This window comes from Diospyros lotus, chromosome 6 (assembly GCF_014633365.1).
Source record: "Diospyros lotus cultivar Yz01 chromosome 6, ASM1463336v1, whole genome shotgun sequence".
Classification (NCBI taxonomy): domain Eukaryota; kingdom Viridiplantae; phylum Streptophyta; class Magnoliopsida; order Ericales; family Ebenaceae; genus Diospyros; species Diospyros lotus.
In genome coordinates this window covers 26,332,142-26,404,230 of record NC_068343.1, presented here as the reverse complement: position 1 = coordinate 26,404,230, position 72,089 = coordinate 26,332,142, and the positions used below count along the sequence as shown (strand labels likewise).

General features: G+C 36.0%; 3 protein-coding genes and 1 non-coding gene across 5 annotated transcripts; 2 read left to right on the top strand and 2 right to left on the bottom strand.

Moving 5' to 3' along the window:
* Positions 1-17,649: 17,649 nt before the first annotated feature.
* On the top strand, positions 17,650-20,245 carry LOC127804428 (uncharacterized). The gene is made up of 3 exons (XM_052341289.1): positions 17,650-17,931; positions 18,693-18,809; positions 20,172-20,245. Exons 1-3 carry the CDS (start codon positions 17,763-17,765, stop codon positions 20,243-20,245), a joined length of 360 nt encoding a protein of 119 aa, XP_052197249.1. The 5' UTR covers positions 17,650-17,762.
* A 9,861-nt stretch (positions 20,246-30,106) lies between these two features.
* Positions 30,107-33,604, top strand: LOC127804427 (uncharacterized). Its single transcript, XM_052341288.1, has 5 exons — positions 30,107-30,779; positions 31,356-31,421; positions 32,144-32,307; positions 32,976-33,145; positions 33,277-33,604. The coding sequence occupies exons 1-5, from the start codon at positions 30,107-30,109 to the stop codon at positions 33,602-33,604; spliced, it is 1,401 nt and encodes a 466-aa protein (XP_052197248.1).
* Positions 33,605-40,159: 6,555 nt separating this feature from the next.
* Positions 40,160-44,286, bottom strand: LOC127803312 (uncharacterized). Of its 2 annotated transcripts, XR_008023493.1 has the most exons (6): positions 44,148-44,286; positions 43,971-44,039; positions 43,220-43,885; positions 42,349-42,522; positions 41,061-41,494; positions 40,160-40,918 (listed from the first exon to the last, which is right to left on the bottom strand). XR_008023493.1 is itself a non-coding variant. In XM_052339438.1 (4 exons), exons 1-4 carry the CDS (start codon positions 44,218-44,220, stop codon positions 42,374-42,376), a joined length of 957 nt encoding a protein of 318 aa, XP_052195398.1. In that variant the 5' UTR covers positions 44,221-44,286; the 3' UTR covers positions 42,129-42,373. The 2 variants fall into 2 exon arrangements, 1 of the variants encoding a protein (XP_052195398.1); XM_052339438.1 differs by lacking the exons at positions 40,160-40,918; positions 41,061-41,494 and having other exon boundaries at positions 42,129-42,522.
* A 25,297-nt stretch (positions 44,287-69,583) lies between these two features.
* Positions 69,584-69,690, bottom strand: LOC127805367 (small nucleolar RNA R71). The gene has a single exon (XR_008024103.1). It is a non-coding gene; the product is annotated as a small nucleolar RNA R71 (small nucleolar RNA).
* Between the last annotated feature and the right edge of the window lie 2,399 nt (positions 69,691-72,089).

Genomic DNA, 72,089 nt, shown 5'->3' with positions numbered 1-72,089 from the left:
ACCAAGTTCCTTCAGAAAGGCTTGCTCATTCCTTTGAAAGCACCAGCCTTTTGGAAGTTCTTTCGGAAGCACCCTTCAGAAGACTCTTTCGGTACCACCACTTTACTTTAACCATATCAAGATATCCTCAGTTACCATGAAATCACTCTTCAGAAGGGATCTTCGGGATGACCCTTTGGAAGGACCCTCTGAACTTCTTTGAGAACATTGCTTCGGAAGACTCCTTCGGGAACGTCCCTCCGAAAGGCGCTTGCAGTTCACAGCCTAGCATCAATCACATATGTTCTCAGTATCTCACTCAAAAAAATTCTAATTGTTGTATTTTTGTAAAAACAGACCCGCTCTCACCTATGGGTGCCACCAGTGAATAATCAACTAGATTACTCACATGCCAAGCCAATAACTGAAGAGACGAACTATGTTTCAACTGAAACCGCCCTAGGTAGGCACAAGTTTTGTCCCTCTCTTCGCTCCACTCGAGGAATCGGTCCCAACACAAACAAGGAAACACCTTCAAGGTCCCCTCAGCTTCTCGGAGGCCTCTGCGACAACTTGATACCGTCAATATTTCGAGCTTATACAAATTTTATTCTAGAAATTATTTTCAATCTGACTGTTTCCAGCGTTATTAGCCTCACCTCGAGACACTTGCCAATTTCATGTCCTATCCCCTAGACATCCAAGTCCCGAGTATTCCCTATCATCGATTTGATAAATTTTATTAATTAAATTCTTGAAACCGACTTTCGGGCTTCTCGGACCACCCGAGGTCCTTTCCAAATAATCGAAAATCTTATATTTTCCAACACCATGTAATACCAGGTATTACATCCAACCCTTTTTAACTGAATTTTGTACTCGAAATTCTCTTCATCTTACTTCTCTGCCCAAGAAAAACACATTCTCGAGTTATTTCTCGAACTGCCACACATGAGAATCTCATAACTCAGTCATTGCTCACCTTTCCCTTGGGCTATCCCACCTCGAGGTTTCACTTAGGTTATTGATCCTCTGACTCTCAAGGATACTCATCCACCCATATTACTTTGGCCTTCCACCAAATCCCACAACTATTCTCTGGTCATGACACATGACTACCGCAATAATGTCCATCCTCTTGATGGATTTCAACTACGTCTAAGCATCACTTTGTAGTCAACTTTCTATTTTCCACACCAAACCAAAACCAAACACGACAATGCCAATCAACTCGACAACACTACATCATTTATCAATCAACAACGATTTTATGCTGATCACACACGACTACGATTTTACCTCGATCAAACACAGGAATGTCTTAGTAGTGATCAACCGTAGAAGTGTCACTTCTAATACCCATTAGACACGTTGACACCCATTCAACCATGGGATTGCGTCATCAACCACATACATCCATAGCTTAAGTCAATCCCCATGGAAACATCTCATTACCGATCAACTATAACCATACTCACACTATATGGGAAGCAACCATCTGGCTTCTCTAGTCGTACTCAACCATTTCTCATATGGTCTACTACCTTGACCAGTCGATCTCCACTTATCATTGACTTACACATAACCCACAAACCCATACATCATAGTGGGCAATTTCATGCTTCAACTAATAACGTGCACTACTCGAGTCTACACCTCGACTTAATAATGAACGCGCCATAACACTTTCCCAACTAGGTATTCTTTCCATATTAAACAAAAATACTGAGGTTTTTCTTATTGCCAATACCACTCACCAACTGGGGGTCACTTACCCACATCTGGGAACTCTCATTCGGCAACCCCTCTTAAATGTGCTGCACCCATACCTCAATTTTCCACAATCATGCTCCATGTTAGGTCTTACTCCAGTTGTTAAACCTTATAATGAGTGAGTGATCCTACCATTTTGCTTTAAAGTCGTGGAACCTTTAACCCTAGCCCTCATCATCCCCTACTGTGCATGCCTTAGGGTCGGGTCTGGGTCGACAAGGAGTCACGGGTTTGCCGGATTTTGAAGCTTTCTGACCAAGTTCTTGGCCAAATTTTGAAAGCTTCAAAAGTCATCATTGCGGCTAGTTTTTGCAGCAAATAGGTCGATCCAAGGATGGTAGAAGCCTCAGAAGGGTTGGTTTAGCAAGCTTGGAGCGTTTGGAAGCTCGGGCTAGCATATAAATAGAAGTGGTTGAAAGCTTGGAAAATTTAATTTTGTAGATCCGTGTGAATTTGAGAACAAATTGGGAAAATCAAATAAGGAGCTTTTGTTGCCCATATCTAGAGGAGTATTTCTGGAAACTTTAAGCCATTTTGGTTGAGAGATAAGGGAGATCCGAAACCTCGTCAGAAAAATGAGCTTCGCCAGAAAATAGCTTGGAGCATTTGGAAAATGGCTTCATTTGAGGGATTTTAAGCTTAATCTGGTAAAGGGAAAAGAGAGGAAGGTGTAGGTTCAAACGGAGGGCGAAACGGAGTTCGGATGAAGGAGAAATCACGATTAAACCAGAGCAGATCGAACTCGCGAAAAGCCTCGCGAAGAAGATGACTAACGCGTGTGAAACACGGGCCAGCAGCAGGCCGCGAGTGGGGTACGTGAGTTGACCTTGAGGCAGCGTGTGAGGGCGCATCCGGGGAGACAAATTCTGAAAAAAAAATTGCATAATTCTTCTAAAATTGAGGTCTTGAGGTGTGTGTAAAAAGTTTTGAAGTTTGACTTTCTCGTGCCTCCGTTTTCGCACCAAACAGCCTCATTTTGTGTGAAAACGCAGCATCTAGGTAAGTTTAGTAATTTTTCCTTGAATTTATTAGCTTATTATGAATTGTCGTGAAGAAAGATTTTAGAAATGAGTTAAGGAGATATTTATTTAGATTTTTGGAGAGGAAAATGGGAGAAAAATGGAGAAATATGAGAAAATTAAGAAAAAAAATCAGATTTATGATGTTTATACATTTGTTAGGGTGCCTTGAGGTTTAAAGTGAAGTGATTGGTGCAACTTTTGAGGTTGGCACAAAAATCGAGGTCTGGTATGCAAATCGAGGTACTGCGCACTTTTTGAGGCATTCTGAAATTTTGGCAAATGTGAGAGTTCCTACCCCAAACTTGGTTTTTGAGACTCCTATACTCCAAATCCTATTTTTATTCTCTTATATAAGACTGCTATTGCATGAAATGTGTTTTGTGAAGTTCCTGTACGTAAACTTTTTTTGTTCTTTTATGGGAAATCATGTTGCATATATGAAATATATTTCTGAAAATATATGCTATTGGCTTTTCAACTGTTGCATTTATAAAATTCATGCGGCCATACTGTTGTATCTATCTATTGATGGCCGAGGGTAAAAGTCGGATATCCCCCGAGAGGTGTTATGCGTGCGCCATCGAGAAAGCTCTCGTGGCGAAGGCCGTGAGTCTAAGAGGCAACGAATATGGTGCTTGCATGAGTTCTATGAGGTTAGGTCAGGGTGGCATGGTTTTGGGACCTTCCGAGAGGCGCTATGCGTGCGTCGTTGAGAAAGCTCTCGTTGAAGGTTAACCATGTTCACAAGGCACTTCTAAATAGTCCTCTTTGTTTTCTCATGCATCTTACACCTGTTCATGCATTGATATAAACTGTTTTGGAGTTTCTCACTAGAAGATTCATCTTCTATTTGGGTTATACCCCTGAAATATTCAAAAGTTCCAGGTTCGACGAACGGCTCTAAAGGAAAGGAGATAGTTGAAGATTAAATTTATCTGTTGTAGGTAGTATGTTTTTAGCATGGCATTGATTATGTATGAAACCTATGTGAACCCTATGTATGTTTTAGTTATTCAATAATTGTTTCAAGAGATGGTATCCATGTGTTTTGTATTTGACGATATTCTGTGGTTTGGATTTTGTTAGTTCTATATAATGGCAAGTATATCCCAAGATGGGGGTTGAATTGGGATTTGGGTAAATTTTCGATAACTTAAAAAACTTTGACTTGCAAGACAATATGTTTCAAAACTTGAGGGAGTATGTTTCGAAATATAGATAAGTATGTTTTGAAATCCAACTTACTATCAGGTATGTTTCGAAACCTACTAAGGTATGTTTTGAAACCTTACTCACTGATTGCAAATTTTAAAACTCCTTTAGATTTTCAAAAACGATTTTTTTAAAAACATGAACAAGGATTACAACAAGTAGAAATGAGAAATCAAGTACACACAAGATTTATACTGGTTCGGCACTTGCCTACTCCACTACCTTCATGCTTACCCACTTGAAGGATTTGCAAACCACAATCACTTTTACTAGCGATCAACAACACCAAGGGTTTTACCACGATTCACCCTAAAACCTTACACAATGAGTTTTTACGTGCTCAACTCAAACCTTACAACAAGATAAATAACACTTATCTTTTACAACCCAACAATTTGAATGTAATCAAAGCACCTTACCAAATAGCAGGCGACAGGTGGCAGCAGCCGAGGCCCGTGCGTGGCCCGCAGGGGGCCGCAGCAGGCAGTAGCAGACGCTGGGGAGCGCGGGCGCCCATGGGGGCGTGCTGGGCTGCGCGGGCTCATCGCAGGGCCCCGTGTGGGCCAGCGCACCAGCAAGCCTCGCCAGCCAAATTTTTTAAAAAAATTGGAATCTTGGGGCATTTATTAGTTATTTTTGGGCCCCGGAGAAATTTTCAAAATAAAGGGATTTTTCAGGCATTTTTGGAGATAAATGCTGAAATTTTGAAAAATGGAATTTTTGAGTTTTTCCTCAAATTTTTGGGAAATCCATTGGTTGATTTAAATGGTGAAATTTATGGAGCCCGGTGAAATTCTTAGATGAAAGAAGAATTAATATAATAAATGGCGATTGGGAAAACTTAATGGAAATTTAATTAGCTAGGTGTGGTATGGTTAAACCCCAAATTTGCTAGTGGATCCTAGTGTTGAGGGAAGGGAGGGACGAAGCTTAGTTCCCACCTAGGATGTTTCGTGTTGAAACATAGTCCGCCCTTCACGAATGGTCCGGCATGTGAGCAGTTCGGATGATTGTTCACGAGTGGCACCCGTAAGTAGCAACAAAACGTTACAGTTTGGTATCAGAGCTGTGGTTAGAGCATCAAGTGGAGGATGCTTGGAGTAATATGGTTGAAGGTTGATATGAAAACCTTGGTAGTAGGATCACATGTAACCCGAGGACCCTAGAAGTGTTAAGGCTTGTGTGGGGACACAAAGCCGAGTCATGATAAGAATCATGATGGGACAAGGAGAGCCCGAGGGGTATCTAGTCCGGGAAGGGATTAGTGGTGCATCCCTATGTTGGGGGATATGTACAAGCATGTATGAGGGAATGGAGTTGTTCCCGTAGAGGTGGTGTGCTAAGGGTTGTGTACTTGAACTAGGGTGACCTAAGGTTGAAATTAGCTCGAAGCCCAAGGAAGAGAGTCGTTAATGGGTTGTGTGACGAGCTCCAGGAAAGAAGTAAGCTAAAGTTGCTTGTAGAAAGTCTCTAGGTGGAGCGAGGATGTGAAGCATATGCCTGTCATGGCCGGGGTAGACATGACGTTGATGGCTTGCAGAAAGACTCCGAGGGGAGTCGGGTGTGAGGTATACATGCTAGATGTATATGGTACAAGGTGATCGTATGGTTATGGCGATCCTGGAAGGGACATGCCTAGGGTATGAGTGGACCCTAGTTAGTTTCATGATGAAACGAGATTTATCCTAAGAAATGATAGGTGTGTGGCAAATGGACCCTAGCGGGTGTTTATATGAGATGAAAAATCCCTAGTGGGTCGAGCTAGAATCCAGGGGAATCTAGATTGGGGATAAAGAAGTTGGGTATGTGTTGATATGCGTGTGGGAGCCATGGGATTGGAAGTCCTAATTGTGGAAGGCCAAGTGACCGTTCATGTAAATGATGGATGAGGGGCCAATCGAAACTCTCATTATGACGCTTAGGGTCTGGTGGGACGCCTAAGGTCAGGGGATGAGAGATGAATTAGACACTCATTATGATGCTTGGGGTTGGGATGACGCCTAAGGTCACGAGACCCTTGATGAGAGATGAGGAGTTCACCCAATGAAGGCTATGAATGGGACTGTGGGCTTAGGGCGATAAGTGTGTGGCAACAGGATATCAATGGGCTATACGCGCATCGGAAAGGCTAACTTCAAATGCCATGTGGGCAGGGGCATGATGAGCAATGTAGAGGCCCCAGATTTGAAATTCCAAGTCATGGAAGCCCGAGCTAGGCATGTGGGAAGGACAGACTGAGCGTAGTGACTGAATGCATTCATGGGTGTGCAAGGAGAGACAGGAGGTCTCGATTTACCTGGAGGCTAATGGTAGGTGCTCTATGGTTATGGGTGCTAGAGCTTGAGGTAGGCTCAGCTTGTTTGTTGTGGATTAAGATATCGTTGATAATCAAGCTTTGGGATGAGCTGGGTGGTGAAATGAATCATGATGATTTGGATCCATTGTTTTTGGGAAGTTGGAACTTTCCATTGCTGATTGGAAGCTGTGAGGTGTGATCTTGTGGGATAAGATCAAGAGGCCTCAAGGGTTGGAGTGGTTGGAGATTCTCTTCGATGGTAAGAGATGTTGAGTCTTAAGGAGCAAGGCTCATGGCGAAAGCTTGAGGTTGCTTTTGGTCAAGGGTGGTAGAACCATCGTAGTTCGCGGAGGTTTTATAGTAGCAAAATGCTACGGGTGTGAAGCAAATCAGTGATAGACCTGAGCCATGCTGTTGGGAAATGTTGTTGGGCCAGTGTAAAGGAGCAACACAGTAATGATGATTAGGTGTTGGCTCTCCGAAGCACAGGGCAACACGATGGGGAACCAGTGTTGGGCCAGTGTATGAGAGTGACATGGTGATGATGATTAGGTGTTAGCTCTCCAAAACACAGGATAACACGATGGGGAACTAGTGTTGGGCCAATGTATGGGTGTAACACCCCGTCTCGCCAGACGTGTCATTATAAGGGTATTCCCGGGATTTCTTTTTTTTTTTTTCTTCAAGTTCAACACGTGCGGTGTATCAAGAACAATCTTCACATGCAGATACAAACCCCACGAACCCCAGCCCTGCCCGTTTAACTATCAAGACTAATAATCTTAAACTAAACGAGATTTAATACAACGTAGCGGATACATTAATATCAAACACCGTAGTTCTTACATTGGGTTTCCATAGCAAAATACGTAATACAGATCAAATGGTAAAATTGCTATTATACAACTGTTCATTTGCAACCTGAAATACATACTAAAGCCTCCAGACGTTACAACGACTTAACAAACTAAATACCATTAGCCCTCAACCGGCCACATCCTTTCCCTCGTAGCAATCCCTGGCTGGAACATTAAACGTTCCAGGGGTATAGCCTAGGTTAGATGATAAAACATCTAAGTGACGGTATGAAACAGTTTATACAATGCATGAGAGACACACGAGCATGGCATACTCAGACAAGCGACAACATGCAAGACACGTCTAACTTGAGAAATTTCCCTGACATACTTAATCCCTCGAATGCCCCACTGTGACACCAGTTCACCTGGTTTAACATTAATCCCTCGAGTGCACCGTCGTGACACCCGTTCACCTGGTTTAACATTATTCCCTCGAGTGCCCTAGTGTGACACCCGTTCACCTGGATTAACATTGTCCCATTCTCAAGTAAACCCCATCACGTCCCACACAAGCACAACATTGACACGAACATCAATACCCCGATGATATGAAAATCACACGCCATGCACCAACTCTTTCATAAGTAAAAATAGTTGATGCAATATACCACATGTTCAATATGCAAATGATACCACAAATACATAAGTAAAACGCCTTTGCAAAACAACCCAAGTTCCGGAGGGTAAAACCGCTCACTAGAACTGGTCCAATCAGGTGTAACCTAGATTCAAGAGGGTAACACCGCCCACCTGAACCCACTACACACATTCCAACATATTTTCAAGATAAGGGTAAAACTAGAGTCAGACCACTCACCTCGAACGTATTTGGATGCCTCGATCCTTGTGCAACACCTTGGTTTGCAAGCCAAATCCCAAATACTTGAACTTATACGCAACCTCGAGCCACAACACATCCTAAACATCATATTTAATTAAGGAAGCATTAAAAATCCATTTTCCTCAATTTTTCCATAATTTCCTCTATTTTCTCCCAATTTTCACCTTGATAATTCCAAAATAATTATCTCCTCAAATATTTTCCAAAATATTTCATCATGTTAATTCCTAAAATAAATTAACAAAAATACTGGAAGAGGAAATACCCAAAATGCCCATTTCACGCGCCCTCACGCGCCTGGCGCGTGGGTGCGTGTGGAGGCTGGCGCGTGACTGCACGCGCCACCTTCTTCCTAGTTGAACTAGTCTCTGGCGGTCGCTTTGATGGCCGAAATAAAGGCACCCCCTTGAAGCCCTTTGCAAATCGATCCAAGCCATACCATTTTCTAGCCGAAAGGCCACCGAAAAACGCCCGAAATGGGTAGTTGTAAGTGGCGGAAGGCGGTCCGCCACCTTCGTTCAGCCAAGCTCCAAATAGCCTCAAACGAACACCAAAATGCTCCAAATTGCTCCCAAACTCTTCTCCTTGATGCAAGGATCAGAAACCCCTTAATCACTCCCCCAAAAACATCCGAAAACAAGGTCGATTTCATGCCCCAAAATCTGAAACCCTCGACCCCTTTTATACCCAAAAACCGATTGGATTTCGGCCAATCAACGGCCATGGCTTGGTCCCCAAGCCTCACACCGCCGGTTACCACCTCCGCCGAGCCACCCTCGGCCGTCCCATCGCTTGAAAATGAAGGCCACGTACGGTGAAGGCGGCGGCCGATTTCCTCCTCACTGTGTTCACACCATAACTTCTATTTTTTGCACTTTCACCCCTTGACTTTCCAAATGACATTTCTGCCCCCCTCCAAAGCACCCCTGATAAATCCAATTATATCACCAAGTTCCACAAGTTTAGTACATCTTATTTGACCCTCGAAGCTCCTAAAAAATTACCATTTTGACCTCCCTCGGGCAAAATTAGAAAATTGCACTTAGGCCCGGCTGGTCAAATTGACCTTAAATCCATTTGATTTAACTCGAAATCGCTTAAGGGTTGTTGTACACATTAAATATAGGTCCTTGACATGCTCCGTTGACTTTCCGGACTTTTCCTACGTCGATTCGGTTTTCTCAGCCCAGTCGACAGCTGTACCGAAAACTGTTCCCGATCCCACTTCTTTTATCACTAAAAATCATAATTTGAATCACTTGTCGATACTGTACAATTTTCCTTGGCTATCTAAGGTCCAGGTTACTCCCTCCGACTGATTTGATTGTCTAAAACTGCGTTAGTATGTCATATAGCCTTATTCTTTTGATAATTCCAGTTATACCCTTCATTAAAAATCATTTATACTCTTAATAATTTCCCAGGTATTACAATGGGAGTGACACGGTAATGATGACCAAGTGTTGGCTCACCTAAAATACAGGACAACACAGTGATTATGCAGATGGTCAGGGGCTAAAGATTTGTGAGATGCATGGTAGGGGTGACGAAGTTGTGGTCAATCCTACTATTCAGCTACGAGTAATGAGAAATGTTAGGGCATTTCACCCAAGTGGGGGTTAAGCCCTTTATTTCGATAAAGTAGTGTCGAAGCGGTTTGGAAAATGTTCAGGTGTTGTAGTGTCTTGAGATGTTCAAGAAAGAACCTGTGGAAAAGAAACGGGTATAGCGTGAAAATAACGCTTAGGTTGATGCCTACCAGTGACGGGTCTAATATTAGGTATCACTGGATGCAGACAGTTACTTCACAAGAGGGACTGCAGCCCTCTATGTAGAGTAATCCGTCTATGGTGGAGACGATTAGACGCCGAATACCTGGGGTGTGTTGTACGTTATGTCTGGGCTAGACCTAAATTTCTGTGAGGGTTGAAGTACCAGGGCAGTTAAAAGATTGTGAATTGATTGGGTGATGTCTTGTGGTGTGATAACAAGATGAGTGGCGATGCCCCTTGGATGCTAATGCAGTCATGGTAAAAATTTGATCAAAGCTGATATGTTAAATTGGGATGTTTAACCCAGTGTGACCTTACGATAATGCAGGAAGATGGATTGATTGGTGGAGTCGGTCAATGACTCCAGAATGTTAAGTGTCGTAGAGGGCGAGACTTACGAGGTGAAAGCCAACCTGAGATGGGAATATTGAAGTGTGAGAAGGTTTCAAGTAAAGGGATCTCAAATCCTGTGAGGTGAGTGGTGGTAGGCTGAACGCGTGGCTAAGGCATGGGTTGGAATCCGTGAAGGCTCGTAATTGCACAATCTAGTGTTAGTCCTGATTGTGTCGATGCGAAAAAGAGGAAGTATCCTCATTTAGCACTGGATGGGTTTCCAGTTGATGACACTGAATCAGTTGCCAGGTGGTAGCATTTGATGGCAATGGAAAAAGTGTGAGGCTCGAGGACTGTGATGTAAAGCCTTGTTGATTGTCGTATATGCCTTTAATATAAAGGTTTAGAGGGTCCTGGTGGCTAAACCAAGCGGATTTTGAGAAAGAGATCTAAGGTTATAAAAGATGGTTGGTCGGGGTAGAATTGTGCCGCCTAAAGGAATGTTGCTTCGAAGTGAAGGCTATAGAGGGTAGTGTTGAAATATGGCCTGGGTAGAACTTGAGATGTTCTCCTAAGGAAGGTTGAGCATGGGGCAGCAACACTGGATGACCTTCTTAATGCACTACAACTCAAGTAGTATGGATCACCCGGGGAAAGCTAGCATGATGGTAAGTGCCTGAGTAGGAAGATAAGTCCTACGACATTGAGTGGAAATGTGAGTTCCACTGGAATGGCAAGGGTGATTTCCAATGGGTGGAGCTTAAATCGAAGTCATAGTCGATGATTGTAAGAGTAGTGCATGAAGGAAGGTCATGTTGGTTGTGAGCCGGACGATCCGGCTAGAGCTAATTGAGTTGGTTAGTCAGAGGTTGAGGACGAATTTAAGATGTCGCTAATGGGTGGTGAGAACTCGAAGGAAGAGCTTATGGGACGAGATTGGTTCCCAGGAACGGTGTTTAGGTGATGAAATCACCTGATAGCTGTGAGTGATACAGCTAGAGGGATGCCTTAGAGTGTGGTCAATTGATGAGATTTAATCTCATGGTTAGGGGCTAATGGGTGTGAAAGAAAGCAGTTGTTGGAGTCGATTGGTGACCAGCTGGGAGTAGCCGATGGCGACAGAAGGCGCCAACCAATGATAGTAGCAACTGCAAGTAGCGACTAGCCGTGGTCGTGCGGCGTCGTGAGAGTAGTCAGTCGGTGGCGTAGGTGGCTTTGGAGTTGTGGTTCCAACTAGATGTGGCGCTAAGCGATGGTAAGAGGTCATATTAGCTAATGACGGTGGCATTGCAGCCAATGTGGTCGCTCACCGAGTGATGTGAGCTAGTTAAAGCCCAAATCGGCTAGTGGATCCTGGAGTTGAGGGAAGGGAGGGACGAAACCTAGTTCCTACCTAGGATGTTTCGTGTTGAAACATAGTCTGCCCTTCACGAATGGCAGGGCATGTAAGCAGTTCGGATGATTGTTCACGAGTGGCACCCGTAAGTGGGAATGGGGCGTCACACAATGGATATGGTGCTTGCATAAGTTCTATGAGGTTGGGCCAGGGTGGCATGGTTTTGGGACCTTCTAAGAGGCGCTATGCGTGTGCCATTAAGAAAGCTCTGATTGGAGGTTAGCCATGTTCACGAGGCACTTCTGAATAGTCCTCTTTGTTTCCTCATACGTCTTACACCTGCTCATGCATTGATATAAACTGTTTTGGAGTTTCTTATTAAAAGATTCATCTTCTAATTGGGTTGTACCCCTGGAATATTCAAACGTTTCAGGTTCGACGAGTGGCTCTAAAGGAAAGGAGATAGCTAAAAATTAAGTTCATCTGCTGTAGGTAGCATGTTTTTAGCATGGCGTTGATGATGTACAAAACCTATGTGAACCCTATGTATGTTTTGGTTATGTTTGAAATGTTCGGTTGTTGTTTCAAGATATGGTATCCATGTGTTTTGTATTTGAAGATATTTTGTGGTTTGGATTTTTTATATTGGATTTAAGTGTGGTGTAGTGGAAGTGCATGTCTAGGAAAGTTCTGGTTTAGGAAAGACTAGATATTTAAGTATGTCCATTTGTGACCCACCCCTCTTTCCTGGGAACTTACTTGGTATACTATTCACGTACAAGCACTATTTCAATATATGGTTACTATTCAGTGAATAGTAGAAATGAGTTTTGGTTATGTACCATATCAAATTCGATCTAGCTTCCGCATTTGAAATGATATCACCTGTCTTAGCTGTATGATTATCGGGTTTGATAGGCTGAGAAGGTGAAATTAGGGTTTTTGGGAATTATATATTGTGTGTTGATGGTTATGGTGTGAAAAAGAAAAAGAATTTCTGAAATCCTAAGATATAACTGTTGAGTTCTAATATAGTCAAAAATGGGGGGTGAATTGACACATTTTCAAAACTTTAATGCAAAACTTATGCACGTATATATATGAGAAAACAAATTTAATACAAATCAAAATTGTAGTTGAGAGTACAGGAGCATTACTAGATGGATAATATGATATTCGCCAGCTGTGCTGGTATGTGCTTTGGTCTAATATACTCTTCAAATTATAATTTGGTAAAAACAAGTGATTTGAATGCACACAATAACAAGTCTTTAAATAAACCAAATGGAATATTAAATGAGTACAAAGAATGATCAATTAAAGCAAATCAGAATATAATCAAAATAACCAACAAGAATGCAGGCCTTAGGATTCGACCACTTTAGATAGAATAAGACCAAAAACAAACAAGTATAATCAAGGAAGAATAAGTAAGAGTGAAGAGAAGAAGAACACAACGATGTATAGTGGTTCGGCCCTTATGGCTTACATCCACAACCTAAGAATTTCCTTTCTTAAGATTTTCAACCAAATCCACTATATGAAACTTTTGTTACAACCATTGAAGCCTTCACTTGGCTTCACCACCACCAAACTACTTCTGGAGTCTCACACTCACTAGTTTGGATTTTGTACGCTCTTTGCAAGATACAAGAATAATAGTGATTGAGGAATAGGGTTCTCTCAAAATAATACAATGAAGCATAGAGAATTCTCTTAGTTTTCTCTCAAGAAGATAGAGGAAGAGAAAGATTTAGAGAGAATGAAAATCTCGGCCAATAATGTAGAAAATAATAGGGCTTCCAAAAGTTGTTCCAAAGCCTTCAAGAAACCCTTTTATATAGTGTTAGAGTAGACTTTTCTTAATCAATTTCAACCCTCCATGTGTTAAGTCTTCATGCCAATCTCAGCCCTTCATATTGAATTCTTGATTTGCCTTCCATAATCAGCTAACTTGATTGATCTTCAAGACCTTTGACTTTTGTTGATCTCCAATCAGCCTTGAATGAGCAAATCAACTCTTGTAATGCATGACTGATTTTAAGAATTAAAATATCATCAAAATCTTTCATAATTCTTGCAAAATCGTTCATAAATCAGAAATGATTAATTCTGACTTTTAGTTGATCTTCAAACACCTTTGATTGAGCAATTGACCCCTTAACTTCCATAACAAGAATAGTTTATTTGAAATTTGAATTTAAACGTCCAAATAGTGTAAAATGCAGCCAAATATTCTCAAATAATGAAGCACATTTGTCCAACAATGAAGATATCAATTATAACTTCAAAAGCTCTTAATTGATTAAGTTTTCATATTAAAAATGTTTACAAGTAGAGAATCAATTTGTGTAGCTGAATATATGCAAGATATCATTTGAATATTCTCCCATAATGAAGATATAATTATGACTTCAAAAGTCCTTAATTGATCAAGTTTCCATACTAAAAATGTTGACAAGTAGAGAATCAATTTGTGTAGATATATGCAAGATATCCTTAGAATATTCTCCCATAATGATGATAAATTTAGCCATAATGAGTAAGATACTTGATTCCATGATTTATGTCTCCATATCCTTTTAATGAGAGAGAATCAGCAATAAATGAAAGTAATATCTATCAAGGTTTAACTTTCAAACATTAATTTTCTCCATTAATGTTGAACAATAAAGCTAAATCTTTAACTTTTCCATTTGAATGCAATTCAAAATATTCTTCCATATTTAACTGAGTAAAGGAGCTTCTAGGAACCTTTAAATTTACTCCATGATTCTCTTACCATATCTAGACCAACGAGATGATGTAGCCTTGATGAGTGTGCTCCATGTGATTGCCATGTCATCAAAATACCACATTAACAATGCCATGTCACCAAGTTACATATATGGTAACTCTATATAGTGGACTACTCCAATCTTCTCAAAAACTTCCATATATATCTTCTAGACTTTCCATTCCAAGAAGAACTTTCCATACATTGTTCAAATACTTAAATTTATAGTAAGCTCTCTAAAAACTTGTTTCCATATATAATGAAATCTCTATATAAATATAAGAAGTTCCATATATAACCTGTATCATGAAATCACTAGAGAATAGCTTTGTAAGCCTTATGAAGGCTTCATGCTTTGTTAGTACATAAAATATTAATGTACATTCACATTCACACATGCCAATCATCAATCATCAAAATCTACACTCAACAATAACATGCCCGAGAAAATTAGAGGTGTTACACGGCGACTGTGTAGGCAAACGATGTAGGTAACGATGATGGCTGTGCCAAACACTACGATGGCTAACAAGGAAGAGAGAAAGTCCAGAAGAGAGAGGGGCGATGACGGAGAAGATGGCGGGGGCAGTTGTGGTGTTTGGCCAAGGCTTGGGAGAGAGAGAGAGAAGAGATATGTGAGATTGGAGGGTTGGGGGGTAGGGGAGAGGCTGTGTACGTTTTTCGTGTTTTTGTGTTTTGAGTGTGTTTTCACTGAAAACACCCAAAACAACATTTTGGGTTTCCTTTGGAGTGTGTTTTTGTTGTTTTGGGTTTCCTTTACAAATTTTTTCCTTATTTTCGAAAATGCGTTTTTGAAAATAACAAAAAGAATATATTTTTAGTGTTTTGAAAAACTAAAAACTAAAAACGGGTTGAAAACAGTAAAGAGAACATGCCCTTATATTTTTATAATGTACTCAAAATACAATGTTGTATTTTTAAATTTATCAAAATTAAAATGCAACACATAATTGAAATTGTTATTTCATGGATATAACAATAAATTTATTTGACTGAGAATATCATCGTCAAGTCGCCTGAGCCTACAAAAAAGAAACAAACAAAGTGCATGGGAAGATCCTCGCACAAACACTCTGATAGTTAAGTCAAACACGAAAAATAATGAAGACTGTATTAAAATCAATATTAGAGACATGTATATATTTGAGAATGAGTGTCTACCAATTTATAAAGAGATATGGAGTAATCCAAATTAATTCAAAATTAGGATTATTGTAACTAACGCTTATCTTGACTTTTCCTAATCTGATTGGAATCAGAATTGTTATAGATGACATGTATCTTTTATAGATGATGTTTATCTTGTCTTTTATAGATGAAATTTCTTATGGATGATTGTTTATCCCAATATTCAAAAAATCTTTTGGAATTAAAATTCTTTATGAATAATTAATTATCTTCCTAGGAAAATTTTCAAGTGTCAAAGTTATCTAATTTGCACGTTGCATGGGACCCCGCGCATGAAAATTTATACCTTTTGCCCCCAAAGAATTATTTTGGGCTTTCAGGCTTTTTTGTCTTACACAACAAAAACAAAATGCCAAAAGTGAGAGTAAATATTGAAACGATTAAAAAGTTACTATAAAATTGATAACATGTTAAAAATGTCTGCATTATTTTGATTATCTATGTTAAAGTTCTACAAAATCTTATATTATATAATATTATTAAAAATATATAAAGCTTTATTGGGCTTGATACATTTTTTGCTTTCTCAACAATTAAAAAATATGATATTTAATCTTTAATATGTAGAATGATAAGATTATGTATCTCAACTATTAGAAATTATTATTTTAAGTCGTCACTATGACGAAATATTAGTGCATATATGAATGCATTTATATATAGGTTAATGTTTTGTCATGATAAAGACGTAAAGTAATAATTTTTAATAGTTGAGATGTAGAAATTTTAGTTTTTATACATCAGAGATTAATCGTTACATTCTTTAATTATTAAGGGTCACTGCATGTATTAAGCCAAATTTATTTCAAATGTATAATTACAAAATATTTTTTGGATAAATAACACTACAAGAAATTCGGGATTTAGTGATGGATTTTCAGCGACGGATATTTCCTTCGCTATTTTGCGACGGAACAGCGACGGAATCGTGATGGATTGGAATTTTTTTTTTTTTTTGAGAATTAGCAACCGATTTTAGCGACGAAAAAAATAATCTGTTGCTAAAAATAGCAACGGAAATAATTTTCCGTCGTTAAATTTTAATAATAATAAAAAAAATAAAAATTAAATTTTTCTATAGTGACGAAATATATTTCTGCCGCTATTTTTAGTGATGGAAATAAATTTTGTCACAACATTTTAAAATAAAAAATTAATTTTAATATTAGTTTAAATAATTAAAATAAAATTTTAAATTTAAATTTTTTATTATTATAATTTAGCCACGGAAATGTCTTTCCGTCGCTAATTTTAGCGACGGAAATATTTCTGTCGCTAAATTTAAAATAAAAAAGTTTAAATTTAAAATTAAATCCTGAATTTCTTGTAGTGTAAACCATTCATATAATCTATTATAATGGTTTTAAGTTTATTATGTGATGGATAAATAAAATATAAAACACACAGGAAGCTTCGCCAATTCGAAATGAAATGGGAAGCAAGCTTTTGATTGTATGATCATTCCTATATAAGGAATATGAGACATTGTCGACTAAAGAAGAGTACCAAATGCAAAAACTAAAGCAAAAGTACTAATATTTTCAAAGATTTTTGTGTAAAAGTTATAAATTGGAAGGAAGACTTTATGGCCATTTATATATTGTGTCGGATTTCTCAATTCAAGGGATCTCACTAATCCAGGCAACAAGGAAAGCGGGACTCAAAAGACTAGTAGTATAGTCAAATAATTGTTAATTGAAAAAGAGATAAGTGTGCTCATTTATGTATTGTATGATATTCCTCAACTAAAACGACATGAGACAAATGCATGCAAGGTTTCTCTTGCTAATGAACCACCAGGATTCAAAAGGAAGGATAAACATACATTCGAGGCACAAATCCATGCAATAGAAACAGTAACATCCATAAAATTACAAGATTCAAACAATTGTTGATTGAAATATATATATAAAAGAAGTTGTAGGGATGGTAAAGGAGAAAGCAGATGTACTGTCCGTCTCCTTATGTGCCAAGGAAGCATAACAAAAGCAAAAGACAAAGAGGAATCACGAAGCTGAGAGATAACTGCAAAACATGCCTTTGTGTCTTTGTGCTTTCTTAATTAACAATGCTGCTAAAGTTATCTGTCACCTTTGCTTGCGTGTGCAGATGGGAATATATATCAATATGTATGAAAATGCTTTCCACTTGTTAATTACCTTTTTCACTAGTATATATATTTCAAATTTTGAGTCCATTATGGCCGTAAATCTTCCCTCAAGAGGCATTCGCTCATCGCCTGCACGCAACTTAACACTCCACGCTCAGTTAACGCACTTTCTTCTTCATTTAAAGTTTTTCTAGTCTACAGGAAACTTGACAACGTTTCTTGTGTGTATAACCTGCAGAAGAAATGGCCGGGTCTGATGATGACAAACACCGACGCTTGCACAGACAAAACAAAGGACTTTTTGCCTTCTTAAATCTTGACGAAGGTGACGATGCTCTAACTGATGCCGATGCTGATGAGGCACCACCAAGACCAGACCCAGAAACTTCGAGGAAGTCTAGACGAGGCCAAGGTGACAATGCTCTCACTTGATTTGTTTAATAATTTATTTGTAACGATATTGTAACATTTGTGGATTCCCCGTGCACCCCTACTCCGAAAACAATCTTTAATATCCAATTTGTAGAAAAGAAAATCAATTAGGAAGAGACCGTGAAAATTCACGTTCAATGTCAAGTAGCTGGAACCTTTCTTAACGAGCATACAATTGAAATTGAATTGGGCCAAGGCAGCAATGCAAGGCCAGGTCGACACACGAGGACCCCACTGGCATGCTATTGCTGTGGGCCATCTCTCTCGAAAAATTAATTTAATTTCATGTGAGCGGATGGCCCACGCCAAAAGGCCGAAAGAGTGAGTAATTTGTCAATGCCGATGATTATAATAAATATATAATTTTTAAAATATCTTATCAATCAATACGAGTGTTTAGATGGTAAAAACAAATGTATTAAATGCATCTTGCAAAACTCCTTTGCATATTACTAATTTTAATAGTGTTCCTATGAGTAATTTTAGAAGTTGGAAAACAAGAGTTTGCAGGACGAATTGTAGTAAGGGTACAAAAAGCGAGAGTTATCACATTTAGATAATTGCTAACTAGAGAAGAAAGAATAATATACATAATCCTCTTATATTAAAAAATAAAAATAATACCAAAAAAGCAGTTGATCACAATAATTCTAGTGCATTGTCATTATCATTATAATTGTGTATATCCATATAAAAAGTCTACATAAATATAATATAATGTTTTTGATGGTATTGTATTAGAAAGAAAAATGGATGATTCTGATCAGCCACCGACTGTTCGTGATGAAGTGAGGCTGGACATTGATGCAACACCACCAAGCGAGGATGCTACACAATTGGGCCAACAAGTACTTGATGGTAAGAGTTAAATATTATAATAAGCACTTAAAAAGAAAAGGAATGAGAGTGTTTAATCGGTATTGGAACGAAATTAACATTGACAAAAAATTTAGACCAATGATCGAATTGAAGAAGGGCAAAACCAGACTGGTTCAATTCGATTTGGTCCTGTCTGATTCAATTAACACTAGAAGTGTATGTATTTACATACACTGCTGGCGCAATCCTATTTTGGTTGCTTGTCAATTTTTGGGTGTCATCTATATATATAGGCACTGAGAAACAAAAAAAAAAAGAAACAAAATCTTTTAAGCCTTTTCCCAGAGACAAAGCCTCCCCCAATAACCAAAGAGGCCCGAAATAGATTTGGAGCAAAGACGCCCAAGATTAGATGCCACCAATTGAAAACTTCACACCATAAGCTCTAGCTTAGTTAGCAAAAAAAATAAATAAATAATAAGGGCCGTTCTTTTTACTATTTTTAGGTTATTTTTAATTTTTAATTTTTTTTAAAACAATGAAAACACGTTTTAAACAATGAAAACAATGAAAATGCATTTTCAAAAATAAGAAAAAAATTTATAAAGAAAACTCAAAATGGTTATTTTTAGTCAAAACAACCAAAACACAGAAGAGAGGGGACAATTTATTTCTTTATTCATATTTTATTTTTGTAACGGAGAAAAAATGTTACAAGATTTACTAACTTTAAAATGTATATATTTTTTAATAATATATTAACATTAAATAGTTTTAATTTACAGAATAATCAAATTTATTGAATAAAATGTCATTAAAATTTTATTTTCAAAATTTCAAATAGAACGCGTTTTTTAGTTTTTTGTTTTGAGAAATAGTTTTTCAAAATAAGAAACAAAATTCACTTTCAATTTTTTAAAAGTAAATTATCAAAATAAAAAATTAAAAATATATTCAAAACTCAAAATAAAAAATTGAAATTCAAAGAAAATGCAGCCTAAATAATTTACAAAGTCTTCCTCCAACCCATGAAATGGACAAATAGTGTTATCCACTCCAAGAATCCCTTTTGTAGCCAAATTAACCTTAGTATTAAATCTATCAAACAAAGTCCACCACTATCAACTATTTAATTCATGTTGTGCTTTCGCTAAATTGAGACTGTTTTCATAGAAGTTCTGTAGAATTGGTATTTGAAGTTTGGAAGGACAAAGTTTGCTATAAGTAGACTAACAGGAGCAGGCTCCAATGTTGTTTCATGCAAAATCTGAAAGCATTCACTGAGAACTTCTTCTTTCTTTATTTATTTTTAATTAAAAGTCTTCCTTTTTCAATATTCATTGAGTATACACTCAACAAAATACTTTGACATGTTTTATGTATTTATTTACAATATTGCAGAAGGAAAATACCGACCAAGACAAAATCCAAAAAGGGGATTATTTAAAGAGGAAGGTGACAAAGCTCTAATCTAATTTCACTGATACAAGCAACATTTGTTATCAGTATACATTAGAATGCTTAACATTTCTTTCTCTCTCTCTCTCTCTCTCTCTCTACATTTTAGCAGTGCAATAAATAAGATAATTATAAGAATTTAATTAAATTTTATTATAATATTAATTTTATTCGAAAAGAATGTTTATTAAATGTATTAATATCTCATTATAACAACCTACTTCAACCATGCTTAACCTAATAAAAACTTGCCTAAGATCAAAGTTGATTTTTTTTTATTAAGGTTACAATAAATTCAATAAGAAGTAAGTATTTTGACAAATATATATTAAGGAGATTTCTATAATTATTCTTAAATACTTTCTACACTTGTTTAAGGTTTTTTCACGTTTCTTTTTATGTTTTATCCCTTCTATTTCCTCCATGATTCCCTTGATAAGGGGAAGCACAAGAGGACACATTAAGTGGCGAAATAATTTTCACAACAGCATAACAATTTACAAACATAAATATCAACAAATAGTTCTTGTTAAGAATGATATAACTCGTTAATTCCTATACATTAAGAGAAAATAATTAAATAGCTCATAATTGTAGTGATCCTAGAACTGGATTATTTTGTATAGTTTTGATATAAAAAATATATAAAAATATCATTTTTCATTGATAAAATTTGGTGCATCTAAGAAAACAAAAAATACTTTTAATTATAGTGATGAAGTCATCAACTGACAACTAAACAAAGCCAGTTTTATTGTTTTCTTTTTTCTTGGAACTAGTGTTTATATATTATTTGATTTCCTTTCTTTATACAGTAAAACTTTATTGCTTATTATTTCAAGTCCATTCCCTCGTATTTCAAACCCCCCCCCCCCCCCCCCCCCCCGGGGAATTTGTAGTGATATGTTCTTTGTGAGTGTACAAGAAACTTAAACATGTTTAGTTTATTATATTAGGATTGACTGCTGCTGGAGTGAAACAAAGCAAGCATACAACACGCAAACCAAAACCTATTGGTAAGTAATTACAAGAAGCGTGCTTTAGCAACTATAATGTTTTAGCTTTAATTTTTTTCAAGTAAAAGAAAAAAAAATGGGTTAATAGGACACAGTACACTATCTTTTAATTAAATAAAGTTAAGAGTACACAAGCTATTTGAAAAAGAAAAGAAAAAAGGGAAAAACTTGAAAAGAGTTATTCAAGATAGCATCGTTGACTCCTTTGCCCTTAAATTCATGAGCACTCAAAAAATAAATCAAGAGACACCTAACTAAAGCTTGGGATATGATCACTCGAGTTCGTAGAGGTTTGCACATATGTGTGTTATCTAATGTTATGAACTAAGAAGTAAAACATGTGAACAACGGTATCATTGTAGTAGTTTATTGGTAGATATATAGTGACGCAGCGTATAACGCGAGTGTGAAGAAAACACACCAAAATAAACCCTTAAAAGAGCAAACTTCAATGGCCGAAGCTTGGCTTTCAAGAAGACAGAAAAACAAGACTATTTTGCTAAGAAAACCCAAATAAGTTGCTGAAATTTGATTAAGAAAAACTTCATTACAAACTCTAGATCCTAGGCATATTTATAATATTTGGCTAATCCAAGTCCATCTAATATTTAGAAAACAAAATCCAACTAGAATTCTAATAGAAATAAATCATAATCCAACATGAAGTAGAATCCTAAATCAAGTAGAAACATGAAATTAAATCCTAAATCAAGTAGAATTCTAAAAACTTAAGAAGTATTAAAATAACATAAAGTAAAATCCTAAACTAAGTAGAATTCTAAAACTTAAAAAGTATTAAAATATTGTTCCGGCGTGGTCGGGTCAGCTTTGGGCCGAGTCTTGATTGGTGACCGCATCATATAGTTGCACTCGTATTAAGTTTTCATGCATGTTTGAGTCTCGTGAGCCTTAAACACACCTTTTAAGTTCATGTGTTCCCTCGCTATTACAAGATTTGTTTAAAGAGTAATGGGGTTCCTAGCATTATTATTGAAATCTAGCAAGGATACCATCCTTACAGGTACAATTAGACCCAATTAATAATTTCTATTGGTTGCCAAAATCCTGTTACGCTAATCTTATGGTTTGACCAAGGGTTGAGTCTAATCTCAACTATACATGATGATCCCTTGGTACAGGACATACCTTTTTACTAAGGATGAAAAAGAAAAATATGTTCACTACTAAAAAGCATAGCAACACTTAATAAAAAAAAATTGGGGGTAAGCAATGAAATTTATATAGTTCTCATGATATGTTTGGAAATAAAATTTTCTTGACCAAAAATTATCAAAAGAAAACAAAATTATTACTTATGTGTATGAATCTATACATGAATCTACACCCAATTGTAGTATTGCTTGCAATTTTAATGGATGGGGTCAATGTTCATGGCTTGGATGAACCTTGACAAATCGATTAGCCAGGGGTACAAGTCTTCAAAGTTTTCTTGGAATTAAAAGTATTAGAAAGGTGATCATTCATAATCTTTATTGACAACTTACATCTATAAGTCAACTTTGATACCCTTAGGGGGGTTGTTCAAAAAGTATAGGAATGATTATGAATTTTTTTCTTCCCAATACAAAGATAGGTTGCTTTTTCCCTAAATTTTGCATTCATTGTAATAAAGAGAGTGAAAGCAATCAAGGTACATAAGGTGAATCCTATTATAGTTTCTCACAAGTCGCACAATAGTAGATTGGATGTTAAATACAAGGTGGTATTGATTGGGAATGACACAAGGTTGTTTGTAATGGTGACAAAAGGTAATGAAGCTAAGATGGTTCAAAATCAACATGTAAACATTGGAAGAATTAGGGATAAGAGTTTAAATTTGGTGTTTACAATGCTAGAGGATGAAAAATGATAAGTTGATTCATGTGTAGTGGTATTTGTTAAGAGTGTTGAAGTGTTTCTAAGCTTATGAGAGGATTTCTATTGAGGATGAGTATTGTTGTAATACTTGGGAAATTCTTGAGGTTATAAATAGGATTCTACGAAGGGTATAAGTGAAATTTTTGGAAAAACGAGATTATACGATACACTATCACAGTTTTAAGTGACCGAATTGACCTTAGAGAAAGCCTCAGACCCTAGATGTTTGAGGAAAATGGAATAGTATCGGTGAGCGATTCAAGACATGATTTTAGATGTCAAAAGAAATCGGATCGGGAACAATTTTCGGTACAGTTGTGGATCAAACTAGAAAACCAAATCGATGTAAGAAACTTCCAAAAAGTCAACGGAGTGTTTTGAGGACCAATATTTTATATGTAGAACAACCCTTGAGTGATTTTGGGTTGAAACAAAGGGATTTGTGGTCAAATCAATCAACCGAACTTAAGTGTAATTTGCTAATTTTGCCAGAAAGAGGTCAAAAGGATAGTTTTTTAAAAATTTTGAGGGTGAAATAAAGAGTACAAAATTTGTGGGCCTTAGTAGTGTTGTTAGAAAGATCAGGGGTCTCGAGGAAAGGGGCAAATCAAGATTGAAAGAAACAAAAGGGGCCAAAGTGTAATAAGCTAAAAATTAGGTGTGAACACAACAAGAAATAGGCCACCGCACTGCCATCGCATGTGGAGCCATTTTCTGGCGATGGGACGATCGAGGGAGGGCTAGGGAAGGTGGTATACAGTGCTAGGAAGCTTAGGGGCCAAGCCTTAGCCATTGATTGACTGAGATGTGGCCGATTTTTTGCAATAAAAAGAGGCCGAGGGTTTCGAGATTTGGCACAAAAATTGGTTGAGTTTAAGGGTTAATCAAGGGAAACTAATAGAGGGCTTTTGCTCTTTAGTGTGTGGGCATCGTTTCTGGAGCATTTGGGAGTGTTTGGTATACCTTTGAAGCGATTTTTAGCATCGCCAGAAAGCACAAGGCGAACCTCCAAGGCCGACCTGCAATTGCCCATTTGGGGCATTTTTCGGTGAGTTTTCGGGGAGTAAGGGGTTCCATTGTGATCGATTGAGAAAGGGTTTCAAGAAGGTGTGCTTAGTTCGGTCATCGGAGGAGTCCCCGGCGGCTGGAAGCGAGGAAAAAGAGCAGTTTGTGGGCTATATGCTCCACTTTTCTCGCGCAGACACGCGCTGGGCGTGTGGGACTAGGGTATTTCCTGAAATGAATTTGTATATTTTTCTTAAATTATTTTAGGAATTATCATGTTGAAAAATTTTAAAAAATGTTTGAGAAGATAATTATTTTGGAATTTTCAAGGTGAAAACTAGGAGAAAAATAGAGAAAATTATGAAAAATTAAGAAAAAATAGATTTCGATGCTCCTTTAAATAAATATGATGTCTAGGGAGTATCGTGGCTTGAGGTTGAGTATAAGTATGGGTGTTTAAGATGTGACACACTAATCAAGGCAGTGTACGAGTATTGAGGCATTCTGAATACGTTCAAAGTTTATTGTTCACCCCAAAACTTACTTTATTGTGAGTGTTTCTACTTTAAATTTGGTATTTGTTCTATCTAAATGTGTTGTGATATCATGCAAAATGGTTTTGTTGCATGCAAACGGTAACCGGTGACGGTTGGTTTCATTAGGGAGGTTCGTCTCTAAATGTTTTGTACTTGTACATTGTATTTTATAAAATGTTGTTTATTTGATGCATTGAGTTGTGATATGTGGCATTGTTATGCATTTTGTGTTGTTTATATGGAAAGTCACCCTAGAATGTTGTCTGGATAGTGTAGCCATAATTCCCCAATGGTATTGCTAGAATAATGTATAGGGGTATCTTGTATTACTGTGCATGTCGGGATAGCCGCCTAAGTTTCCGTGCTAGGCCGTATGGCCAAGGAAGTTGCACTAGGACGAATGGTAGTCCATATGGGATTTGAGTTGTGATTGGGTAATGGTTCTTAAATGCTTTTGAGTGGGAACATAATCCCTAACGTAATTGTGGTGAGTCGGGTTCCTACAGTGATGTGACCCTCCTGGGCCAGGAGTCGTAACGATTGTTCCCAAGATGTTGGGGAGATGCGTTGAGCTTGTCCCTCTTAAGCTAAGGCCATGTTGTGTCAATGTGTCGGTGAGGTGACATAGCCTTTAGAGAGATTATTTTTTCCTTGTGGTAGAACTAAGCTGTGAGGGATTATCTTGGGCCAAGGTTTGTCGAGTTGTACTGGTTTGTTCATGTCTTGCATATATTCATGAAAACATGTTTTTAAACTCTCACTTAGATGATTTATCATCTAATATGGACTATGTCTCTGGAATATTCAAACGTTCTAGGTGAAGGCAATGGTGCGAAAGGAAAAGGATTACCGAGGAGTGACGGCGATTAGTAGATAGTTTATAGTATGTCATTTTCAATTATGTTGTTTTGTCGTTTTCAATTATGTTGTTTATTTTGATGACGTCATGTAAAACGTTGGTTCGACTTTATGTTATAAATAAAGTGGTTTCGGTTATGTTCTATTGAGGTTTCGATCTAGCTTCCTCATTTGGGGTGATTTACCCGTCTTAGTTTATTAATGATTCTAAGTTGATGTACTGAGAAGGTGTAACGGGATATTCCGGGAACGATTTATGTGTTGAGTTTCTGTTGGAAAAAAATATATCCTTGAAATCTTACGTTATCTAACACCTTAAGAGAGTGGGGTGTTACAATTGTTTTACTACATAAAAGATGTGGGTTGGAACCTTGTAATTATGCAATTAAAGGATGAAAAAGAAATGGATAAGATGATTAAGCATTGTTCTTGATGGTTAGATCATTGGTTGAATGTGGTAAAGCATTCGGTGCAATTTTTTGAAAGGTTGGTTTGGATTAGAAGTGAGGGGGTCCTTTTGAATTCATGGAATGATATATTTTTTAATTTGATAGGAAGTTTTTGGGAAGGGTATTAGTCTTGATGGTGACAAAGTTTCAAAGATGATTTTGGTAGAGTATTAATCTCAAAATTGCTAAGGAATTTATTGGAAGTGATATTGGCCTTTGTATAGACAAATCAAAATTTCATATTATGGTTATAGAGAATCTTGAGTTTGCAATCTTTCTTTCAAAAGATAGGTCTACTGTAAGCTTTTGGAACAGCTTGAGCACTCAATCTAGTTCGTCTCCATTAAAGGAGAGTGCAATGATTTTTGTAAAAAAGAAAAAAGGCTATTTGATAAATGACTTTTCTAAAGGAGATGAAGAGGTGTCTAAGGATAATGCCAATGTATTGATGGTTTCAAAGATAAATGAAGTCTAGGATGAGGATAAGTTGTTGGATTTTGAAAGAGAGAGGGTAGATAAGTCCTTTGTCTAGGTTCAAAACAATATAAGTGGAGTTGTGAGTTGACTGTTAGAACACTGGGTCAAAACTAAGGTTACATTTCTAGTGGTCATGGGTGGATTATTCGACCACGAATTCCAAATGATTATCCATTGAGAGTAGTTAACCTTATGGCCTCTTTGGACTATTCAAGGTGTAATGCATTATTTCTAAATATTACAACGTTACTAAGTGCAAACTAAAAATCACATGCGGGTGTTAGGAAATCCTTATCAGTAGAAATAAAGGATCGAACCTGAAACTAAAAGTTAGGATTTCCACCACATTTCTTTGGTACAAGCTCAATGACAACACCCATCCACAGTTTAACCCCTTAAGTTTTAGTACTATAGTGGGTGTCCATAGTACAATGTTTAGGATACACATAAATACAACATTTCCTTAGAAAGATTAAGCTACACGTTAGCCACCTCTTTTCCTTGCCTTTACTTAATCCTAAGGTACCTAGCACGTTTGAATATGCCAATATGAGATATGATACATCTCAGTGAGTGATTTAGAATAAAAGTTCGTGTGTGTATATGTAGTATGCCATATGTCATGAAACCCTTCCTCGTGGTAGTGAGGCAGTGGTGTTGCAATCATCATGTCCAAACACCCTGCCTCTCCACGGGCTACATGCATGATCCTCTCGATCGCAAATGATAAACCCGATGTTAACTTACCACAAAATGTTGTGATGCATGATAACAACAAACGAGATGCGTGGATAATAAAAGATACATGATATGCAAATATGCAAGCCACAAGCCACACAAATGAAGTACAAATGTCTGAGATGGTCAACACATGCAAGAACCACTCATCTAACTGTTTTAGCTTCAGGAGTACTATTCACACTTGTCGGTTTTGGGTTTTCTGTAGTAAACACGAGTTTTCGTAAAACAAGTATCAAATATTTTTACATAACCTTGTTCTATTTATTTTATTGAAAAATTGTAGGGAAAAAGAACCTTTCACGAGCCCTCACGCGCCTCCGAAAGCTTCCCTTTGTGCCTGCATGCGTTGGCCGTGTTCTCCAACTTCGACACTCGCGATTCTGACTAACCTCTATTTTTTTGACTTTTTCTCTCTCGTTTGAACTTCGATTCACTCCCCGTTTATCCCTATGGTTTCCCCTCTCTTCCCTCTACTCGAATACAACCTTAGACCGACCCTTGATGGCCATTTTTTGGCAGCTTCAACCCAGTTTCCAGTGAAGCCCAAAAATCTAACGAAGCCTTGTTTCTCTCTCATTTCTTCACCAAATTCACTCATCTTTCTTGCAGGAACTTCCCGTCTTCCTTAAGAATCTATTCCTCACCTCTAATCTCCTCAAACCAACGTAACCTTGGGTCAAAATTCATTGATAAGCTTTAAGTGTTACCCAAGGCCTTTCATATAGTTTTTCGGCCAATCACCATCTTCCACCTGCCATGCCACCTATCCCCTTCATATGTGTGCCTCATGATTACCTCCAATCGCTGGTTTGACCAGTTCATTTCTCTGGCAAGTTTGTTACAAGTTTTAACAATTATACTTTGGCCAAAATTTTATACCTTTGCACTTTGACCCCTGTACTACTTAGGACTTTGGCTATTCATGTGGTTCTTTATTTTGATTCCAAATGCCCTTAAGAAGAGGCTTCTTGCGTTATTTATTGACCCCCTAAAAGATTTTCAATATTTTTGAGAAATTACACCTTTTCCCAAATATTTTGAAATTATATTTTTACCCCTAAATTTTCGTGATTCCTTGTATCCTACTTCCTCAAACGAATGAGTCTTATAAAAATCTCAGGTATTACACAAGGGTTTTGGTGGATAAAGAGATCTCAAGGGCTGATGCAAGTTGGGTGGATGGTGATTTTTGACTAATATTTGTTGAGGCGTAACATGTGGGGGCATTCTTCCGAATGATGGGAGGTGAAATAGACGTTAGGGGTGGCAAAATTGAGAATGAGGTTAATCTTATTCTAAAGGGTGATGGTATTATTTCAAAGAAATTGAAGCCAGAGCTACTTAGGAATTAGGAGAATATTTAATTTGGCCTAAATTTTTGTAACGACAACATTAAAGAGTGTGTTGGGACCGTAGTTTAAAGCGATAGAGAAGAATTTAACAGTTGGTAAGGAGGTCACAGGGGATTAGTAAGAGGTTTAAAGGCAGTTAGTTGCATTGGGCTGGGTATCATATTTTGTTATATTCTTTAATAAGACCATCTGCTTAGTTATCTCTTTTCAGAAGTTCATTTTTGGGATTGGGATGTGGGAGCAACATGTTCTCTAGTTTTTGGTTCTTTTCATACTGGCTATTGGAGGTTGGCTTTATGGGGTATCCTCATTAGGAGGTGGTTTCTTTGTGCGGATGTGCAATTTTGTTTGGCTGTGAAGTTTGTCCCTTTTTTTTATGGATTTTTTATATGGTAGCGAACTAGTGATTTTGTTTCTGGTTTTAAGGCTCGGAGTTTTCGGTTGATGGCAATTTTAAATGCTTGTTTTGATTAAATTGGGGTCATGTTTGGTTCGAATAGATTGTTGCTTGTTTTTTCAATTTTGTCATGGTTGTGTGATGTGGGCCTTTTGTTTATGCCATGATTGTACCCTTAATGGGTTTGGGTTCCTTTCTTTTGTTCCTTGGTTGTAGCTTGACCTTGTCTATATAATATTAGTTCTCACTTTTTATAATAATAATAAAAAAGGAGATAAAAGGCCAAGTTAGCCCTTTCGCCTTTGATTTTTTATTTATTTAAATTAACTCCTAAACTTTTCAAAATGGTTCACTTTGCCCCTGAAATGCTAAATTTTGGTTACTTTGGCCCTAGTCTGGGTTTCAAAGCTATCTGACAACCCCTTTGATGGACTTCCATCCATGACTTTTTGATTGTTTCATCCTTTACAATGGGTTTTTATTGGAAGATTTGGAATGTTATTATTAAAGCCAAGTTTATTGCCAGGAAAAGCTTGGATCCCATATTTCTTGTTGAGGTTATCTATCTTGTAATGCAAGTTGGATTTTGTGATCAAAAGTAATAGGTCTAATTTAGCCTCTTTATCTTTATCTTCCCTCTCCTCAGTTTAGCACTGTTATTTTTACATGTGGATCCCATGGGTTGTAGCTCCCTCGATCTTCTTTTTTTTGCAATGCCTTTATGGCTAAGCTACTTTGTTTAATATATATATTATTTAAAAAATTTGTTCTTTTTATACAAATCTTAATTCCAACCTAACTAAGACAAGGAAAAAAAAAAGGAACATCATCATCATGATTAAGGATAATAATAAAAACATACATGCAATTGAATTAATTAAGCCAAGATTCGTTTTTAGCAAAAGTGAAAAATGTATTAATTAATAGAAAGGGAGCCCACTAGCCAAGCAAAAACCCAACAGAAACCCAAACTGCTACGACACAAAACGATCCAAAAACCTATGCACTTGAGCCACAAAGGAAGCCTAGAATTAATTAATTAATTAATGGATTTTCATTTAATTTTCTATTCTCTATTTATTTTCCTAATACCTCTGCTTTTGAGTTTAGGATTTGATAGAAACTTCTACGAGGCGGTTTGACGTAGAAAGTTGCACGAGGTGAAAAGCATGTTGGATAGTAAAAAAGCATTGCTGGACAATAGATTTACGAAGTTCGAGGAAAATGCTGTCCAAGTGGCGGTGGCTGCTGGACAGGAAACGATTGTTTCAGAGTTGTTGGCACGAGAAGCAAATCCAGAATTTCTGAAAGAAAAAAACAATTACGGTGAAACGACGCTTACTCTCGCTGTTGCAAGAGGGAATATGCCTATTGTCGAGATGTTAATGAACAAATACGAGGATTTAGTGGAAGTAACGAATGCTCAAGGACAGTTACCTGTTGTTGTGGCTGCTCTCCACGACCACGAGGAAATAGTTCGTTATCTTTATGACTGCACTCTTGTTGAAAACTTATTTGAAGAACATAAAAAAGATCAAAGTTTGAGTACAGGCAAAAAAGTTAAAAAAGTTCTTCTAGATCTAAAGGAAGAGAGCAACCAGGCTAAAGAGAAACATCCAATTAATTATGATCAGTTGTATCAAGATAATTTCGAGGTCCTTGGAGTCTCCATCAACACTAAACTCCATGGTTATGAGCAAAACTACAACTTCAAGCTCGAGAGTAAAGATTTGAAACCAGTTTCAAGTATCCTTGATGATGATGAAGGAACTTCCAATGGGTATTTAAGCAAGCATAATGGGTTTATGCTTTTCAAAGCATGCATCACGGCTGGAATCTATGGTACACACCAAAATCCCATTTTTCTTTCTCATCTATTTTTTTTTTTTTTTCTATTTTTCTTATTTTTCAGTTGGAATCAAGCACCAAAACTCCACATAAAAAAGTCGACCCAAGGGAGGGCATGCATTGAGACGAGAAGCTCGGGTAAGGTTAACTCAAGAAATGACCCCAAGCCTTCAACACAATACCCACAAACCTATAAACTAGAGGATGACCTAATTGACGTGCAAAAGAAGACTAGTCATCCAAGGGATCAACTATGTCATTTCTAACTGAAAAGACATAAACCAATTCTAGCTTAGGCTAAAGCTCTAAAGAGCCAAACTATGGCATAGCTCGATACCAAAATCTAACAGCCTCCAACTCCGATCCCAATATATATACATACATGATTAGTTATTTTGTAATAGTAGCTATATAATTAAATCTTAGATTTTTGTTTGTGATGGGATACATGATTTAAATTAGCAAAGAATAATGCCAAACCTATATAACAAGATTTTCTTATTCTCCAACAAAATTCTACCCGATGTTATACATGCAAATAGTAATTCTTTTGCCTATCATATTACATAGATATTGCTTTGGAGGTTTTCAAGCTAGGTCCAGATCAATGCATTGAAGGAATGAAGAAGGAGAAAGGTACAACCCTATATCCACTAGCCCTTGCAGATTTAGCAAAAGAAAAAAGAAACCGATTCTTGGCTTGGGTATACGACAACATCTCCTCGGGTATACTCTTCTCTACAAATTTCGGAATTAAGTGAATGCTTTAACTAGTTATTATTGATTGAGGCTTCGCCTTCTGTGCTGCTGTGCAGGTCTTCCACCATGGGCCTCAGCCTGCTTAACTGCTAAGTATGGTAATTATACTATTCCAAATTTAATTCCTAGACTTCTCTCTACTTGCTAGGCAACAAGTTCAAACCTAGTTAATTCTTTACTTTTCGTGAGTTTTTCATACAATTAGTTAGTCTTGCAAATATTGATACTAAAATCATTATTGATCTCAAACCACTACAATTCACACTGAAATGGTAATTTAGAGTGAGTTTAAAAGACATTAATTAATACCAAAAGAACTCGTTTGTTTTGTTTAAATGATGACAGCCCCATTGGAGGACGAGGAGAAGTACATGGACAATCACCAACCAGCTCGTAAATTGTTACGTGAAATAAGTAAAGAATTATCGGGTTTAAATAAAGATAATGCTAAGACCATAGCAACAGTCCTGGGGAAGCCAAGAGAACGTGGATTTTGTTGAAGTAGTTATTCAAGATTTCCCTGATGCGCTGTGGTTTGAGATCGATGGATTAACATTTTTTGCTCATGCAATTTCAAAAGGCCTTGAGAAAATCTACAGGTTTGCAGGTAAAAAGGCCTGAAACAAGACTTTTAGCAAACGTACTTCCCGATCGCGATGGCAACACCCTCCTTCATCAAGCTGCAAAGTTATCACCATCCCCTCAACTTAGCCAATTTCTTGGTCCAACTCTACAGATGCAGAGAGAGCTACAACGATTTAAGGTACTTAATTTTAAATCAGCTCTTTGTAGCTTATTTTTTTCTCTTTTTTTTTATTATTTTTCCTTAGCAGGATAAACTGAGAAATTTTGAGCCCCCCCCCCCCCCCAAAAAAAAGGGTAATTCCATTTATGCATAATGTGACACTTACAAAATTATAAGTATTTTTTTAAAAGAATTAACAATAGTTCTTCATAAATTATCAATTAGTTTTCAAAAATTATCAACATTTTTGTTATGCTTAACAACATTTTTAATTTTTAAAAAATAGTTGATAATTTCATACGTGAAGAAATATTAGTAATTTCTAGAAGAAATATAATTTTATTAGTTTTAAACATGTCGTCAAAATATTGTATGAGAATAATTTTATAGAAAAATAAAACTCACAACGTAAAAAAGGGGAAAATTGATTCTTTTTGTTTTATTTCCTTTTATGGTAACAAATAGATAGATATATTCACATTTTTTTACCTATCTTATTATATTATTATTCTTGTAGGACAATATTGTTTCCTTTTTTTTTTTTTTGAACTTGTTTTCTTCTTCTTACTAAAACATGAATAAAAACAAAAATTGTGTTGAATAAAGAGAGAGATACATACACTTTGTTTTTACAAATTATTATTTGCATGAGCCAGAGAAAAAGTGAAATATTTGTTAATTTGCAGGAAGTGGAGAAGATGGCACCTAAGTGCAAAGGATTACTAAACTATAAGAACCAAACTCCAAAAGATTTATTTGATAAGCAACACAATGACCTTAAGAATCAAGGACGAGACTGGTTGAAGGAAATAGCAACATCTTGTTCATTAGTGGCAACCCTGATTGTGACTATAATGTTCGCTGCGGCATTCACAGCTCCAGGCGGCTATAAAGAGGATACCGGCATGCCTACATACTTGCGATCAAAATACTTTAGTGCTTACATAATTTCAGATGCATTCTCATTGTTCTTTTCCTGCACTTCAGCTATGATATTCTTGGGGATTCATACATCGCTTTTCAGAGAAGAAGATTTCCTAATCAAGTTGCCGCTGGCTTTGATGTTCGGCCGTTTCACTCTTTTCCTCTCCATTGCAACGATGTTGGTAGCTTTCGGTACTGCCCTAGTCATAATGTTACGCGAGCGCTTTGTGTGGATCTCTATACCACTGCTTATGCTAGGAAGTATTCCAGTCAGCATTTATGCAATACTGCATGTTCGGATCTTCTTTCACGTTCTCCGTTTGACCTTCCGAAGCCCAACACATTGAGAAACTATACATCAGAGTATGCTGAAGAAGAAAAAACAAAATGAATTTTCATTTTTATTTTTCTATATAAAATTGTCCTTCATTTTGCCATGTTAGTCTTATCTTATGCTTGCCCCCTTTTTATTGGTATTTTCCTTTTTGATGTACTTGCCTATAGAAACAATGATTTATTGTATTATGTCTTTCTATCCATATGTATGCATTTTTGCATACCCAACTCTTCAAATAATTTATCTAATAATATGTAATCTAATTTTTTTTTTATTTTTATATATGGTGAAAAGTTTTTAATAAGCTAGCAACCCAAGAATGATTAGAAGCACCAAAGAGGCAAAATTCCCAAACCATAAGACAAAGAAAATCTATTAGCACCAAGAAAAAGCGAAAAAACCTTACAAATAACACAAAAAACCTCTAGCATGTCTCCAACCATAATCAGCGAGCAACAACTAGTTGCAATGACCATCTTTGAGAAGTACTTCCCTGCACAAGACATTACCTAAGATGAGAAAAAACAATATAAATTCAACAAGCCCATATCAAATATATGCACAAAAAAAAACATATTTCTTGACATATACTAGCTAAAAAGAGGTTCCTAAATGAGTCCCAACCTAACCAAGTTACCCAACCCAAAAAAAAGAGAATCCAAAGAAACTTACACTCTTATCTAGATCTGGAAAAAGCAAAATAGATAGTAGCATGACATAGTAGTAAGGTTATACACACAAAAAACCCTAAAGCTTAACTTAGATATGTTAAATACATCTGTTGTGCCCCAATAATCGGAAGCAGAGGAAGTTGGAAGCTGCTGGGGAAGGGTCCTTCCGAAGGACCCTCTGGAAGGCCATCAGGGGTTCCTTCAGAAGGGTTTCTTCCGAAGCAACCCTTTAGAAAAGACACGTGTCTTGCTACTCAATTTCTATAAAAGCCTAGGTTCAACCCTTAGAAAGGGATCCAGACATCGATATTTTCACTTCTATTTACCTTCAGAAATTTAGTCTTCCTTTCTTTCCTTCGGGTTATTTTCCTTCTGTTATTGACTTAAACGTCGGAAGGTTTTTGCGGGAGGAAAAGCCTGCAAGCCTTCTAACCCTTCTTTGCCACCACAGTTCCTTCTGAAGCGTCATATATCTCTTTCGGAATGAGAGTTTACAGAGAAGATCAAGATCATTTGGAAGACCTTGTTAAGGCCAAGCTCTTGAGAAGATCCAAATTGTCTTTTTGGAAGTGCGTCACCCTTTCCTTCGGAAGGACCAAAGCCCTTTGGAAGGACCAAAGCCCTTCGGAAGACAAGACAAGTCGAGTGCATGGGGAATTCCTTGCTCATTCTTGCGGAAGCGCCACCACCAGCATATCACGCATTTCCTTCGGAAGCGTCTTTCGGAATGACCGTACCTCAAGCATCTCGTCCAGTCGACCATTGATCATCAGAAGCAAGCATCCCGAAGTCCATTTGAAAGCGTCCTTCAGAAGCATCCTTCAAAAGGAATCCCTACACTTGCCTTTGGTCCCTTGCAAGCGAGCCTTCAGAAGGGATCATTCAGAAGCCCACCTTAATCTTGAAGTCTTCGATAAAGTCTCAAGGCCAACGGCATCCATGGGCATCCCACTCATAAAAATTATAATTGTTGTATTTTGGCAACAACAATTTTGCATCGTCTGTGGGAAAAGGCAACAAAAAGCCCATTTCAACGCAAGATGCCAAGAAGGACAAAGTTAACTGGTTTGGAAAACCCACCTAACCCAACCCGAATAAGCAGTTGTACCAGAACAGGAGACCCCAGCCAGGTACACCCTGCGATACATGGACTTATGGAAGATCACATAGATAATAAGGTGCGCTTAGGAAACATTCCAACACTGGAAGGCCGTCAGACTACTGGATTGGGTGGTATGGAACATTCAGAACAAGGAGAGGTGCACGTCGTCGGGTTAGGGAGACAAGTGGCAAGGCAAGGTACGTAAACCCCACCCGCAATGCTAGCAAATCAAGAGCAACACTCCCTGAGACAGTCCTCAATTCCAAGGAGAAACCTTGCGGCGACTTTAATACCTTCAGAGCTTTCCAGGATAGCCCCACCCACGGTCCTACTATCAAATTATGAACAGCTACAAAAGACTTTTAAAGAGCTGAAGAACCAGAATAATGAGCTCAGAACAAACAAAGAAAGCATGAGAAAACTGCAGGGGATTATTGCTCTTTTGAATGAATTGATGTCAGACATCCACATTCCCCACGTGGGACAAACAGCTACTAGGGGAGAACATTAGAGATCCCAAGACAACCCTCCGAGGGTTCCATATCGAGGGATAAGGATCGGGACTCCCAGGTTTAATGATCGAGTCCCGTCAACGGAGAACCCCGGGCGAGATTATGATAGGAGGCCAGGGAAAGCCCTCATGTATGAAGAGATGACAGAGAGCACCCACTCAAGAGCTTTTTGCATCCTGTCTCCCTATAAGAATGAAACGAAGAAAGAAACGCTTAAGGTGTCTGACGTCAAACACCTCATAGAGGAAGTGCTGGAGTAGAAGCAAATTATGGCGACGCCAATGGAAACACCCATGAAAGGATTTTCACTATTCGAAGAGCTCCAAAGACAGCCAGTGCAATCAGGGTTCAAGCTGCCATAACTCTTAGTGTACTAGGAGAAGGAAGACCCCGAGAGACACATGTAACATTTCATCGCAATGGCTGTGTTACATGGGTGGAACGAGGTCACCAGGTGCAAGGCTTTCCCTCTCTCATTGGCAGGACAGGCTCAACAGTGGTTCACTGAGTTACCCTCAAGACATATCCGGTCATTCGAATAGCTAAAGAAAGAATTTTTGGAGGCATTCTCTGCCTACGTCTGGAAGAAAAAGAGTGTCATGTATTTGAGAAACTTGCAACAAAGGCTAAACGAATCCCTAAAGCAATACATCGAGAGGTTTAGGGTTGCGACGCAAGAAGTAAGGGACCTCTCGGTCGGTTTGGCAGCATCCGCCTTGCTTAATGGAATCGTCTACGCCCCGCTCAGAAGATCCCTAGCCTTTTCTGAGCCAGACTCAATAGCCAAATTGTTTGCCCAAGCTGAACAGCTCATCGTCCAAATGGAAATTTGGAAGCATGATAAGGTAAAAGAAGAGGAAGGTCAAACGACTTTGGGTCAGACAGATCAATGAAGGTACAAAGAAGAGAAGAGCCCCCGAAGATGCAATTTCGTAACTTCACTCCCCTTACTGAGCCAAGAGCAATTGTCCTTTCCTCCATTGCACATACCGAACTCATTAATTTTCCTCCACGTTCCAACCAGCCGATGGGCAGGAACATGGATTCTTTATGCAAATTTCACGAATCCCCAAGGCATACTACAAAACAGTGTCGAGAACTACGAAACCAGATTGAGCAGCTAATCAGAGATGAGAAGCTCCATCGATTCATACTGGATAAGCCAAAAAACCAAGTAGGCCGGGGAGAGGAGCTTAGGAGAGATAACTAGAGAAGGTCTCCTCGTCTAAGGAATGATACCCTAAACAGAAGAGAAAACCAACTGCCTCGGCAGAAAGAATGAGAGAGAAACAATCAGAGGAGGGAAGAAGCAAGGCCAAGTGCAGAAAAAGATGGTAATGAACCTATTATGGAGAGGATATTCATTAGAGTAATGAATATGTTGGCATATGTGTATTTCTAAACGGTTTTTATATTATGGAATTACAAGAGTGAATGCGAGATAAAAATGTAAATGTTACACACAAACGGTCGGCTGGTTTTCTAAAACGGTTGACCAGTTTGGGAAAATATCGGAAACAGTCGATAGTTCGTTTACAATGGTCAACAGTTTCTCTAAGCAAGTTTTCTGTTCAAGTGCTAGTCTTTTGTCACTTTTAACAACAGAGCATGTAATCCTCTGTCGCCTCTTCATTAATGAGGAGAAAGAGTGAGTGAGAGAAAGAGAAGAAAGACATTGGAAGGAAGAAGAAGAGGAGAAGAGTTCTTCTTCGACAATATGCTTCATGCCCGAGTCTGATTGTGTAAGAAGGTTTCCTTCTCTACTCCTTGATGTTTTCCTTATTCTTTTACTCTTGTTTTCTCCCTCTTTTTGATCCCACGACCATGAGATGGTCCATCCATGCTGAGAACCAAAAACTAGCCTTTTATCACCTTTGCTTACATGGGCTCGATGAAGGTTTCCAGTGGTTGCTTAGGCGTGCACCAACTTAGTCCTCTACACTTCTAGAAGTGGCTTAGTTAGCCAAGTTGTAGATCTGGAGCGATTGATGGTGGATCATGAAAGATGGTTTAAGAGTAGCACGTTAAGAGTTCGAGGGAGCTTGAATATGTTAGTATAGGTGCTCGAGACCCAATCAGATTGGGCATGTTGTACACTAATAATTGCAATCATATTTATTATTAAATAATGAGCTATTTAATTTCACAAGAAGTCATTCTATTAGTTTCATGTTATTATTGTAATAACTGGATGAGACTAGATAGAAGTCCATATGATGTGCACTATGACTAATCTATAAAGATGTAAGATGATGCATCACAATTTCTAGCCCTCATTAAATGTCCCAAGTCATAGCAATGTCAAGAATGGACATTGACAATTGCGGTAAGACTTGTATGTGCTATGTTTTTACTATGTGATAGCAATGGGGGTCTCACACCCATAGGTATAGGGATGCCTAGACAAATACATAGGTGACTAATGTTGGAGAACGTGTCACTGGACATGACTCGCCATGAGAATCTATTTTGATTATATGTTAATGGAATTCTCATACGAGATAGATGTAATTAATCCTTAGACCTAAGGTTGCCACGATCATCTCATAAGAAGACCGGTATGTTTTGACATCTTTTCGATAGATCTAGACAAAGGCTGCACGTGGCCGATCGTTGAGTATATCGTGAGGCTTATGGAGATGGGTGCATAACCAAGATGGGACTCGTCTATCCCTTGATGGAGGATGATGTATCTAAAACGCGTTCGGTGGATATTCACTTTAAATCCATAGCCATGGTAAAAAAGATAATTAATAAGAAGTTATTGATTCACTTTCTATTAGTGAGGATAACCGGAGGACCGAAGAAAACTCATGCAATCGTAATCAAGCAACACATCGCTAGACTTGAGATCACATAAGATACATTAACGAGAGAATCGAATTATAGGGTAACAATGCTCGTGAAAGATTGTTTACGGATTATTAATCCTTCTGAATGATTAGGTAGGCATGAAGCCTTGCTAGAGGCCAATCTTGTTTTATGTGTTCATATCGATACATTGTTAACATATTCAGAAGGCTAATGAGTCATATGTAATAGGTACGGTCCCTAGCTTAAACTAAGAGAGTGGATATATGGTTAAGTGAGACATTTTGACAAGAAATTGTATCATCGTAGGTTCTCACGGAAAAATAACAAATAGACGTAATAGCGTTGATATGACAAATAGTCGTCATAAAGGAAAGAGTTTTCTAAAATGACAATTAATTAAATTAGAATTGAGTTTCTAATTTAATAATTTTCTATTTATTTGAGTGACAAATAGAAAATAATATATATTTGAGTTTAAATTAATATTTGGGTTAAATAAAGTATTTGAAGCAAATATTAAATTAATATTTGAGCTAAATTGGATTTGGGCCAAATATTAAATTAAATATTATATTTGAGATAAATTAAATTTGGACTAAATATTTTATTTAAACTTATAATTAGATTTGGACTACTTAATTAATTACTAGTTGGACTAGGATAAATGGGCCGACCCATATCCATTAGGGTTTTGGAAACCCTAGGAGGCCATACTCCTTTATAAATATCCCTTTATGGGTTGCTCAAATAAAGGAATGGTTTTGATGTTTTCAAGAGTTGAAAAATTGTCGTTCACACTCTCCCGTTTCCTTTCGCATCGATACGAAATGAGAAGATTCTTTTCGTCCATACAAAACCCACGAAAATGAGAGGGAGCTAACACTTCTATATTCCGTTCTCCTCTCCAACGGACGCGTGTCGTGTATCACGAGTTAGAGATTGGATGATTTGACGGCTCGAATCCGTCAACAACTCGAAAATTTAAAGGTTGAATTTATTTTATTTTGTATGTGAATGATTTGATTTTGATGTTGATTCAATTGCTGAAATCGGGATAAGGTTCAAAAATTTTAAACTACGTTACTTGCCCTGTAGCAATTTTGCTTAACTTTCAAAAGAATGGTCAAAGAGTTTAGTAGGAAGTGCAACAGAAGCATCAACCTACAACAACATCATCGAAGGAGGTAACAGTTATCGTTTTATATTTGTTTGATATTTTTGATATATGCACATGGCTTATTTTTTGTGTGTCTAGCAAGAATCGCTCCATTTCCACTGCATTTATTTTGATTTTGAAAAAGTTTTGAAAACGGCTTGTGTTCTTGCTTATGCCTCTAAGTATTAGTGCGTCCTTTCAATGAATGCATGAACCATAGAAATACACGTATCATATCAATGCAGACACTTGAATCTTAAACAAGTTTACTTTCCAACAGATAAATTTATTTGGAAAGTTGGATATGCATTTATATATGTAGATTGAGAAGCATTATTTCTCTAAATATATAAGACAAAATACTTATGGGAGAAGAAAATAAATGTATTTTACCATCCAAAACCATAAGAATAACATGGGAAACTCAGGAAACAAGAGAGACATGGTTAAAAATACAAAATGAATAAGGAAAACAAAGGAACATCCATTTGTTTTTCTTCCATTTGCAGTCGACCATGACGTGTACTTATCGATTAAATAGGTGGTGCAGGGTCAAACGAAAATCATGAATGAAAATCCAGAGGTACGATGTAGAATAAACGATGACTGGAATGCTAGCTAACATGGACACCGGCAAGGTCATGCTCTCAAGGGTCTCTCTCAGCGTCAGGAAGAAGGCAGCGCTAAAAGCTATCACCATTGTTACGATAGATAGGAAGAGAGTGAAAATGCCGAATGTCAAGGTCAAGGGCAACTTGATCAGGAAATCTTCGTCTTGAAAGTCCAACGTATAAATTCCAGGAATAACATAGCCGAAGTGCAGGACGAGAACAAAGATAATGCATCTGAAATTATGAAGATAGTGAAGTATTTTGATCCCAAATTTATGGGAATGCCTGTATCGTTGTCATAGCCGCCTGGAACAGTGAATGCAGCACTAAACATTATAGTGATAATAAGCGTCGCCACTACCGAGCAAGATGATGCCGTCTCCTTCAGCCATTTCCCTCCGGCTTTTTTGAGCTTTCTGTGTTCTTGTACGAATAAATCCATTGGAATTAGGTTATCCTTGTTTTCTACTCCTTTGTACATGGGTAACATCTTCTCCACATTCTGATAATCAAGGACCATTCCGGCCCCAAAATTAAAAAAAAAAAATGATAAGTATTTCACCTTTAATTTTTGTAAACAAGAAAAACCAGCAGCTAAAAATAATAAGAGAAGGCAAAAGAAGAAACAGAAGCTGGAGATGGACCTTAAACCAGTATATCTCGCTTTGCATTTGTAGATATGGACTAGGAAAGTGGCTAAGCTCCTTGGTTGATGATAACAATGCGGCATGATGAAGGATTGTGTTTCCATTTCTATTAGCCCAAATGGTTGTTAAAACGCCAGCTTCAGGACTTCTCAATGCAGAGACGAAGATTTGGGAGAGATCTTTGGGAAGAGCCATGTCAGAAGCAAATAATTCATCGAGTATAACCCACAATGCATCTCGGTGTATTTCCCTAATTGTGTCAATGAAACTCGTATTATATTGTTCCACGGCAATTAAGATTGGTCTGGTCAACACACTTTGTATGATTTGGGAACGGTTTTCTAATTTCAATATCTCCCGGCATATCCCACGCAACAACCTTCTAGCTATCTCAGGTTTTTCTTTGTTGTTCGCACCAACTTTGAAGACAACTGTCGACATTACACACCAACTTTGAAGGGAGGGCTCATTAAATAAAAAATGGAATAGTAATCTTAATTTAGATATAGCTAAAGCCTAAAGGAATTTCGTCTAAATTTATTTATTCAGGCCTGCTATATTCCTCCGGTGAAGTGAAAAAAAAAAAAGAAAAGAAAGCTAAATTTGTTGAAGATTAAAATATAAAATGCATGTAAAAAAAAAAAAACCTAAATTGATAATTTGATTTTACGGATTTGGCTCGAAGTTTAAAATGAGTTAATAATTATATGTTATATTTTTGAACGGTAAGAGAGATAGCTAAATGAAAATAGATAGAAATGTTTGAAAATAAGAAGTAATTTAGGCTAAGCGCATTTAATTTACCCATAAATATGTCATGCATACTTTTTTTTGTGTCAATATTCTTTGGCTTTGCCATGTGAAAAAGAAAAATAAACAGAGATAAGCCAAAGGGACAAAAACAAACAATAAAAGGAGAAGCAATTATAGGTAATAATCATATTCGTTAAATGAGAAGCCAGAAAATGTATATGAGTTGGTTTTTTTGTAAGTTTAGAGTTTAGCTTAAAGGAAAAACAACAGTCACGCGTGAGTTATAATCACTTATTATTAAATTAATTAATCTTTGTTTGTTGGCTTTTTTTTTTTTTTTTTGGTTTTGAGAAGATGGCATCTCCACTCTTTGCAAACTAAACAAGTATAAATTAAAAAAGAAAAACCAAGAAAAAGAAATCCACCAAAAAAAAAATGTCATGTTTAATTGGTAATGAGTATATAGATGATACAAACACCCAAGCCAAGGGAAAAGACAATAAAGAAAGTGGAGAAAAAAACTGTAACTTACTCCATTTACAGAAACCAAAACAGCACTAGAATTCATAACACCAATCCACGAACCGTTTTCGTCTTGGTTGTTTCATAAACACCCGGGCTAGTGGATATATTGTTTTACCATTCTCCTTGACCATTTCTTTGATGCAGAGTATCGGAGATAGCTCGAAAACTTCATAAGCTAGATCTATATATATTATAAAACAAAAGAAAAATTAATTTGTAATTGTGCTATTTGAATTCATAAAATAAAAACTCTTATGTATGTGCAATTCTAATAATATTCAATGTAATACTAACATTCAAATTAATTAATCGATTGAGGGGAGAAAATATTGAGTCTAATAGTCTTTCCATCTTATTGTACTCAAAATATTCAATGTAGTTTGTCTCTACTCCATTTGCACAATCAGTTTCAATGTGTTGTGCATGTGAAATCTACAATACACAAAACTAAGGGTAACATAAGACTGTACAAACTCTAAGTCAAAATAGCATTTTCATTCTAATAACAAGTTGCCACGTATCCAATTTCAACCATATATAGTTAGACATTTTTGACAAGTTTTCACGTTGTTTTCAATTTTAAAATCAACTGTTAATTTTATCAAATTGAGAATATATATATATTTATATATATAACTTTTCTTGTTTAGTTTCAATTTTGAAACTTAAGCAAATTATACAAAAGACTTAGTTAATGAGGCAACAAGAATTTGTCAGCCAAGCAATTGAAAGTCCACGCACATACATAGTAATATTGAGGATCTGCTACATGTCGGCTTGGCACAATAAGTTGGAATATATATTGAGGATGTGAAAATTGGTATAAATCACCATTACATTAAATATTGGATATGAAAATTGGGTTTTTGTTTGCATACCATAGAGTTGGGAGCTGATGCATGCTTTGAAGAGCCTAAAAGAATGATACTCGCTTTGATAAGCAGGCTTATAAGCTTCATCCTTATCTTCATTAACAAGCTTGAAGCTGTAGTTTCTCTCATCACGTCCAAAGACTTGAGTGGTCATGGACACTTTGAGAGCCTTGAATTCATCATCATTCACACTTGACTGAGTTGAATTAGTCACGACCACTCCTTCAATATCCCCATAGCTTGGATTCGACTCATACATTGGAGTAAGATCCAACAGAAAGGAAACAATTTCCTTCTTTCCAGATAAAGCAGCCAGAGTGACGGGTAAGTCTCCATTTTTATTGGGAATGTCCACCAGTTCAACGCATGTATGCACCAATTTCTTCACAATCTTGATGCTGCCTTCGGCGACTGCAAGAGTAAGTATTGTGTCTCCGTACGTGTTCTTCTGTTTCAAGATACCGTGGTCATCGACTTTTTTCATTAACTCGAGAAAAATCTCTTTTTGTCCAGCAACCACTGCGACCTGTAAAGCGTTGGCTTCGAATGCTGTGAATCTTGTGCCAAGCACCGAGCTGTCAATTTCAAGCAACTCTTTCACCTTATTTAGCTCTCCCTCTCGCACTGCCTCGTAAAATGCTATACGGAAACCAACCTCCCTAATCTTAGATCCTGCAAATTAATTAATATCCAGTTCCGTAACTGATCAACAAATTTCACTACCTACTTGATTCATTGAAACTAAGTTAAAGAATACCACTGTCACTATTTCTATGGCGCTCTCCCAACTTTTTTCGATGCTCAGCACACTCCCTACGCCTCGATTCTGCAAAGTAATTAATATCGAATTCCGTAATTGATCAACAAATTTCACTAGCTACTTGATTCAGTAAAACTAAGTTAAAGAATACCAATGCCACTTGATTCAGTTTACCTTCTGTTTCTTGCGGGAGTATTCCCTCGCCAGCCATTTTCCTCCGTAAAATTATATTCAGAGAGCATGTCATGTGTTAGTCTACTCGAAGAACATTAAATAAAGAAATGAAGCAACAAGAATGGGACGAGCAGTTGCTCAGTCGCGTGGAGCTGACTGTTTGGTTGGATCAGATTACATTTTTTTATTTTTGCTAAATTTAAAAAAAATCAGAAGTGTGTGGAGCCGACCAATAAAGTTAAGGGATGGGGTCATCCATTTAGTGTGTCTAAGAGGAAGACAAGCACAAGGTTGGTGGCGGCACGCCACCTGCCTAACCCCACATTGGTGATGGGTATGGCCCAAACCAAATGAAAACGCTAGTTTCAACGACACATTGAAACACACACATGGATGGGCCCACCTCCTCTCTCTTAGTCTATATTTGTGTGACGGTAGGTAACATAGCAGTACCCATATTACATAAATCTTAAATTTATATCATAATATGTTAATCACAACTTAATCTATGGTTGAAAAACAAACGCTTATATTAATTTACTGACCCAATTGTTCTAATTCCAATTCCCAAGTTATATATACGATGTTTCTATTCAATTGTTCCTTAGCTTCACCTCCACTCACATTACACAATTCCAAACCCCCCCCCCCCCCCCACACACACCACATTATTAACCATTGTGATTATTATTAACTCTCTTTAAATTATATATTATTATAAAATTTTATTAAAATTTATTTTAAATAAATTTCTAAATCAAAAAATCTCATTTATGCAAAATAATTTTATTTTGACCTACAAAAATTATTTAACAACTATATGAAAAATTTATAATTAATACTAAATAAAAAATTAAAACAGCCCCTATACCCCCTTTTTATTATTTAATTTTCATTTTTAATAATTAAAATTTTAAATTTAACAATAATTACCCCCACACCTTATATTAATTTAATTTAAATTATATATTATTATAAAATTTTATTAAAATTTATTTTAAATAAATTTCTAAATCAAAAAATCTCATTTGTGCAAATAAATTTTATTTTGACCTACAAAAATTATTTAACAACCATATGAAAAACTTATATTTAATACTACATAAAAAATTAAAACGGCCCCCTAAACTCCACTTTTTATTATTTAATTCTAATTTTTAATAATTAAAATTAAAATTAAAATTAAAATTTAACATTAATTACCCCACCCACCCACTGTGAACACCCCCAACAGGTAGAGTTTAAATTCAAAATTTTATAATTAATATTATTTAATTCTAATTTTTAATAATTAAAATTTAACATTAATTACCCCCACCCACCCGCTGTGAACACCCCCCCCCCCCAAGCGGTGGAGTTTAAATTTAAAATTTTATATTTAATATTATTTAATTCTATTTTTTAATAATTAAAATTTAACAATAATTACCCCACCAACCCAATGTGAACACCCCCCACAGTGAACAGCCCCCCCCCCCCCCCCCCCCCCCGCCCAACGGTGGAGTTTAAATTCAAAATTTTATATTTAATATTATTTAATTTTAATTTTTTTACAATTTAAATTAAATAAAAAAATTTAATTTGAACCCCCCTCAACCTCCCGCCTCCCCCACGGCCGCCCCCTTCTTTATATTTAGTTTTTATTTTTTTATAATTTAAATTAAATAAAAATTTTAATATGAATTGCCCCCCACTCTAAAACCCCCCACCGCCCCTTCCCTTTGTATTTAGTTTTTATTTTTTATAATTTAAATAAAAAAAAAAACCTTACATGTGAACTGCCACCTCCCATTTAACACACTTTTTTAATTCTTTTAACTACTTATTGTTTTGAATTTAAAATTTTTATTTAAGTCACATAATACATAATAATAATTTATACAGAATATTTAATAATAATATATAATATATAACAATATAAATATGAAATAAACATGTAATAAATATAAATGACATAACTATTAAGATTAACAATTAATAATTAAATAAATATATTAATCAAGCAATAAACAACAATTTATTACTTAATAATAAATCAAATAATATCTATTATGTAAGAAACATTCAATATTGTGATTTAAAATTAGAATAATTAATAACTAAAAATAAAAAATACTTTCAATTCTTGATGAGATTGGTACCTTCGTAATCAAGACTAAATCACACCAGAATAAAATCATGAATCGTGATTTCAATGAGAGTGAGACAGAAGCAAAATAACGCAAAGAAGAATGAACTTAGCAGCAAAACAATGAAGAAAAAATCAAAGAAGTGTAGAGATGGAGACGAATGTGGGGGGAGGGGAGGCTTTGAAGAGGAAGGTGAGGGGCCAAGTATTGAAGTGTCATGAGAGAGGGAGACCCCCCCGCCACAAGTTGAAACCAGCGACGGGCTTTTAGCGATGAGCATGTGCTCGTCGCTAAATAATAATAATATATTATTTAAATATATATTAAAATAAAATATTATTTTAATTTTACAACATTAAACTAAATTGAATTAATTAATTTAAATTAATATATTATTTTTAAAATAAATATATATTTTTTAACTACTTTAAAATATATATTGATTTATAGATATTTAATTTTACAACTTTAAAGTAAACATAAAAAACAAATTACAATCAAGAGAGAAGAAAAATTAAAAAAAAATTATAAAAATATATAAAGAACAACAACTGAAAAATAAATAAAATATTTTTAATAATTTGTAAATTTATTATTAATTTTAGAAGAACAGATAAAAATGTATTTTATATTTTTTAAATTATTAATAATGTTTATGTTATAAATAATAATAATTTTATAAAATATTTTACCAATTAATTTATAATTTTAAATTACATATATTTTGTAGACTAAAAATGATAAGTTTTTGAGAGGAAACTAAAAATGATAATAAAATTAATATAGTTATTTTATAGATATTTGATTTTACAACTTTACATTAATTAAAAGAATAAGTATAAGAGATAAATAAATAAGGAAAAAAAGTAATAAAAATAAAACATTAAAGAGTACTTGGAGTACAATGACTGAAGAAGGAAATAAATTATTTTTAAATTAAAATATTTTTTAATAGTATGCAAGTTTATTCTTAATTTTAAAATATGAGGTGAAGGAAAATCTTTTATTTTTTAAATGTTCAATAGCTTTATGTTATAAATATAATAATTATATAAATTATTATTATTTTAATTTTTAGTTTTAAATTATATATATTGTAATATCCCAATAATTTGTGAATAATTAATGATTATTAATTTTATAGGAACAGCTAATAACTGTTAATTTGATTGGGAATAACTAAAAATTATTAATTTAAATTGGGGATGGTTAATAATTATTAATTATTGTAATTAAGATGATTATTAAATATTTGTAAGTTTAAAGGAAATATTAATTTAATTTGTGTTTTACGGTGATTATTGAATATTTGATGGAAATAATAATTTATTTTATATTAAAAGAAGATATTAAATTATTTTGTGTTTGGGAAGTGGGTAACTAATTATTAGAAATCTGAGGGTATAAGAGTTAATTTTATAAGTGGTGTATGTGAGAACTTATGGAAGTGTGGGGGTCTAAATGTAAATCTTGGAAGTCACTAAAGATTCCTTTAATTTTATTGATGTGTATGCACAATCTAAAATTGCAGCCAGCTCGCGCGGTAACTCCTGCCCGCATAGAAGCAGCATGTCGTGAGATCGAGGCTTGGTGCATAAACGCGCTGGAAGAGATTTTGTTGGAGTTTTCCAGCCAATGGCCCCCCCCCCCAAAACGATGTCATTTTGGGGGCTAAAGGTGGTGCAATTGGGCTGCCACGCGGCGCACGCTGGACAGCCCAATCCCTTACCTTTTAACCTCCAATTTTGGGTGAATTCGGCCACCAAATTAACAGCAAACAGTGAGGAATTGGGGGAGAAATTCAAGGAAAAATGAGAAAAAAATGTTATTTAATTAAATTTTAATTATACAGATAAGTTGAGTAAATTGTGTAAATAAATTTGTACAGTTGAAATTTAATTTGGGGTACGATTTTATTAATTTTTGATTGAATTGAATTATTTTACAACGTGTATTAATTTCGTAGCGTGTAAGCGTATATACCCGATTTGGTTATAGAAATTAATTGTGAACGTTATAGTTAATTATTATGCGAATTTTATTAAATTAAATTAAGTAGGAGACTTTTGGAATTTAATTCCGTAAGTGCTTATGGGGTATTGTTTCGTCCCTACTATAACGCTCCGCTCCCATTTACGGGTGTTACTCGTGAATAATCAACTAACTATTCACATGCCAAGGCAAAAAAATGAAGAGACGGCCTACGTTTTAATGAAAAACGACCTAAGTCGGAACTAGGCTTTACCCCTCACTTCGCTTCACTCACGAATCCGAGAAACTATCGAAACAATCCCACGAAAATAAAACCTGAAACTTCGTAAAGTGTCACCCCTTTTCAAGCTCTTAATGAAGAGCCAAAGATGACTTTTCAGGATTCGATAAAATAAGCTAACACACTTACTTCATTAAAATTACAGCATAAGACCTTAGTTATAAGAAAATAATTTTCTTTGACCCAACTATTAATCCATTTTTCTCACTTCCAAATACTTTAGAAAATATTTGAGTTAATATTTCTTTGAAAAAATTTAATAAAATTTTCCTTATCAAATCTCTATTGATTTTCCTTTTTATTTATTTCAAAAATACCTCAAATTCCCAATCTTTAGGAAATAAAATTTTAAAATTCAAACATCAAGCTTCCTCAACCATTTTTCAAAATTCAAAGAAAATACTCCCTTATTTATTTTTTTGTTTTTTTTTTCTTTTTAACCCAAAATTTTCAGAACACTAAAATACCTCAAATACCTTCCAAAACATCCAAGTTTTCCACTATTCATCCACATTAAACATACGTACATAAAAGCTAAATAAATACATCTATACACAAGATAAAACCTACACCATCACACACATTCTTCTTGCTCCATTTCTTTCGACCTTCCAAAACCTTCTTTCCCTTAGATGATTCCCCACCTACAAAGAGGTTAAAGGACCTTATAAGCTATTACTCAGTAAAGGTGCTATGCAAAAGTAAATGTAACATGAGCAATGTAATGCAAATGCAATGCATATAATGGATAGTCCTCCATGCCCTCATAACCTTCATAGATTAAGACACCAACTAACCCTTCCCTCATCACTAGTCCTCCATATGGCCATAGGTACACTAGAACACACATCATGCAAATATGATCATTACATGCAACTCATACAAAACAATTACAAATGCAAGCAAACCCCATCATTTGGGGTCATCCCTTACCTCTATTTCCTTGAAACTTCAAGACTTCACTTACCAAGACTCTCTTTGGCTTTCAACCACCTTAAGAAAAGAATTCTTAAAGCATTAAATGATCTTGAAGACTAGAGAAATGAAATGAGAAATGAAGACTTTCTTTCTTTCTAGAAAAGATTTAGATCAAAGCTTACCTTTCTCTTCTTTGGAAGCTCACAAGAGAACTCTCCATTGTTCTCTAATTTCTGCCACCAAGCAAAACTTCCTCTTAGAGATTTTTTCTTCCTTATATATAATGTCTTGACATCTCACAAGCTCAAGACTAATTTCTAGCCCTTGATCAATCTTTTGAAGAACAAATCCTAACCCTTGAAACTAGCACAATCCTTGTGCTTTTGATAAACTTAATCCTAGCCTTTGATTTAGAAAGAACTAGTCTCTACTCTCTAGAAAAACACAATTCTTGCCATCTAGCCTCTTTAAATCTCTACCCTTGATGATAAATTAGAGACTAAATCTCCATCATTAGGCTTATTAGATATTTATTTATTTGCAAATTTGGCAATCATGTCACTTTCAAGAATCAATTGTAGCCTTTAGATCTTGATGCTTTCCAAGCTAAATCGTCAACCATTTGATCAAAGCTCCAATTCCCATAATTCCCCAATTTTTAAAATTAAGAAATATTGACTAATTTCAAGATTGACTATTTTCCCCATTTCTCATTTAATTTAAATTCCATAAATTTTCAAGCATTTAATGGAGACTAATATCTATTTCTTTTTTATTTAATTTTAATCTCACTCTTGCTTCACAAGATCATGCCAAGTGTCCCACTTACACTTAATCCAACTAATTTCTTATTCCCATATTTAATTAAATCCTTTCCATGAGATCTTACCAAGTGTCACCAATCTATTTTACTTGGCTTCCATTTTAATTCCACATTTCCATTCATTTTCCCATGCATTTAAACAATAATTAATTTCTCCCAAAATCAATTCTCTAATATATAAATATTTTCTCCACAAAAATAATTTACCTTTTATGGGACGGGACTCCAAATTATTGTTTTGCCCTTCTTAAGGCATCCTATAAATTAAGTGCCTTCTCTTTGATTCAAGGGCAATTATGAAAATTTTCATATACCATTATTTTCTTAATTAACAATTTTATCATGACTCATCAAGGGTATTAATCCTACTTCTTCGGGAATGATGTCGAACCTGATTTGGGCTAGGTTCTTAGTGAGTCAATTGTGGTTGTGGGTACCCTCTAGGGTGAGTTGTTGTAACCGGGAGTCTTTGTGTTTTACTTGTGTGAGTTGCAGGGTGTGGGGTATACAGCTACTGACTGTCGACCATTGGGTCATGGCAGTCGATGGCTAGATATATGGACGCCAGTTATCAACTGTTATGATAGACTATAGACGGGTCAGACAAGCTGGTATCGTCGAACACCTATCATTGGTGTTGTGACATATTGCATGACATTACAGTGCATGGGATTGGACTTACATTCATTAGGGGTCATGTTTTGTAAGTACTGGGAAGTGTGATCATCAGCATAACTCGGTTGGCCTATTGAGTGCCAATTTGGGCACGATAGGCGAGCGTGTGCAATTAGAGCATTTTTCTGTGTGAGTTCCTTTGTGGGCGTAGCATGGCCTGATGCTTGACTTATGGGGGCTTTGTCATCACGTTAATACTGCAAAAGCCATTGCATTTATTATCTGTTGCACTACGTGACTACCGTTTGACATGGTTTGTGATTGTAGACTGTGGTATGGAGTTGACCCTCGATAGCTATGAGTGGATGCTGGGCTCCAGATAACTATGATTTGGGAACTCTGGTATGTGAGTATGGGAGCCTTGGGCTCATGTGGATTGTGTTATGGGAGCCTCGGGCTCATGGGCTTTATGCCAGCCAGTTCTTGGCTGTAACACCCAGTAATCCCGTTGTTAAGAGAATGAGAATGGAAGTGAGAAAATTTCAAAAATGCCCTTGAGAATGTGAAAGATTTTGAGATCGAGGGTGCCCTATGAGAAGGGTATTTTGGTAATTTGGATAGTAAAGTCCAATAAAAAGGGTATTTTGGTAAATTAGAAATAATGCCTATGTGGAATTAGGTGTGTAAGTGAATTAAATCCCAATTTTGTATTTATGTGGAGATATATGGGATTAATAAATTCACAAAGGGTATTTTGGGAATTTCAAAATTAATTCCATAGGGGAATTTAATTATGAAAAATAGGAAAAATGGAGAATATGCAATTATTTGAGGAAATAATTATTTTTCCCTAAATTGGTGAATAAATGTCGTAATGCCACATGGATGGTGGAGATGGAAACTTGGAGCCAAGTATGGGTTTAAAAGGTGACACTTGGCAAAGTCTTGTTCAAGTATAAATGGGGTGATTTAATTAAATGCAAAAGAATTGAAATTAGTCTTTCAAGCATTTAAAGAGAGGCATGATGGTTTTGATTAAAAGAAAATTCAAAAAGAAATTAAATTAGTCACCCATTAATGCTTTGAAAAATTATGGTATTTATTGAAATGGGAAAGAAAGTATTATGTCTTTCAAAGTGGTCTCTCATGTGATGGGGTGAAAATAGTCCCATTAATTTAAATGGGAAAGAAATGATAATTCAAATGATGAGATTAATTCTTAGATTTGGAAAGTAATCTAAGAGCTATCCTTAAGTCTTAGAAGTTGGCATGGATTGCCAAATGGATGGAGATATTTTAAAGAGAGATGTTTGGAAGGTGAAGATTTAATCTCCAAATTAGATCAAAGACTAGGATTAAAACCTAGCAAAACACTTGGATTGTGCTTCCTTTGGATGGCTAAGATTTTGTCTTGTAAAGTGAGAAAAGATCCAATGGTGGATTTTAAGCAAGACTTAATGCCATGGATTGTGTTAGTTTGGAGGGTGAGGATTTATTCTCACCAAATAAATCCAATGGCTAGTATTTATTCTTGAAAAATGGAGAACTAGTATATAAGGGCAAGTGAGGAAGTCTTCTCTTCCTTTGGCCATTTAGAGAAAGAAATAAAAAAGGAAGGAAAGAATGGAGATGAAAAGAAGAAGGAAATGGAGGATGCAAGTTTCTTTCAAGAGTCTCGAAGGCTAAGGCTTGAAGATTCAAGAAAAGATAATGAGGTAAGGGATGGCCCTATGTGGGGGAGGCCTTGCATTGCATTGTAAGTAGGTTGCATAAACTTTTATGTATCTCTTTGCATGTTTTACTTGTTTATGAGACCTATGGCCATGGGGATGGGAAAGAAATGGTAGGTTAATGCCTCAAACCATGTTGGGTTGTGAGGATGGAATGACCTAACCATGCTTGCATGCATTTGCCATTACATAGACTTGTTATACTTGTATTTACTTTGCATTGCACCCTTACTGAGCTTTGTAGCTCATGAGGTTTTATCCTCCCCTTGTAGGTTGTTCTTATGTCAAAAGAGAAAAGGAAATGTTGCAAGTTTGTGGTTGAAGCTCATGGTGCATTATTCCTTTGTTGTAAATTTATGGCTTAGGGAAGCTTATTTATTGTATGTGTATCATGTAATGTAATTTAATGGTTAGTAATAGCTTGTGAAGGCCTAGAACCATGGATGTAATTTATTTGGAATAAATCATAAGGGTGGAGAAATGATTTTGTATATGAATTTTTGGTTGTGTAATGAGGCTTTTGGAATGAGAAAAGTGGATGTTTTCATGCATGTATGAGGAGTGGAAAAATCTGGAAATTTTTGGGTTAGAAGGCCCAAGAAAAAAAAAAAAAAAAAGAGAAAAAGTAGTGGAGGCAGCAGCAGCAGCTGCCGGGGCCCGCGCGTGGCTCGCAAGGGGGCCACAGCAAGCAGCAACAGTCACTGGGCCGCGAAGGCAGGCGCGCTGGGGCGAGGGGGGACACGCGGGCACGGGGGACATGCGGGCGCGGGCGCGCTGGGGCATGGGCGCTGGGTGAGCAGCAGGCGCGCATGACCCGCTGCCAGCCTTGCGACTAACGCACCGCAGGGCCCCACGTGGGCCCCCGACGCGCCAACAGGCCCTGCCGATCGAATTTTTTTAAAAATTCTGAAAAATTGGGGATTTTGGGGCATTTCTAAATTGATTTTGAGACCCAGAGGAATTTTCATAATAAAGGTATTTTTCAGGCTTTTTGGAGAAAATGCCAAAATTTTGGAAAATTGAAAATTTGAGTTTTTCCTCCAAAATTGGTAATCAACCAATGGATTGATTTTAATGGCGATTTATGGAGCCTAGTAAAATTCTTGGATTGAAAAGAATTAAATATAAATAAGAAAATGGTGGTTGGGCATCTTCATGAGTTTTCTTTTTATCCGAATGCGGTGTGGTTGAAGACCAATTCTGCTAGTGAATTCTGGGGTTAAGGGAAGGGAAGGATGAGCCTAGTTCCCACCTAGGGCGTTTCGTCTTGAAACATGGTCCACCTTTAACCAGAGGCCGGGCAGGTGGACAATTCGGGTAATTGTTCACAAGTAACACCCGTAAATGGGAGCAGGGTGTTACATTAATTGTGGCAGGTTTGTAAGTTGGAACTTGGGTGCCAGGATGTGCATTTCTTATGTGGGCCCCAAGGATTGTTATGTGTATTATTATGTTTATGCGAGATACTGGATTCTCTATCGTATGGTATGGCATGGCATGTTCATATACTGCATTGCACTTTGTATGAGTGTATTCTGGTTAAGGGATGTATTCTCGACATTATCATTGTATTGTTGCGAGGTGTACTTCGATTGTGGTTTATTTCTAGGTTAACTTTGTCTAGCGAGGCATATGTCAGGTATGGTTATTTCTGGTTTTGGTCTGTCTTACCTATTTTTAGTGGGATGCACGCTAGTATGGGAGATCTATGCACAGCCTTACCTATATTCATTTGATATACTTGCTAAGCCTTGTGGCTCATATTGTTTTTACCATTATTCCAGGTGTGGAAACTGATGCCGTGGTTAGCCCGTTGGGTATGTCAGTTGTAGTTAGTTGTGCGTACAGGGCAATCCCGACTGAAAAATCCATGAGGTGCGAGATATGATCAAGGGCTCAGATATTGTGGTTTGTCTAGTTTGTATGGTTGTGATGTTGTTATGTATGATTAAGTCCCTGAGTGATAGTTCCTTGTTTATTTTGCTTCCGCTATTGTGGTGTGTTGTATGATTTTGGTTGAATCGTAATAAAAAAAATGGAGGAAATCTCCGGATCATCACATATATTATTTAAACTAAAAATTATTTTAAACAAATGCATTTAATGTAGCTTAACCATCAACTATAAATATTTGGATGGTGTAACATTAATTATGGGGTTAGAGAACATTCATTACAAGTGTTCAAATGTTCTAAATTATGAGTTCTTATATTTTATCTCTCATGTTTTAAATTGACACAATTTTTTTTATGCTATTGTTGCATTCATTATTATTATTATTTATTTTCTAAGTCTTGTATCAATGGAGAAATATTATAACTGAGAAATATTTTCTATGTCTTATATTTTATCTCTTTAGAATGAAACAATTTTTTTTGTATTACTTAGCAATAGCAAATACTATATATATATATGCCTTATGAGGTTGTATCATCTAACATTATTGCTAGAAAACCTATCTTCTGAATAGGATAAGTCTCTTAAGAGAAAAATAAAATAAATAATAATCTATTTAAAAGTGTTCTCTTTAAAATAAATTTGAATATTATTTTATCGATTAAAGAATAAAATTTTATATTATTATTCAAATGAGTAAAACAATATAGATATAATATAGTAGCAAAAATGACTTTGTAGTCTTACTTTTATATTTTTCACTAAAAATTCTTAAAATATTATCAAAAATTATTATTCATCTCAATTATACAATTAATTGAAGTGTAACATAGTCAAAAATATAGTTACTTAATTAAATATAAATTTTTAATATATATGATATTACAATTAAAATTATGTATTTGTTAATATGCACGTCTTACTCCACTATTAATAAAAATATGTACCTATTCTCAAGAATTATTATTTTCCTAACGAGTGAGTCATTCGTGCTTTTTCCAAGAATTAAACCTTGTACCTCCCAACCTCCAAAAACTTACACGTGCATGAGCTAATATGAATTTCACATTAAGTTTTGATTAATGTTTTATTAAAGGTTAATTTTAACAACATTACTAAGTTCATGAATTATATAGCGTGACATTATATAGTTAATGATGAAATTTAAAACAAGTGAAACGTAATCATCCAAATATCGCGGATATTATTTTTACTTTATCTACATATTATTGATTTAAAAAGATGGGTATCTACTAAAGAATAACATATTATTCAATAATGAAAATCGATATCTTTAATAAATGTATGCATATATGGGGCATATATACTATTTTTATTTATGTACTATTAAGTTTTTTTTTTGTACAATCATTTGAATTTGTGGTTTTTTAATTACACTTATTTATTTATATTTTTAAGTTAAATTTATTTTTATGTCTATATTTTTAATTTAATCTAACCACTTTACTTTAATGTTTAAAAAAAAAACATAAATACAAGTACATAGATGTAATCAAAATAATAAAATTTTTTGAGTTATTACAATTAAAAAAATATATATTTAATTAAACTAAATAAAAAATATAAATTTAATTACTAATTTTTTTATATATTTTTTTCTATTTTTTCACGATGAATTCCGTCACTAAATTTAGTGTATGCCCCAAAATTGAACGCGTGCTAGCCTTCACCCTCCCCTCATGCTCTCGTCAAGTGGCAGCGTTGGGATATTAATCCCAGCAATAATTTCAAGTGTTGCACTTTGAAATCGAATCGCCAACCTTCAAGCACCAAGACTCTTTATCAGGGTGCGCAAATCAGCCAATCTAAAAAAGCTCTTTAGTTGTTAAAGTACCTAAATTATATTTATAACATTTTTTTCCAAACTTTAAAAAATTATATTTACACTTCAAAATTTTCAAAACTTATTTAATAATATTAATGTTAGTTAAGGGAAATAAATATTAATTTTAATTTTAATAATAAAATTTTATTAATTTTATTTCATTACTAATTTAAATAAAAATTTATAAATTATTATATTTGTAGCAAAAAATTTTGTTCTTATTTTGAAATTAATTTTTAATGTCATATTTTAATAATTTTTATGAATTAATGAATAATAATTTTAACTTTACATTAACTTTTTAATTTAATTTTTTGTCTTTAGCGACGGGCTTCTCCCCTCCCTAAATTTAAATAATTTAATTTTTTTAAACTTTTAATTTTAAAATTATTTATTTATTTTTTATTTTATTTATTTTTAAAGAAAATTTTGTATTTTAATTTTTTTTCTTTTACGACGGATGCACCCATTGCTGAATTTAAATTTAATTTCTTTTAGCGACGAACGTTTCCCGTCGCTACATTTTGTATTTTAATTTTTTTTTTTTTTTGCGACGGACCATCCTGTTGCTAAACTTTTAATTTTAAGATTATTTTTTTCCCATTTTTTAGCGACGGGGTCGCTAAGGTTTTTTAATTTTATATATTTTATTTCTTTTTTTAGAGGCTTTTGTATTTTACATTTATTTTTTGTTATTTTTTAGCGACGAATCTGCCCATCGCTCAATTTATGTTTTAGCGATGAGACTTTGCCGTTGCTAAAATTTTAATTTTAAAATTATTTGTTTCCCATTTTTTAGCGATGGGAAACACCCGTCGCTAAATTTTTATTTTTTATAAAATTGTTTACTCGTGTTTTAGCGACGGGAGAAATCTGTCGCTAAATTTTTATTTTTTATATTTTTTTTACTCGTGTTTTAGCGATGGGAGAACCCCGTCACTAAAGTTTTTTAATTTTATAAATTTTATTTCTTTTTTTAGTGGCTTTTGTATTTTACATTTATTATTTTTTATTATTTTTTAGCGATGGATGTGCCCGTCGCTGAATTTATGTTTTAGCGACGGGACTTTGCCATCGCGAAATATTTTATTTTAATTTATTTTTTCCCTTTTTTGCGACGAGTGTTTCCCGTCGCTAAAATTTTAGTTTTAAAATTATTTGTTTCCAATTTTTTAGTGACGGGAAACCCCGTCGCTAAAATTTTTTAATTTTATATATTTTATTTCTTTTTTTAACAGATTTTGTATTTTACATTTATTTTTTTTGTTATTTTGTAGCGGCGAATCTTCCCATCGCTGAATTTATGTTTTAGTGATGGGCCTTTCCCATCGCTAAAGATTTTATTTTAATTTATTTTTTTTCCTTTTTTTGCGACAGGTGTTTCTTGTCGCTAAAATTTTAGCTATGGGAAAACCCGTCGCTAAAGTTTTTTTAATTTTATATTTTATTTCTTTTTTTAGAGGCTTTTGTATTTTAAATTTATTATTTTTTTCTTTTGCTAAATTTTTAATTTTCAATTCATTTTTTTTCCTTTTTTAGTAACAGATTTTTCCGTCTCTAATTTTTTAAAAATGTGTAAAAAATAAATTCAAAAAATTAGCGATGGGATTACCCGTCGCTAAATTACAAAAAATTTAGCGACGACATTCCATCGCTAATTCCGTCGCTAAATTACATAAAATATTTAAAAATTCCAGCGACGGAAATTCGTCACTAATCCATCGCTAATTAGTGATGGATTTTTTTCCGTCGGTATATTCCACCTTTCTTGTAGTGAATGCTGCCCCTATCGCAGTTCAAAATACTAATCTGGTAGTTTGTGGTGCAAGGCAATTACGTAAGGATCGAGACCATGAACAACTTGCAAAGCGGATCTCCGGATTTTGACGACACAGAGTCCCCGAGAAATGATTTCTTGGTCGAGTCTGGTGGGACTATGACTGTCGTTGATAGCAACGAAGTGACAACACTATTCTGGTCGAGCCTAGACATGAATGCCAAATCCGACATGTTCATAGCCAAATTCAAGGTTGGGCTTAAGCTTCATAAAATCAATTGCATCAAGCAAAAACATTGGTTGGGCTTGTAAATCTCGCCATTGCTTCTTCCTTCGTAGCCTCCATCGTTGTAACCAAGAAGTAAAAATCAATCGTATCCTCCAACCCTATGTCGTAGTCGTTGACATCGCCTCTTCTTTCTGTCATTATCGTCGCTCCATCCCCTGCGCACCTTCTTTCTTTGTGTGTGTATATATATATATATATATATATCAATGTAGAACTCACTCAAAATATTTTCAAATGCTAGTTGGCGTGTCACATCAGCAAGTGCACATACCTCTCGAATCGAATTTGGCTCATGGATAAAATTGAAACCAATCAATCAATTAAAAGTCTATTATCAAAATTAAAATGTTTAGATAAAATTATAAAAAGAAAAAAAAATTAATATTTTCATGCTATTAGCCCTACAACAAGTAATGGCATAGCTTGAGAGGGTTTAGTACGAAAATTGAGGAGCTATCGAAAATCGTGGTCCATGCAACAAAAAAAAATACACTTCACATGTATTCCCCAAATCTCTTGCTTTTGTGTCGGAGAAGATTCCCAAGCCCATATAAAATGCTCAATGGTCCACAACACAAAGGAGGTCCCAGAAACAAACATCAAATATAAAGAAATAAACCCTAAAGTAAGAATCAAAAGCTCAACCACAAAAATAGATAACACTAAATTTTATATATAAAATAAATTAACAAATGCAGGCTACTGTTGCTATCGAATTTTATTAACGTATCTAATCGATCCTTTGGATAATCTAGAACATGTATCTAAACCGACCTCTAGCTCTTACCTTAAAATTGGCTCAAATATCCCTTTTGGTTAAAAAAATAATAGAAAAACGCTATCACACCACCATTTATGAAATTCAGAACTTTTTTTAATATATTATTGTTGTGGACTGAAAAAAACCACGACAATAGACTTTGTATTTAAGGGAAAACTGGAGCCGAGACAGACCAAGGTTGACAGCTAGCTGGGGGTCTACCGGTGGAGATAGGCGTCGGGTGGCTTGATCCTCGATGTACTGATCGGGGTCTTAGATGGACCTCTGAGGGTACATTCGGTATCACTCGGGATTGGCCTCCTGTGTGCTCGAGGCATATTTGCACTCACAGGAACAAGTTAGAAGGCACGCTGGGATTCCTCACCCGCGTATGCCCTCCGATGCTTAAGTTAGTACCAATAGGAAAGAAAGGTAATAGATAACACTATTATTAAATATAAGATGGTCGTACCTTGCTCGGTCAGAGAGGGTGAACCATGGTACTGTTACAAAGAGTACTGGAAAAGGACCTGCATGTTAGTGGCAGCTAGACAGGCTTAAGAGGAATCCCTTTTGGAGAGTCAGACATCTTAGAGGGCTCTCCGGGAGAAGGTGGGCCTCAGGCGGGCTGTCAAAATAAGGTTTTGGTCCTCAAGGGATCGGCCCCGGGTACAACACCAGGCTAAATGAGGAATGCCTTCAGACATATATATATTCAGCCTTACACAACCATCATGTCCATACACGCTGCCTATATACATACACATACATATCTTTACACACAAAGAGATAAACAGAGAGAGAGAGAGAGAGAGGTCTCTCAGGAAAAAGTCTTCCCGAGAGAAGCTATGGCCGCCGCCGAGAGGGCTCTCGGGAAGAAACCTTCTCGAGAGAAGCCATAGCTACCGAGAATTCCCGCAAGAACCAGCTACTATCGAGAGAGAGGCGAAAAGAAGATAAGGCCGAGAGCTTGCTACAGAGGGACCAAGTTGCTGAGAGAGGTGATCCCGCTTTGCCGAGTTGCGGCCATGGCTTTGAGAGAGAGAAACTAAGGATAGGTGCCACGGAGAGACCAGGCAGTCAGGAGCCATGACCGAGAGAGACGATTGGCTTTCTGAGAGACCCAATTCCACGCCTCTGAGAGGCTCTACTTCTTTCCGCAAGGATGCGATTGAGACGAGATCCACGCCGTCGAGAGAAAACAAGAGCCTGCCATAGCCACGGAAAGGGAGGCTCGCCCTCCCGAGAGATCACCGAGAGGGAGGAGCCTCACTGAGAAAAGCTTGTTTTCTCTGAGAGGACTCCATTTTCTATCCACGAGAGAGAGAGAACCCCTCTGAGAGAGGAAAAACTCTCTTGGAGAGACAATTGCAAAGAGCGCAGGAAAGAGTGAGAATGCGTAGGAAGGAGAGAGAGGCTTGAACAGTGCCTTGGTCTCCTTTTATACTCCCTAAACTTCTTCTTTATTACATTGTTACCCCTCCCCTAAGTTTGGCCTAATTACACTTTGGCCTTCGTATTCTATATTATCCATTTGAACTCCAATTTAGATAATTTCTTCACCGTTCGACCATGGCTTTTTCTAGGAATTGAAACTCGGGCTTGGGACCATTTTTGGGGTTCGCCCACCTTAGCCAAATGACCAAAATACCCCTAGGCACCTAATAATTGAAATACCCTTAGGTGGACGCTCGAAAATTCTATGGCATAACAATTGCCTTTTGCTTTGACTATTAAGTCAAAGGGAAGACTAATGCCACTCTCGCCTCTACCTGCCTCGATGGAAGAAAGACTTTCTTAAGATTCATGGCTTTGCGCTGACACTAAAACAAGGTCACTTATTGAAGCAAGGCTTGACAGCCATACAAAGGGCATAACCCATCATGCCAGGTGAGTGGCGAAAGACACGAATGCGCAACTTGAAGCGTCTAAGATAAGAAATGAGCCGCTCGAGAAAAAGAGATTGGCATGCCTCTAAGGCATTACGGGAAAGGCTTGAGGAAGCACGGGTCTTACCGTCGAGGAGGTGCCCGGAGACTTGCCTCATGGCCTGGGAGTCAAAAACGATATGGTCGTAATGAGACTTTTCACCACAGGCGAGAACACAAACATAGATAGATTAGACTTTGAGTGCTCAGGGGTACTAGATTTTCTAGACAATGACTTTTGGGCGTAGAAAAGTTTGCGCCAGCGGTTTCGCTCTTTAAGCCAAGATGACTTTTTTTAGGATCGAAATATCTCGGCGGGCATTATCCCGAGATGATGCATTTGCCGACAATGATTCTCGCCCATACCTGGGGTCATCATTCATTGAACTTGATTTTCTAAAATCCTACGAGTGCCTCAAATCAAAGGCATGAAATAATGCTGACAACCTAAAATCATTATGCCAAGAGTGTTTCGCTTTTCTGCCATCATTAGTGGCTCTGCTTACCTTATTCCAAGGATTCCTTGGTATTCTGTCATAACAATTGGTGAAATATGGTTGTCCATTTTCAACTATTCTTCCTGATTTAAACCAGTTCCCTAGGTAGTTGATGCCAATGCCTTCTCCATAACGACCATTTATGCCATAACGACATTCCATTTTATCTTACATTGAAGACCAGCAGCTACTATCTCTTCTTCTCTTACCTAAAGATGTCTCCCAATACATTTTCACATTAGATCCATTCTTTATTCTATCTCTTTTCAGAGGGTTGTTATCTTCTGGTCTTCTGGCATCACTATATGAGCTCCCGAAACTTTTAGCATTTATTCCTGGGATAGGCAGTCTTTGTGGAGATTTCAATTTCTTTGGTTCGTGTCTCAAACCTGCCTTTCATCTCCATGGCTGCAACTGGTAGTCTTTGTGGAGATTTCAATTTCTCTTTATTGACTTGCTCTAAGCGATTTAGGATTTCCACATTACAAGCCTCGTAGGATAATAACTCTTCCTCTATGCGGCGCCGCATGGCCTTGACTGAGGTAGCCTCTTCTCAGAGGGATTCAAGGTGCTTGGCCGAAGCTTCTAGAGGAGCAGCAATCTCCACATGAAGATGAGAAGCGTTTTCCATGCACTGTCTATGGCAATTATATCTGTCAATAAGCTACTATAGGGAGTTAACTTATCGGATAGACAGTCCAGCTTTTGCAAATGATGATGCAGTGTTAACAAATTCCATTACTTGTTGTTTGAAGGGTTGATAATCAACAAGTAAGCCATCCAGAGCCCTAAAAACTGAGCTGACATCACTGACCCTGGACTCGTGGTCACGAAAATCCATCAACTCTAGGACACTAAGAAGCCGACTCTGGATTTGCTTTGTTGCCCCATGGAATGCCTTTTTGATTGGTTCTGTGATCTTGCCTCCTTGTAACGTTTTGGAAGGCTGCTTGAGACACAATTACCATTTGGGCCGAGGAGATTGCTTATCGGCTTCCACTGACAACTGATCATATAGCACACTGATTGTGGCTTCAACATTCAATGCATTGACAATTAGGCTCCTAGATAGAGGAAGCAGAAGCTGACCGTGCTAGCCTCTGAATTGAAAGCCTAAAACTTTATGGACGGTAGACTCCAAACAATTCCATGCCATCGAAACTCAGATCTTGATGCGACAGGATATTGATGATTAACTTGGGCGAGGCTGCCCAAGCTACTCTTACTATCCCTCAGCCTTTTGCTGGGCTATTACGGGGAACTATAATGTGGCCACCTCTAGCCTGAACGTCTCGATGGGTTTTAAGTATATGGAACCCTAAAGCCAAACCGTTTATCATACTGGTTTTTAGTCTAGGTACACCCTCATTCTTACCATCGAGTAGTTCTAAGGCGAAGTTACTCTTATCAGGCCTGTAATATCCTAGCATTTTAAAATAATAAAAATTAATTTTGTATTTAAAATATTTTTAACATCAATTAGAGATTATAATTGAAAAAAATTAATGAGTTTAGAGTTAGTGGGCTAAGTTGGAAAAATAAAGACTAAGTAAATAGTCTTAGAATTAGTGGGCTAAATTGGAAAAATAAAAAGCTAAGTAAATGGGCTTAGAATTAGTGGGCTAAGTTGAAAAAAATAAAAAACTAAGTAAATGGGCTAATTAGTAGACTAAGAAAATAGGTTTAAAATTAATGAATTAAATAAAAGAATAATCTATTTAGAAGAAGATTTAGTGAAAAATAATTAAGGTGGCAAAATAATTAAAGATAGTGAGTGAAATAATTGAGAAATGTTAGAGACAAAATAGGGTGTGGACAAATAATTAAAAATTATGAGTGAGATTTAGTGGAAAATAATTAAGAAATGTGACAAATAATTAAAGATGATGGGTGAAATAATTGAGAAATGTGGGAGACAAATTAAGGTGTGGACAAATAATCAAAAATAATGAGTGAAATAATTAAGAAATGTTGGAGACAAAGTAGGGTGTGGACAAATAATTAAAGATTATGAGTGAGATTTAGTGAAAAATAATTAAGAAAGATGACAAAATAATTAAAGATAATGAGTGAAATAATTGAGAAATGTGGGAGACAAAGTAAGGTATGGAGAAATAATCAAAAATAATGGATGAAATAATTGAGAAATATGGGAGACAAAGTAAGGTGTGGATAAATAATTAAGGATTTTTAGTGACATTTAATGAAAGATAATTAAGAAATGTGACAAAATAATTAAAGATAGTGGGTCACTACAATTATGTTAAGCTTAATTCAACTTCCTATAAATAGAGGAAACTTGAAAGATTTGAGGACTTAAATTAAAAGGAGAAAGATTGAAAGAAATATTTAAGAGTGAGAAAGAGATTTGAAAAAGAGAAAGAAAAAAAAATAGAGAGAGAGAGAGAGAAAAATACCAAAAAACTTTTTAGAAAAATCCTATAGACTGGGTTTAGTAGTTTGTGTGAAAATTTGTGGTAGAAGGCGTTGTTGGATGCGCAAATCGAGCCTTCGTCGCAATATAAAAGAATACCGAATCGCTCTGCGGGAAGGTGAGTTATTTTCAAAAATTTCTTGAAAATTTTCAAAAATATGAGAATGATATTTTAGAATTTTTGATGACGAAATTGGAAGAGAAATGCATGATTGGTATTTATTATGAATTTTTGAGGCAATAAATGCTTGGAAATCAAAGAGAAAATGAGAAATAAATAGAATATGGATTCTGAAAATTATGAGGAAATTTATGGAGGTTAGGAATATTGTTTTAGGAATTATTGTGAAGAGAAATTAAGAAAATTTTATGAGAAACTATTTATTTCATAATCTGGAGGAAATAATAGAAGAAAATGGGAGAAATTAAGAAAATTAGAGAAAATTATAAATCTAATTTTCTTAAGTAATTATGATGCCCAGGATACATCAAGGTTCATAATTGAGTATGATTGAAAGTTCGACACGAATTTTGAGGCAAAATTATGTTAGGGGCAAAATTATCTTTTTACAAGCTAAGCGGTACTTCCTAACTGGATTTAGTTTTATGGAAATGCTTGGTTTGTAAGTTATTCGATCCAAAAGCTGATTTTACGTAAATAATTTTATCATGTTGTCATGCCTTGATGTGAGTATGTCATGTAGATTGCATTTACATGTTTGATTTATGAAATATGCATATGAGCATGATGAGATTCATGGTCATACGCTGCATGGGTTTAGGATTAGGTACTGACTCTGTTACTTTGGCAAAGGTGCACCCATACACCTCGGTCTGGCAGGGAGACTGGAAAAATGGCGGGTAATCTTAAAGTGCAGTCGACCCAAACATGAGAGTTATGATGTTATGTGCATTGCATACATACATGAGTATTAAATGTTTTGTATCCTTACTTAGATGATTCATCATCTAACCTGGGCTTTGCCCCTGGAATATTCAAACGTTCCACATGAAGATAGTAGCAGAAACGAGGAAGAATAAGACATGTAATGACACTTAGCAAAGTGCATGATGAGTTGTATGATCAGTTGAACGTATATTATGTTGCTCATGTATTTAAATTCTGCTACTTCGAATTCTGAACATTTTGAGAAATGATGATGTAGAACCCTATTTAGGGTTAATGTTAGTTGAGAATTTATGTTATGTATTAAGTCATGTTGAGAAATTTATGTTCCTGTGATGTAAGAATTGATTTATGATTAATGTTATGATGTTAGGTTTGATTCTAGATTCCGCATTTAATGTTTATGATAATTCTCCTTAGAGATAAATGAATGAAAATTTTGGGATGTATAAGAGCAATGATATGGTTTAGTCTTAGTTTTAGTAGTATGAAAGAAAAAAAAAATTTATCCCAGAATTGTACTGAGTTATAATGCGCTCGGGAAACGGGGCGTTACGAGGCCACCTGAATTAAAGCCATGGGCTAGGCAGAGATCAGTGTAAAATTACAGCATGGGCTTAGCCTCCTAGAGTCAAGCAAATCATGTTTGTCCTAGGAGTAGACTAGTGCTGATTTTTCAGAGAGACACCTAACATTCGATGTTTATCTCGTTACTCAAGCACATTACGTGCATTACTTTTATATTTAGATTATCCACTAAATGGTCTCGGAAGGGTATGTTGCCGAGCGTTGACAGTCGTGCTCTTTACAAGGATCGAGGTATGCTTTCTAGCTTCTCTTGTTTACAATTGTAGCCCGAGCTTGGGATCTACTCACCATAAGAAATACGGATCGGGGTTTGTGCCTTTAGTTTGAGCGTGATGTCCATACTTGACTTGTATAGCAACATTGGGTCGTCACTATGCTCTTTCTTTAATGCTTGTCGCAGTCGCTCGGGCACGTTGAGTTCGTTACTTGTCATTCAAATTAAGCGTTGCGCAGTGATCTTTATTCTATATCTTTGTCGAGTCTTTTCATTCCATCTTTTTCTGGGTTGGTCCACCATGGAGAGTCTAGGTTTGACCCGTGGTCTGTCGCTGAATTCCCACTAGTCGTTCCAAGTTTGTAGAGAGGCTTAGCGCCAAATCCGTCGAGGAGTCATGGTTAGCTCCCACGCTCAACACCAGACTCATGCAAGGAATCCAGGTTAACCTGCGGACATGGCATCGGAACACAGTCGGGGATTCAGGACAGACACTAAATCCTTACGTGCGTTTGGCATTTCTTCATTCTTTTCTCAGACTTGTCTATCACAGGGGATCTGTGTTCGACTCGAGACTTATTGTTGAATTTCCATCGGATGTTCCAAGTTTGCCGGGAGGCTTTGTACTGAATCTACCGAGGAGTCAAGGTTAGCTCGTAAGCTTAGCACCGGACTCACGCAAGGGATCCAGGTTAGCCTGCGGGCATGGCATCAAAATGCGTCCGGGAATCCAAGAAGGTTCGAGGCCATTGCGCTAGATCACCACTAGGCGGGCTCATTTGAGAAGGTAGGGTCGAGCCCCATTTCTTCCATGTCACTCCTTCAAGTTCGTCGGATGCAAGCAATCAAGGTTAGACTCGGGATCTTTCTTTGAATTACCACCGGTTGTTCCAAGTTTGCCGGGAGGCTTTACACTGGATCTACTAAGCAGTCAAGGTTAACTCGTAAGCTTAGCACTGAACTCAGTCAAGGGATCTAGGTTAGCTTGCTGGCATAGTATCAAAACATATTCGGGAATCTAGATGAGTCCAGGGTCTTAGCACTAGATTGCAATTCATCGAACCAGGCCTCTTAGGATGTTAGCTTACCTTTATATTTGTTGGTTCCATAAATTAATTACATCTGTTATAAACAGTTATTGTGTGAATTTTTGCTTAATTAATTTAATTAGGAGACTTCTGGGGTTTAAACCTGTAAGTGCCTGTAGGGTATTGTATCGCCCCTGTTCCCTTGGGAATGATGCCGAACCTGATTTGTGCTAGGTTCTTAGTGAGTCAGTTGTGGTTGTATGTACCTTCCGGGGTGAGTTATTATACCTAGAAGTCTTGGGATTTGCTTGTGCTAGTCGTACGATGTGGGATATACAGCTACTGACCGTCAATCATTGGGTCATGGCAATTAATGGCTGGATGTATAGGTGTCAGTTATCAGTTGTTACGATAGATTATAGATGGATCGGGCAAGTTGGTACCACCAGACACCCACTTTTGGTGTTGTGCCTATCTGATGTGGTTATAGTTTCCTGTGGACATGAGTGATAATGACAAACAGTGTGAGTTGTTGTCCAATGAGGTAACGTGTTGACAGTTTGTGACCCCAGAGCGAACCGTCGTCGGGCCGAGGGCAACCGTCGACTAATTGTTCCTAGTCACAGATTATCAACCGGTACTTGATCATTGTTGATAGGGTTTAATTGTAAGCATATTTTTATCTACTTTTCATCTTAATTTTATGCTATTTTTTTTAAAAAAAATATGTGTTTACATAAATTTTACATCATTTTAATCTCTTTTTGTAGGAACCCAACAAAGGATGTCATTTCGAAGATTCAGGCATAAAAAGAAAAAAAAAAGATATTATAAAATTAATTTCAAAATTAATATTTTAAATTAATATTATAATAAAAATAAAAAAATATTATAAATAATTAATATTATAATATAATCCAAGTTATTATAATTAATAGTATATTAGATATTATATATTATATTATAATATTTATAAATATGTATTATATTATATATTATCTTATATTATTTATATATATAATATTATTTATTTATATATAATATGGTGGCAGTGGCGTGAATGTGAGATTTGGGCTAGGGCTCCTTACATACATATATATTATAATATATAAAGGATGAATAAAGGTTTAGAGGTAGGATGGCGGCGGCCGTGCAACCTATATATATATATATATATATTATGAGATTAAAAGGAGGGCATGGAATGCTAGGAGGAATGAACGGCTGCGGCGGAAATTGAAGATGGGCGTGGCGGAAATTGGAAGAATGGATGTTGCGGCACAGCAGGAGATTTGAGGAGAATTGATTGGGCAAAGAGAAGATTGGACGCAACAGGAGTGGCGCGTTGGAAGCCAAGCCTCACGCACAGTGAAGGCCGCACCAGCAATGGTAACGGCGCAGGACCTTCTTCTTTGTCATTTTTCATTCAGTTTCATTAATTCTATTATGAACTAATTTTATTTAACTAGGGTTTGAGATGAAACGTGTTATGAATTCTTGATTTTTATTAATTGAGTTTCTTTTCGTGATTTCAATTATTTATTATTTATTTTTAATGTGATTAAGTGATTTAACCATCATTTAATTGATTTTATATTACGATTTGAGACCGAGAGGTGATTTTCATGGTAAGTTGAAATAATAAATTTCATGAGATAGATAGTTGATAAGCGATTTGATACTTGAATCTTATAAGGGATAATGAATTAGAACTTAACAATGAATTTCAGTTTGTTATAACTATTGCGAAATAGGTTAATTGTTAACAAATTGAGATTTAATTAGGTTAGTAAATCTTGGGAAAGAAACTAACCAATTTAGATATTCACCCCATTGAATTGATAGAAACTCAATTGATTGAAAATTAAGATGGATTAATAAGTGGATTTGAAACACCCTAGTTGCCTCCATTTTTTCCAAGTTAAGTTGCTTTTAAATTTGTATTTAATTTTATTTCTCATTAGTTTAATTTATTCAAATTCATCTTCTTTTTATAGTCTAAATAATATTAAAGTTAATCTAATTTTGGTACTTAATCCAATCATCGTGGGATCGACACTCTACTCATTCATTATATTACTTGCGCGATTTGTACGCTTGCGAATTAGCTTAACAAGATTTTGGCGCTGTTGCCGGGAATTTGTATTAATATCAATACTAATTAACTTGAATATTAATTTAGACATTAATTTTTTTTTTTAGTTGTTTGTCTTCATCTTTGTGTTCTTTTTTATTACATTTTTATTTGCATTTTTGAGTGTTAAAAAATAATAATAAAAATAATAAAATATAAAAAATAAAGAAATAAAAAAATCAAGTTTTTAACCGTTGTGATATTTTATTTCTTCTTTGTAGGTCACATTGGAATCTCAACTAAACATGGGAGACGAAATTGTGGATCAAAGGAATGGGCAAGCTAGACCTTTAAGGGATTATGCTATGCCTTCTATTCAAGGAACACCCTCCAATATCACTAGACCAAGCATAGGGGCAAATAATTTTGAGATTAAGCCAGCTATTATTCAAATGATTCAAATCTCTGTTCAATTTAGCGGGTTACCGAACGATGACCCCAATGCTCACATAACTAATTTTTTTAGAGATTTGTGATACTTTTAAGCAAAATGGTGTCTCTAATGATGTAGTTAGACTTAGGCTATTTCCTTTTTCATTAAGAGATAAAGCTAAGTATTGGTTGAACTCTTTGCTTGCAGGGTCCATTATAACATGGGATGATTTGGCACAGAAATTTCTCAATAAAATCTTTCCACCTGCGAAAATTGCGAATATGAGGAATGATATAACCAATTTCATGCAGGCAGACATGGAGAATTTATATGAAGCATGGGAGCGGTTTAAAGAGTTGTTAAGAAGATGTCCTCATCATGGGCTTCCAAAGTGGTTAGTGGTTCAAACATTTTATAATGGTTTAAATCATAACACCAGGATTACTATTGATGCAGCTGCAGGAGGAACTTTAATGGGAAAAGAGATTGATGAAGCTTATGACCTTATTGAAGAGATGGTCAGCAATAACTATCACTGGTCATCTGAAAGATCTATGCCAAGAAGAATAGCTGGAGTACATGAGATTGATGCGATGACAACATTGAATGCAAAGGTAGATAATCTTTTTAAGAAAATCGATCAGTTGAATATTAACTCTATTCAATCTTATGTGCAGGTATGTGAGATTTGCGCGGGTCCTCATGTTGCCCATGAGTGTTAAGCCAGGATATCTTTTATACCTCAATCATCTGAGCAAGTCAACTATGTGGCTAATCAAGGAGGAAGGCAATTCAATCCCAATGCAAACACTTATAATCCAGGATGGAGGAATCACCCCAACATTTCATGGTCCAATAATCAGAATGTGTTGAAGCCTCCGATAGGATTCCAACAACAGGAAAATAAGCCTTCATTGGAAGATTTAGTGGCTACTATGGCTAAGACAACTGCTGATTATATGGCTAGGACAGACATTATGTTTCAAAATCAACAAGTTGCCATCAGAAATCTAGAAATGCAAATTGGCCAAATAGCTAATATAGTGAACAATAGAGCTCAAGCAACACTGCCAAGCACAATAGAAAATAATCCAAAAGAGCAGTGCAAAGTAATAAAGATGAGGAGTGGAAAGCAAGTGAGGCAAGATGAAGAAGAAAAAGTTGAACTAGAACAATTAAAATTTGAAGATCAGCATTCGATTGAAACTACAAAGTGGATACCGAAGTGGAAAACAGTATAAGAAAAAAATGAAGAGCATACGAAAGAGGAAGAAAGCCAAGATCTTGAAACCAAAGGAGAAGACCATGGGTCATCAATGGAGAAAAAGGGGAGTTCTTCTACTCTTAATTTAAAATCTTCTGAAACCTTTATTCCTTTTTCAAAAATATTTTGTGGCTAATTTGGTTCAACAATCTATTAAATTTTTAAAGAGGTTTAAAAACTTTCATATTAACATCCCTTTGCTTTTTGTTATTTCTCTAATTCCGAATTACGAAAAAGTTTTGAAGGAAATAAGGGCAAAGAAGAGAAAATTGGAGGAATTTCAGCCTCCTTGAAGAATGAGATATAGTCAAGCTAATGACTATAAGGAAGCGCTTGATGGGAGGCAACCCATTCGAAATATTATTTATTTTTTTTCTTTTTATTTTTCTTAATTTTTAGAATATTCTTGGATTGATTTCTTATTTCATTTTTTTTTTTATCTTTCTTCTTTTTAGGATTTGTTGAATCCAGAAGTTCGGCCTCTCTTCTTCAAAGAATAAGCCCAGGAATCTTCAAGCATTTCAAGAAGAATTTTTCCGGGCATTCTTTTTCGCATTTCAGGGGAGTATTTCTTTCATGTTCTTTTGCTTCACATTGAGAACAATGTGTTAAATAAGTTTGGGGGGGGTAAAAATTATTAATTGTTATGTGTTATTTTTGTTGCATATGTGTGTTTTGATATGAAAATTTTGGTGGAGCTTATATCAGGTGTACATTTGGCCAATCCCAACCCCAAGCCTAAAAAAAAAAAAAAAATGAATGAAAGATAAAATAAGCAAAACTTGTTATTTGGAATCATGATTTGCATTTGGGTTCTTTATTGTGTTTAACATTGAATCTTTGATTTAGAATGAACAATATCTTATAAAGCAAGATGAAACATACTTGGGTTTTTATGATCGTTGAAATACATGTTCTTTGCGAAGTCGTGTAAGTTGTGTGACTAGGCATGAAAGATAAATGCAATGTTTTTCTTGTGATTGTTCCCTTTGAGCTAGGCCTAAACAGGGTTTAAGTAAGTAGGGAGAATAATGTTGAGCGAGATGGAGCATAAAATGCACTCGTTCTACAATTCAAAAAAAAAAAAAAAAATGAGATGGAGCATAAAATGCACTCGTTAAAAATATATATATATATATTAAAAAAAAGAAACTCCTAATTTGCTACCTTTGTTTGTAGTAGTTAGAAGGGATGATTACAAGAATGAGTATTGCATTATTCAATTGTGCTGGGTACATGACAAAACATGACCGAGTTTAGAATTTTGTATGAATTCTTGAACTAGGAAATGCGAGTATGCTCAATTTCTCTTTATTCGCTATTGTTGCATTCTCGATTGAAGATTTAGATGTGGGCATAACAAAATCTTTGAATATGATGAATGATTCCAAATACATGTTTTGTTTTCTTGAGTATGGAGTTTCTCTACTTTGCTTGAGGACAAGCAAAAGGTTAAGTGAGGGGACATTTGATAGTGTTTAATTGTAAGCATATTTTTATTTAGTTTTCATCTTAACCTT

Coding starts and splice junctions, on each gene's coding strand:
- LOC127804428 (XM_052341289.1), top strand. CDS start 17,763: ATGGCCGGGTCTGATGATGACAAACACCGACGCTTGCACAGACAAAAC. Junction 17,932..18,692: donor GAAGTCTAGACGAGGCCAAG/GTGACAATGCTC, acceptor GTATTGTATTAG/AAAGAAAAATGGATGATTCT. Junction 18,810..20,171: donor GGGCCAACAAGTACTTGATG/GTAAGAGTTAAA, acceptor ACAATATTGCAG/AAGGAAAATACCGACCAAGA.
- LOC127804427 (XM_052341288.1), top strand. CDS start 30,107: ATGTTGGATAGTAAAAAAGCATTGCTGGACAATAGATTTACGAAGTTC. Junction 30,780..31,355: donor CATCACGGCTGGAATCTATG/GTACACACCAAA, acceptor CATATTACATAG/ATATTGCTTTGGAGGTTTTC. Junction 32,308..32,975: donor GAGAGCTACAACGATTTAAG/GTACTTAATTTT, acceptor GTTAATTTGCAG/GAAGTGGAGAAGATGGCACC.
- LOC127803312 (XM_052339438.1), bottom strand. CDS start 44,220: ATGACATGCTCTCTGAATATAATTTTACGGAGGAAAATGGCTGGCGAG. Junction 44,040..44,147: donor ACTCCCGCAAGAAACAGAAG/GTAAACTGAATC, acceptor ATTACTTTGCAG/AATCGAGGCGTAGGGAGTGT. Junction 42,523..43,219: donor CATCAGCTCCCAACTCTATG/GTATGCAAACAA, acceptor TAATATATATAG/ATCTAGCTTATGAAGTTTTC.